The sequence below is a fragment of the Carya illinoinensis genome, chromosome 1, assembly GCF_018687715.1.
Source record: "Carya illinoinensis cultivar Pawnee chromosome 1, C.illinoinensisPawnee_v1, whole genome shotgun sequence".
Taxonomy (NCBI): Eukaryota; Viridiplantae; Streptophyta; class Magnoliopsida; order Fagales; family Juglandaceae; genus Carya; species Carya illinoinensis.
This window is the reverse complement of record NC_056752.1, coordinates 26071553-26143240: the sequence shown is the minus strand read 5'-3', so window position 1 is coordinate 26143240 and position 71688 is coordinate 26071553. Positions and strand designations below refer to the sequence as shown.

At 35.5% G+C, this 71688-nt stretch overlaps 1 protein-coding gene across 4 annotated transcripts; it reads right to left on the bottom strand.

Moving 5' to 3' along the window:
• Positions 1-22234: 22234 nt before the first annotated feature.
• Positions 22235-43318, bottom strand: LOC122314119. Of its 4 annotated transcripts, XM_043129551.1 has the most exons (7): positions 43155-43316; positions 37113-37256; positions 27605-29107; positions 26572-26609; positions 26280-26481; positions 22937-23023; positions 22416-22611 (listed from the first exon to the last, which is right to left on the bottom strand). In XM_043129551.1, exons 2-6 carry the CDS (start codon positions 37245-37247, stop codon positions 23021-23023), a joined length of 1881 nt encoding a protein of 626 aa, XP_042985485.1. In that variant the 5' UTR covers positions 37248-37256; positions 43155-43316; the 3' UTR covers positions 22416-22611; positions 22937-23020. The 4 variants fall into 4 exon arrangements, with proteins under 4 accessions (XP_042985464.1, XP_042985472.1, XP_042985478.1 ...); XM_043129530.1 differs by lacking the exon at positions 22937-23023 and having other exon boundaries at positions 22235-22611; positions 43155-43318; XM_043129538.1 differs by lacking the exon at positions 22937-23023 and having other exon boundaries at positions 22235-22611; positions 37113-37251; positions 43155-43318.
• Positions 43319-71688: the final 28370 nt, after the last annotated feature.

Genomic DNA, 71688 nt, shown 5'->3' with positions numbered 1-71688 from the left:
CATTGTGTAAGGCTGGTGGTTGCAGTTGAATAACATGGATGGTTTAGAGAAACTATGGGATCAATTGATCAAGATTATTAGAAGATGAGAATACGACGATAGAGATAGATGGCATGAGGGTTATGGATGAAGAGTAGAGAAAGGGAGAAAGAAGTCTATTGGGAAAGTTGTGTATGGATCGACCAATTGGCAAAGACATCATATCCACAAAAATGGTGAAAATGTGGAAAGTAAGCAAACCGGCCATTTTCTAGGAGGTTGGGCAATTAAATGTATTCATCATCATCTTTGCAACCCATGCGGATAAACAGAGAGTGAAGAATGGAAGGCCGTGACTTTTTTTATAACAACTTATTCATCATAAAATTGTTTGATGGATTTACACAAAAAAATAAGATGAGGTTTGATCATGAATCTTTTTGGGTACAAAAATTCACAATTTGCCTCTAACATGTATGTCTCGAGATTGTGGAGTGCAAATAAGAGGTACAATTGGTAAAGTGATAGAGATGGATGTCTAAGATGATGGGCTGGAATAGGGGAATCATCTTTGAGTAAAAATAAAACTGAATATCCAAAGCCATTGCAAGAGGTCGAATAGATGATGTGAATGGATGTAGAGTATGGGTTCCTCTGAAATACAAAAACGTCTTAGAATGTTCTTCAACTACAGACAGATTCTACATGGCCCCCGAGGATATAACAAAACGGATCATGAGAGGGACATGGCAGAGGTAGGTGCAAACTAGTTTGGGCAATGGCTTAGGGCAGATCCTTGTTTGAGAAGAAGGTCATCTGTTAATTATACTTATAAGGTTAACAAAGTCGTCAACAACATTGTAAAGGAGAAAGCAAGGTAGCCATGGGAAGAATCTTGATCCAAGTTCCGATACGACGGTGGCAGAGCAAAGTGAGTCAAAAAATGTTAATGGAAAGAGCAAATGAGTTGTATCAATTTATGTGGGAGTAGGGAAAATAAAGGAAATAGAGGTTATTGGGGAGGGAATGGAGCGTAGGTTTCAAAATGTAGATTCATAAGTGATAATGGTATATTTGTAGGAGAAAATTAGGAAGAAGATTTCGGAGGATTCTATGATGAATAAAGAGAAAAAGTTCAGTAGAAAGAAGGCCATTATAGTTCAATGGGCCAAACGTCTGTAGACCCATGAACACAATATTATTAGAAGATGGGTCGATTGTTAACAAAGAACAACTCCTTGCTTTAGAAGGCCAAGTTGTGGAAGAAAGATGTGATGCAAACGCCACACATGAGCTATTGAAGGAAAACAAGACTCCGACCAGGGGCAATTGGAAGAGCAAAGCAAGGAAAAAATGTGTGGGTCCCTGTTCTTCTAATTATTACTCTAGCAAAGAAAAGACAAATGCTCAATGAGGATAGTGGAGAATCGAAATTTTTTGTAGAAAAGAAAATCAGATTAGGAAAAATGGGATTTATGAAAAAAGTGCTAATATGTTGGTAGAGGCTGCTAGCCAACCTCGCTAATCCCGTTGGTGATCTTAAGTTGGAATTGTTGGAGGCTTCGGAACCTTCAAACAGTTCAAGACTTTGTTTGACAGTGAAGATAAGGAGACCTAATTTAAAATTCTTGATAGAGACCAAGGTTAAGCCTGGTAGGTTATAGTTTTTGAAGAGAACATTGGGTTTTGAATATTGTTTTGTAGTGGAGCTAATACAGAAAGAAGTGGAATATTGATTTTATTAAGGAGACATGAAATGTCTATTGAAATTATTAATTATTTACAAAGTCAAATATATGCTTGAGTGAATGATGAGAAAGTATATTCAAGATGATTTTTCACTAGATTTTATAGTCGCCCAGAAGTTAGCAAGATGAAAGAAGTGTGGGATCTACTGGTTTCTTTTAAACTTCCAGTACATAGGGGCTGGTGTGTGAAAGGTAATTTTAATGAGATGGGATCCCGAGAAGAAAAACATGGGGTAGACCAAGAATTAAATCCCAGATGAAAGATTTTCGGTTGGTATTGAAAAGCAATAGTTTATAGGACCTAGGATGGAGGAGGGACAAGTTCACCTGTACAATAAACATAGTGATGAAACATTTAGAAAATAAATGCTTGATAGGGCTGTTGCAAACCCAAGATGGTATGAGATATTTAGATAATTATGGGTGGAAGGTTTGGTAGCTAGAAGCTTGCTTTAGAAGGCCAAGTTGTGGAAGAAGGATGTGATGCAAACGGCACGCATGAGCAATTGAAGGAAAACAAGACTCCGACCAGGGGCAATTGGAAGATCAGAGCAAGGGAAAAATGTGTGGTTCTTCTAATTATTACTCTAGCAAAGAAAAGATAACTGCTCAATGAGGATAGTGGAGAATCAAAATTGTTTGTAGAAAAGAAAATCAGATTAAGAAAAAATGGGATTTATGAAAAAAGTGCTAATATGTTGGTAGAGGCTGCTAGCTAGCCCCGCTAATCCCATTGATGATCTTAAGTTGGAATTGCTGGGGGTTTTGGAACCCTTGGACAGTTCAAGACCTTTGTTTGACAGTAAAGATAAAGAGACTTGATTTAAAATTCTTGATGGAGACCAAGGTTAAGCTTCGCAGGTTAGAGTTTTTGAAGAGAACATTGGATTTTGAATATTGTTTTGTAGTGGAGCTAATAGGAAGAACTGGAAGGTTGATTTATTAAGGAGACATGAAATGTCTATTGAAATTATTAATTATTTACAAAGTCACATCTATGCTTGAGTGAATGATGAGAAAGTATATTCAAAATGATTTTTCACTGGACTTTATAGTCACCCAAAAGTTAGCAAGAGAAAAGAAGTGTGGGATCTACTGGTTTCTTTTTAAACTTCCAGTACATAGGGGCTGGTGTGTGATAGGTTATTTTAATGAGATTGGATCCCAAGAAGAAAAACATGGGGTAGACCAAGAATTGAATCACAGATGAAAGATTTTTGGTTGGCATTGGAAAGCATTAGTTTATTGGACCAGGGATGAAAGGGGGGACAAGTTCACCTGGTGCAATAAACACAGTGATGAAAAATTTTAAAAATAAAGGCTTGATAGGGCTGTTGCAAACCCAAGATGGTATGATAGAAGCTCTGACCACAAGCCTTTCATTCACCATTTCAGTAAAGGTACTTCAAAACCAAGATTAAAGGAGAAAAGTTTTAAGTATGAGGTTAGCTGGGCATTGGAATAAGAGTATGAAAGGTTTGATTGTAGAGAAGTGGGTGAAGGCTACACAAAACAAAGATCCTAAATTAAGAGTGTAGGATCACCTGAATTGTTGTAGTGGGGTTTTATTGAAAAATATGATTATTATGTGGTAAAAAGCCAACTAAGAGTGAAATAAAAGTGGAGTGTCATTATTCGAGTGTAAACACGTAAGGAAGTGTGTGGGGTTTTTTTTTGTGCGACGCATTACGATGTCTCACAAGAGTGACTCATCACCGAAGAGGATGACAGATAATTCATTCTTTATGCTAGAGTCCATGCAACAAAAGTTTGAATGGTTGAATTTGGTATTGGGGAAAGTGAAAGATAGGATGGATCAACGAGGTGCAATGATTAAAAATCTAATAGGTATGAGAGATAGGAGGAGACGTGAGCCTAGTATTGAGATTGGGTATGAGTTTGAAGAGTATGGTGAGTCTCTTATTGCCAGGCATGCACTCAATACACTAATTAAGATAAATGATACAGAGCAGCAGAGAGAGAACATTTTTCATACTAGATGTCATATCAACAACAAAGTATGTAGTATGATCGTTGATGGATGGAGTTGTACGAATGTCACTAGCACTACTTTAGTTGAGAAATTGAATCTACCTACCTTGAAACACCTTAGACCATACAAGTTGCAGTAGCTGAATGATTGTGTGGAGGTTAAGGTAAATAAGCAAGTGCTAGTTTCTTTTTCAATTGGCAAGTACAAGGATGAGATACTTTGTGATGTAGTGCCTATGCATGTTAACCATATTTTGTTAGGGAGGTCATGATAGTTTGATAAGAGAGTGATTCATGATAGGTTTAGGAATATGTACAGTTTTGAAACGAATGGAAAAACAATCAAACTTGCTCCTTTAACTTCAACACAGGTCCATAAAGACCAACTGAAGCTAAAAGGTGAAAGTGAGCCAAACAGAAAGAGTGAAGGTGATATTGAGTTAAAAAGTAAGAGTGAAAGCAAGATTGAGCAAAAAAGAAAGAGTGTGAGTGAGATTGAGGAAGAAAAAAAAAGTGAGACCGAAAAGTTGACAGAGAGAAAAATGCGAGAGAAAAAAGATGAGATTAAAGCTGAAACCTCAAGAAAAAAAAGAGAATGAATTGAAAAACAATTGTGAGACTGAGAGTTCAAGAAAAGATGTTGAAAAAGAGAGTGAAAAAAAAAAGAAAGTGAAAAGGAAAAAGAGAGTGAAAGAAAAAAAGAGAGTGAAAAGAAAAATGAGAGTGAAAAGAAAAGTAAGAGTAAAGAAAGTAAGAGAGAATTGAATTTTTATGCTAAGGCAAGCATTTATACTAACGAATTTAATGACTATTTGCCTAATGTTGTTGTTTTTTTGTTGCAGGGATATAAGGTCATGATTTCTACCAGAGTGTTTAGTGGATTGCCACCTATTAGAGAGATAGAGCATTACATTGACTTTATGATCGGTGCGACAATCCTTACCCGACATTTCTTTCAAGAACGTGAGTCCTTGACACACTTGAAGGGACAAGATAAGTTGAATAGAATGCATGTCAAGTGGGTGCAATTCATTAAGAAATTTTCTCATGTAATCAAGTATACACGAGGTAAGGAAAATTTTGTGGTTGATGTTTTAGCAAGAATGTATGTCATTATCTTCATTTTAGAAGCAAAATTATTGAGATTTGAATATGATAAGAAATTGCATGCTAATGATTATGATTTTGCTAGTGTGTATGGAGTACATGAGAAAGCATTGTTTGGTAAGTGCTATAGAGTAAATTGGTATCTATTTAGAGAAAATAGAATTTGTGAGTCTACTAATCTTATGCGTGAGATGCTTGTGCATGGGTGTGGTTTGTTGGGATATTTTGGTGTAAAGATGACTTTAGACATGTTGCATGACCATTAGTGGGAGTATTGTTTCTCATTCATCGAGTTTGCATATAATTGGAGTGGTCAGTTTAGTGTAAAGAATATTTTTGACGTGTGCATGAACATTTGTGAGAGTATCATTTGCTATTTATTGACTTATTGCACACACACTTGTGAGAGTATCATTTACCATTTATAAAGTTTGCATATAATAGGATTATACATACTACTACTTCATATTCTCATTTTGAAGTTGTTTACGGCTTTTATCCGCTGACACCTTTTGAATTAATACATTTAATTGTTAATGACAGGAGTAGTTTGGATGGACCATTTCAAATTATTGAGAAAATTAATAAAAATGCATTGAAAGTGAATCTTCTAGGTAAGTATCATGTTTATGTTATTTTCAATATTATTAAATTTTTTCCTTTTAATGCAGGTGGAGATTCGAGGTCGAATCTCTTTGAAGAGAGGGGGAATGATGGGCTCCATGAGCTCTAAGATAGATCAAGTCTTAAAGATCCCTTGCAAGTTCCAATGACAAGATCGAGAGCTGAGAAAAACAAGGAAGCAATGCAAGGATTAGTGCAATCCATTTTGGACATGTCTAGCAAGAGCCCAACATTCAATATGGGCTTGAAGGATGAAAATCTAGTTTTGATTAATTTGATATAAGCTATGGAAGAGGGCAGCGGCATGATTCAAAGGCTTTGTGCACTTTAAGGCATTCAACTTATTTAATTCATTTAAATGACTTATTTTATTAGTTTAAAATAATTAGGTTTATTATGAGAAAGACTTAAGGGCATGTTGGAAAAATTATTATTTTGTTGAACTAGGGTTTCAAGAAGTTACTGTAGCGCAGTACTGTAACTGTGGCACTATTCACTTAGGGGCATTTTTGGAAGATAAGACTTTATTTTACCTAGAATTTTGTGAGGTTTTAGTTTAAATACTCTTTATAACCTCATTTTAATATATCATGAAAGTTTATAGAATTGATGAATTTTATTCATTGTGAGATGAATTTAACTCTTCTTGTTCTTGATTGAATTTTGAACTTATCAAAAGTAAATCACAGTTTTTGTGGCGTTTCTCCTTGTAATCTGGGTTCTTGAGACGGGTTCTTTAACGGGTTTAGATTTTAATATAATCTAGATTCTTGAAAAGAGTTCTCAACAGGTCTAAATTCTCCACCCATTTACTTGTTTTGGCTTTCTTAGATGAGTTTTCAAATTGATTGCGGGGTCCAAGAAATTTCAATTATGTGGGTTCATATCAAGTTTTTTGATTCATCATTCAAAAAGAAAGGGGGACATAAAAGGTGTGGCAATGGCTAGAGATAAGCCAATAATAAACCACCTGCTATTTGCATATGACTGTGTGATATTTTGTAGAGCAAAGCAAATAGAGTAGACTATGTTGCAATCCATTATAAATATATATGAAGACTTTGGCTAGGTTCTTAATAGGTAGAAAACGTCAATATTTTTTTAGTGCTAATATTAGAATTAGTACAAGAGATCTGTTAATCAAGAAGCAGGAGCTACTGCTTGTGGTAGCTACAAAAGATACTTGGGACTGTCAGCTTTAGTTGGTAGATCCAAGTACAATACTTTTAAGTGTATCAAGGATAGAGTATGGAAAAGGATTATTAGTTGGAAGAGCAATTTTCTTTCAAAGGCTAGGAAGGATGTTCTTGTTAAGGCAGTTTTATAGGCTATTACCATGTATATAATGAATGTATTCAAATTACCAAGGAGATTGTGCAAAGACATTTTCTGCACTGCTGTCTTGGTTTTGGTGGGGAAATAATAAAAAAAAGAGAGGTATTTAGTGGAAGAGTTGGAGTAAATTGGGATAGTCTAAAGCTAGTGGAGGGTTGTGATTCTGAGGTATTGAAGGCTTCAATATGCATGGCTAAACAAAGCTGGAGGTTTCTACAAGAACCACATTCCTTGGCAACAAACTTTGGGGCTTCCCCATCACTGATTTGGATTAGTATATGGTTTGCTATTGAACTGAGGAGAAAAGGGCTAATATGGAGTTTTGGATATGGACGAAAGATCAAGATTTGTGGCAATAAATGGTTACCAAAGGCTTCATCATAATGTGTTCAATCTCCTATAAAAATTTTGGGCACTGAAGTAAGGGTCAGTGAGTTGATTGATGAGGAGACTAATGAATGGAATGAGTCTTTGATTAATGAGATCTTTGAAAGGGAAGAGGTTAGTTAGCTTTGTAGCATCCAAACTAGCAAAATGGAAACTGAGGATAAGCTCATATATATGGAGTCTTTGCAAAAATGGAAGATTTTTAGTTAGAAGTGCTTATTATGTGGCATAAACCAGAAGAAAAAGATTGATGGGAGAGACATCTGGATAAAGTGAGAAGGAAGAGCAGTGGAAAATGATGTAATAACTGAGTGTGTCAAGAGTAGTGAAACATTTTCTTTGAAAGGTAGGAAACAACAGCCTTCTAACTACATCAAACTTGTTCAGTAGAAACATTATTGAAACACCTCTTTGTCCTATATGTTAAAATGAAGACTCGAGTTGTTAAGAACCCGGCCTAAAAATGTTCAAAGCATGATGTTAACAGCTGGAGTAAACAAGGACAGGATTCTATACAAAGCCTTGTACCAAATGACAAACTGTGTAATGCTTGTTCTTAATGGAATGAAATATTTTTGTTGATTAAAAAAAAAAAAGTGCTTCTCGTTGGTCAGTTCGGGAAGATCAGGCCGTAAAATGCAAAATTCTGATTATGTATATAAGAGGCCAGCCTTTGTAATATTGGGCGGGATGGCTTGCATGTTTGGCAAATAGGGCTTTAGTGATTCCACTCCAAATCTCAAAATTTCCTACAACTTCATTTATAATTTTTTCCTCTTTATCCCAACACAGTTAAAATAGCAATAAAATTACATTAAAAATAAAAATAAAAATAAAACTGACCAAGTTGGTCCTGTCGCCAAACAATTCTTTAAGTTCGTATTTTTTTTTTTTTAAATTAACTTCATCTTGAAGCTTTTTTCAAAACATTTCTCACAAATTCTCAATATCTAAACATATCTCAATGGACCACTATTTTAACAAAAAATAAAAAATAAAAAATAAAAAAATTCATTAATTTAAAACATTTTTACTCCAATTAATCATCCCAAACATTTAGAAAAAAAGAATCCAAGAAGAGGCTTCATAAACATAAAAACAATATGACACTAATAAACTTAAATAGGAAATAGTGCCTAGCTTCAACTAAACTCAAGATAAAGTGGCAGCAAAATGGGTGAGGATGCACATATCTACAATGATCATCACCTTTCTCCAACAACCCATTTTGTATAATTATTATTGTTTTCTTGGGACTTTAGCCTAGCTATACATAAAGTCTATATATATATATATAGTAGGCCTGCTGGATACGGTGGCCAGTATTGGGTCAAGATATATAGGTCATGGGAAAATCCCACAAATTATTAAAGTCGACGTCGGAGGCGGCCGGCTTTTGTTTTAATAGGTTGTTTGTCCAAGCTGTTGCATGCATGCCTGCCAGATCTAACCTTGCGGTGGTCATTATGCAGAATATATAAGAGTATTAATAGTGCACTTAATAAAGTTTAGTTAAAATTTAGTTAAAAAATTTATTTTTATAAATTTTAATTAACTACTTTTTATAAATCTAAATAATTGATTCAATAAATCTTTTAATATTATATTAAAATATTAATTTTTAACTTTTTATTATATTAATTCTAATTATAATTTGAATATAATTGTATTAAATATTATGATTGCATTACAGTTTAATATTGTATTCACACCCAAAAGTGCAAAAAAAAACGGAGTTCAAAGTGGCGAGGATGGAAAAGAAGCAGAGCAGCATTTGTGTTTGTTTTTCATTATTTCTTTGTGTGGGAAAAAAGCAACGGTAGGAAGATAATATTTTAATTGAAAAATAATATTTAACTAGTCTCTTTGGCCCAACATATTTGTCCAGCCATATAGTTTTTAGTTAAAATTATTGTTCATTTATTGAGTCCATTGTTATATTTTATCTTATACTTTAACTATGCTTTAGCTAAAATTTAACTTTATTGAACCCACTACTAATGCTCTAAGTCTCCACTCCAATTAAAGATCGATCATTATTCACGTTTGCATCTTCAAAAGTTATGAGCCAAATTTTAGTTAGAAATGCTCATAATTCTTTAATTTCTCACTCTCCTTTTATTCTGTTTTATTATTATTTTTCAATAATCATATTTTTTGTAATTAAACAAAAAGATATTGAATGCGGGTTTTATGGCTTTTTTTTTTTTTTTTAATGCATAGCCGTTTTAGAAAAATGGATGATTTTTTTATTTTTTTGTCTGACATATGTAGGGGTGTAACCGGTCCGGTTCGGTCCGGTTTTGTACAAAATCTAGGACCGAACCGTTAGGCACCAGTTTTGCATTTTTCAAAATCGATTACGCACCGATTTTCTTCCTAAACCGGTATTCCGATTTTACCGGTTTCCGGTCCGGTTTGGTCCGGTTTTCCGGTTTTAATAAAATACGAATTTTTTATAAAAATTCTGTTTAAAAGAAAAAACTGATTTAAAAAATTCTGTTTACCATTTACAAAAATCTGCTATGTAAACAAATTCTGCTATCAAAAATCTGGTTTATAAAAAAAAAATCTGCTATGTAAAAAATTCTGATATAAAAAATCTGCTTTATAAAAAAAATCTGTTATATAAACAAAATTTGCTATATAAAAAACTGCTATAAAACAAAAACTAAAATAAGAAATTTAGTGTAAAAAAAAATCTGCTATAATCCTATATTAGACGATTAGTATTAGTATATATATATTAGTATTAGTTATAGCTATATAATATATTAGACAATATAATAGTATTAATATTAGACTATTAGTATAGCTATATGTTAGTGTTAGTTTTGATGATTTAGTATAACTATATTAGTATGAGTATAACTATAATCTATATTAGAATATTAGTATTAGTATATATGTGATTATTTTTTATGTGATTAAAAATTATATATAATATAAAATATATTATATATAATATTAATATATAAATAGTACCGGTTCGGTTCGGTCCAAAACTAACCGAAACCGAAACCGGACCGGTTCCGGCCAGTTTTTCATTTATGAAAACCGGTTCCGGACCGAACCGTTCCAAAACCGGCACAACCGGTCCGGTCCGGTTTGGTCCTGTCCGATTTTCCGGTTTGCTGGTTTTTTTTTACACCCCTAGACATATGTAAAATGATGTTAAATACTGGCTAGAGTTTTTATTTTTATTTTTATTTTTTAAACATCGATTATTCTTCTATTTTCCCAGCATTACGGTAATAAAAGGAATTCTTGTAATATTATCAATGAGTCGTTGTTTTATATTAAATGGAAAATAAAATATCAGAACCAATTAAAAATGCTTAAATGGAAGAAGCAAATAAGAAAATAAATAATAATAATAGTAATAATAATTTTTTTTAAAAAAAGCTTAAATTTGGATAACATTTGTGGCAAAGCAAGCTAAAGGTACTCTCCAATTTCCAGTGCACATGTTTTTGTTAGAAGGAAAATGCTAATTTGACTTCTGGATTTGACCATTAATGTATTTTTTCCTCTTTTTCTTAATGTTTTAAAAAATTATTACTAATAAATTTGTGCATTTTTTTAAATATTTAAAAATATTTTTTAAAAAATGAACTAGCGACGATACCCAATAATAAGAGTTGGGCTGTGACGCCCCTAAATTCCGTTTGGGATTGGACGGACATTTGAAACATCAAGACATGCAACACAAGGTTACCTGCCCCCGTTTATGACATATAAGATGCAATGTTCCTAACATGCATCTAACAATATGCAATATTCGCTGCGGATAAATTTTTTCTTTAGCAATACTATGCACCAAATTGAAAATATCCCAAATGCTTAAAATATACTTCATACATAAAAACCCATTGAACAACTAAGATCACAACACTAGCCCAAAATGGTTATGATCCAAAAAGTACTAGAAATGCAACTCAATCGTACAAATAGTAATTTATGTTAATTACTATATTAACATTGATGTCGCACCGTCGCTTAGTCAATTGTGTCTAGTTGATCAGCTCTTGATTCTCCTTCAGGTCCTGTAACAAGATCTACCATTCGAGGGGAATGGTAGTTGGGACTACCAAAGTGAGATTTGATTACAAATCTCAATAAGTTAACAAAAAACTTCCACACAAACTAATGATGCATGGATGACAGTAAAAACATAAATGCATAATCAAATTCATAAGTAATTAAAGCATAACTTGGCGTACAATATAACATAATTGACATAACTTAAATTGAAACATGAACTGAACTTGACTTGACATGAACTTGATCTGAAACTTGACTTAGCATGAACTTGCTTTGAAACTTTAATTAACATGAACATTATATGAAACTTAACTTATCATGAACTTGTTCTGAAACTTGACTTAATATGAAAAATACATACTCCACAGTTGTTGTGGCCCCATGTATTCTACGTGTAAATACATACTCCACAGTTGTTGTGGCCCTATGTATTCTACGTGTAAATACATACTCCACAGTTGTTGTGACCCCATGTATTCTACGTAAACTTATTCTTTAACTGCTTAAATACATACTCCACAGTTGTTGTGTCTCACGTAATATATGCGCCACAATTGCTGTGACCCCATACATAAGTAATTAAGATGAAACGTGACTGGAATACGAAATGACTGAAGCCCTGACGTAACATAACGTAACTTGAACATAACTTGAATACATGACCAACTTGAGATAGAAACATTTCGTAACATGGTATAACATATAATAGACAACATATTTAACATGACATATTTGCAACAATGAATATTACATGACTTGACATACATGTAATAGATGGCATACTTAGCATGACGTACTTGTAAGGTACAGTAATACATGACAGAATATATTATGTAACAGATAAAAATTGATGACAGAATAAATTCTGTATAATAGACAATTACGTGATAACTTGGCATGGCATGACATGACATATATGATAATACACATACATACACTGTAGTTCCTTTACTTAGCACACATATACAGTAGACTGCTAGTAAGTTAAAAGTTAACTTACCTCGATCTCCGCGTTTCTTATAAAACCTTAAGCGCGATCACGAGAAACTGTAATTAGTGATTCTAAAAGTTAGCATTAAATCACTAATAAATTAAAATATGAAAAATATTAACTTAAATAGTAAAATTTCCATTTTACTCACTATATGTAGGAAAATGACCGTTTTACCCATAATTTAAGGATTTTGCATACTAACTCCAGATGTCACCAAAATTTACATACCTCATGTAAATTTTATCCTCAATTCAAATATCAATTTAGAAAAATTTAAAACTAATCACAACTATTAAAACTCCATAGGGCCAAAATTCTCATATGCTATTTCCATTGATATTTTTGTTTTCTAACTTGTTTTGATCAACCTTTTGATCTATGACTTATAAATATGTGATTTTCAAACCAAACCATCACATAGTTTAAAAAGATGTCCTAAAACATATATAAGCATCTAATTCACGATTACATGGTTAGAAATTAAACAAAATATAAATTTAGCCAAGAACATCCACACTTTGGCTTATTTGAATATCTCTTTGTATAAAATTTCATATCTTTGAAATTAACATCAAATATCTTCAAAATAATAATATAACATGTATATAAGATGCTTAGGATCCTAAAATAAAATTATCAAAGTCATTAGAATAGGTTTAGACCACCAAAGAGTTAAACTTTCTCAAAACAGAAACTGTTTTTCTTCTTCCAGTTTCTAAGTTTCTAAATCTAAGAAAATCTTTCATCAAAACCTTTAATCATGCAAAAATCCTCAACCAATAGTCATATATACATGTTAAAAATACTCCAGAAAAATTTCGGACCAATATCTATCCATTAGCTTGGTCAAAAACTCCAAACTATAACATATTCTCCAGTTTATCTCCCAGAATGACCTTTCTATAGTTTATATAATATTTGACTAACCAAATGATCTTCAAATGGGACAAATAAGATATCCACGTAAACTAGACTAAAACAGGAACAACTTATATGAATGAGACTTTATGATAAAATACTTAAAAAAGCTTCGAAATGGGCGTGCAAAAGAACTCCTAAAAGCTGTCCGAGAGAGAGTGTTTGATATTCTTTTAATGGAAAATATAAATGAAGATAATTTCGTGGGGAGGGGTGGCTGGAGATACTTATGGATGAGATATGGAAGAGATGAGGTTGGAGTGAGAGTTAAGTGTAGGACTCTCTTACCCAAAGTAAGAGTTAAGTGTAGGACTCTCTTACCCGAAGTGAGAGTGGAGTGTAGGACTCTCTTACCTAATAATATCTACAAAAATCAATTCAAGATATTTTTACCCAATAATATCCACGAAATTAGATTAAAATATTTTTATCCAATAATATCCACAAAATTAGTTTAAGATATTTTTATCCAATAATATGCACAATTTTGAACAGATGTTTCGTCCGAAAATATGAAAAAATGTTATTGCGCCATAAGACCTTAAATAACCCTCCGAGTCTAATGGCACAAACCATAATACATTTAGACACTTCTAACTATCTCCAATAATAAAAAACACACTTCTGATACCATAATAAGTAATAACACTAAGTATGTAGTTAGACTAAAACCTATATGATTAATGGATTCGTGAAAGCTTATAGAGTCTTCACGAGATTCCTAAAGTTAATAGAAATTCCATAATTAAATATCTAGCGGGTTGTTACATGGGCTGACATGATCTTTGTTGAAAGAGCAATATTAAATACAGTCGTGAAATGCATAAATAATACTAAATACCAAAAAATGTAATCGTTTTGAAAAAGATTAGAGTCCATTATTAAAAAAATTAATTTTTTTTTATATAAATCTCATATTTATTATTTTTTAAATAAAATATATAGTACTTACATATTTTATCAATATAAATATTATTTCTCTTATTAAAAATATGGCCGAGCGAATTTAGCAAGTGGCATGAAGGAGAATGCTTTAAAGTAGCTGCAATGACTTCGGCTCAAATGTGCACCGAACCGGCTATATAAGGAATCAAGGATGTTAAAACTTCCGGATATCCAGGAGTATTGTGGACAAAGAGGTTTGTCGAAATTGTCGATGGCATGTTAAGGCCCTCAAGGGAGTTGAGGACGATAGTTGAGCCCAAGAAATAACAACCCATGGCTGGAATGTGCCACTTTAGAGGAAGATACATGATGGTCTCTAACCGTACGGGAGAAATGGCCTTAGACTAACACGAAATATTGGGGCGTTTATAACTTTATAGGACCAAGACAGTTGCGAGTAGGGGTGTCAATATGTATATTTTATTTTTATTACTATTGTAATTATGGACATATATTCATATTTGTTATTCTATAGTTTGTAATATTGGTTTTATTATATATTAAAATTTGAAAAATATTGGTAGTTTTTGTTAATAGGTTGTCTTATATTTTTTAAGATATTATGACTATTAATAAATATATATTTTAACTTTTATGCGAACTTATATTAATCGAGTCAAATGGGTTATGCATGTTAATTCAATTCATTTACATGAAATGAGTCATATTGTGTTGACTTATTTTTAATTAATTATTAAACGGGTCATCCGATCCGACCTGCCATCTAAATTAGTTAGGTTTAGGTTTGAAAGTTTGATATGTTTAACTTAATGGATTAGGTTTGGGTTGATCTATATAGTTAAATATTCATGACTTGACACAATCAAAAAACATAAATTGCCACCCGTATCTGCGAGGGCGTATTAGGGTTTGTGGCCTAAGGCTCGAGGATAACTCAAAGGGAGAAAGGAACACTGTCTGAAACCTAAAAACGCAAAGAAGTTCCAAAAAAATTTCAAGAAAATTTTTTCTGACCAGTCACCAGAGTCCTTCACCATTGTCAAAGTTTGAGAGTGTCAAGGATGCATCATATATTTTCTTGTTGTGGTCCAGTACACCAGAAGAGGAAGGAAATTGGAAGCATTTCAGAATCAACTTCTAGTGCATGCAAGGAAGGAAACAACATTGTTGGTCGAAATGACACAATGGCCAGAAGAATTCAAATATTTTCTGTACTAAACGACATTAGTTGGCTGAGGTGAAAGATGACAAAAAACAACACTTTCATTTTGTCTGCATCTACAAATTCTACTCTAGCAACAAACGATATCGTTTCAAGCAAAGCTGAACACAACATGGTTCCAAAAAGATAGCCAATCTGTTGAGCCACGAGTCGCATTCCGAGCTATTGATCAAGTTGTGCAATGAGCCATTGACCGAGTCGTTGACCACACAGTTGATAGAGCCAAAAACTGGCCCACTGCACCTAAACCCAGTCTGAACCCGTTGACTTGGTTTTCAGAATCAATTCAAACCAATTTTGATGTTTTGGTGAGTACTGAGTCATTTTAATATCGATTTTGTTCGTTCAAAAGTCATTACACTCTTGATTCTATGCCAAATATAGTATCTATTAATCAAGAAAATCATTAAGAATTCTTTGAAAGTGGAAAAACTTCAAGGAAAGTTCATGGGAGCACTCAATCGACTAGACATACATAATTTCTGTATTTTTTGTTGTTAATATTAAGGTTTGTTATTTATGGCAGTAAATAAAAGTATTGATCACTCTGGTATTGAAAAATTAAATGGAAGAAATTTTCAGACTTGGGAAAAGCATATAATTTTTCTTCTAACCCATAAAAGACCTTATATACAGTAATAATACAAAAGCCATATGAAAATGTAGAAAATGACCTAAATGGAAGTGAAAGTAGCTTAAGAGCTAGAGACAAATGAGAATAACACAATACATGGGCAAAAGCTTTGATTTTGCATTGCATGAAAGATGATATTATTTCTTTTTTCGAAGACTATGAAACTTCCAAAGAGGATTATGGATGAAGTTGAGGGTAAGTATGGATTAAGATCAGATACTTATATACTGTTATTGTTGGATAAGTATAACTGAACATGCATGAAAGAGAATGATGACATAGGCAATCATCTAATAGAGTTGATTGCAAAGAACTATATGATGTTGGCCATCCTCTTACTGATAAAATGCAGGTTACAACCATACTAGTCCTCCTTCATCTTGGAAACACATTATTTCTTCCTTAACGCATCATGGTAAGGATATAACAATGACTTCACTCCCAATATTTTTGGTACTTGAAGAAGAAAAATGATGAAAAGAAAGAACATAGAGAATGGATAATCCAATTTAATGATGACTCAAGACACACGTTCTTCGCACAACAAGATGAAGCAGAAATAGTTCAATAAAAAAAAATGTTTGAAAAGAGAGTCGAAATAAATCATTTAATGGATACTATTTTGAGTGTGGATACTATTTTGAGTGTAAAAAGAAGGGACATTACTAATCACAATATTTTAATAAAGAAAAAAAGAGAGTATAGAGATTATCACGACAATTTCAGAAGTAATTCTCGTGGAACCAATGTCAAATATGTGGTGGTTAGACTCTTTTACAGTAACAAAAAATATTTCTCAGAACAAAAAATTATTTGTCAAACTTGAAGAAAAACAAATAAGTGAGCATAAAGTGTATATAGGCAACAACACTGTTGAAGCCTGTTTTGTAAGAGCAGTCTGAAGAGGGAGAAGTCATCTTTGGCCCACGGTGATGGTTTGGGGCCCACATGTAACGGCTCAAAATTTTACTTGGAATCGGATGGACATTTGAAATGCGAGATATGTAACACAAGATTACCTATCTTTGTTCATTACAAATAAAGATGTAATATTCCTAACATGCATCTGGCAGTATATAATATTCGTAGCAATTTTTTTTTTAAGCAATACTATCCACCAAACTAAAAAAATTTGAAATACTTTAAACATGATCTATACATACTGACAAGATAAACATCCATAATGTCCTACTTCATGGATGTCTAATCACAATGTCTTAATAATGGAAAAGCAAAAGAGAGTAAGGAGATTGTCATGGCAGTGTAAAACCAATGCCAAATACGTGATGTGTAGACTCTGAAACAAAAAATTATTTATCAAATTTGAAGAAAAACAAACAAGTGAGCATAAAATATATATGGGCAACAACACTACTTAAGCCTGGTTTGTAAGAATAGTATGAAGAGGGAGGAGTCGTCTTTGGCCCATGGTGATGGTTGGGGACTCACACGTGACGCCCATAGATTCTACTTGGGATCAGATGGACATCTAAAGCGCGGGATATGCAACACAAGCTTACTTGCGTCTGTTCATGACATATAAATATACAATATTCCTAACATGCATTTAGCAGTATGCACTATTTGTAGCAAATTTTTTTTTTTTTTTTTAGCAATATTATCCACCAAACTAAAAAAATCCCAAAAACTTAAAACTTGATCCATATATACTGATAAAATAAACATCCACGATTATAGTACGAGTCCTAAATGTATGTAAACATAAGGGTACTAGAGACTGAGCTCCTTAAATACAAGTAGGAACTAAAGTAACTACTAGACTAATCCATTAAGTAGCTTGTACAACTTAGTCAAGAAGTTATAATACTAATGATAAATCAGAGCATTGAGGCTATAAGTTTCGTGTCGTATCATCACCGTCTAATTGATCATCTCCAGTCAGTTAACCTTTGGTGCGCCTCCTGATCCTGACATGTGGTCTACCATTCTAGGCGGAATGGTAGTTGGGACTACTACGATAAGATTTAATTACAAATCGCTGCAAGTTAACAAATAACTTAATATACAAGTCAAAGATGCATGCATACTAGACATTTAACATGTAATAAACTCACACGATTTGAACTTGAGCATAGACACAACTAAAACTAAACATGACCTGACATGAACTTAAACTAAAACATGGATAGAACATGAACTTGAAATATGACTGAACGTGAACTTGAAACGTGACTTAATATGAACTGGAACATAGTATGAATGTAAACTTGAACATAGCATGAACGTGAAACAAATTTTGACAATCAAAATAATTTTGCCAGTCGTTTCGTTAGGAATAGTGAACAATTAGAATGATTCTGTCAAACATATTCCGTTAGAGATACTCAAATAATCAGAATGATTATACCATGAGTATATTCTTATGTATTATGGCAGATTATACACCTTTACTGTAGTAGCTGGCAGCGCATATGCTTTGACTGCAGTACGAGACAAATTATATATTCCTTAACCATAGTATAAATAAACTGATAACATGAACTTGAACTAAAACATGAATTAAACGTGAACTTGAACATAGCATGAACGTGAACGTCAAATATATGAATTTAGAATCTTGTTCAATAAATATGATAAATAGATCATAAGCTGAAAACTATAAAAGAAATAATAATATAATAGTGGATTGGAATAAAAATGATTATCTCAAAAAAATCTGTCACATGTATAATTTCTATATAATTTCAAAAGACACCCTACCATTTTATTTTATTTTATTATTGTATTACTTTATTGACATATCCTAACTCTTTAAATGCTAAAATGACCATTCACTGTATTATCTTTATTACCCCAATAAACCGATTCGATTTTTTACTTTAAAATTAAAATAAAATAAAAAAATAAAAATAAAAGAAGAAGAAGAAGAAGAAGAAGAAGAAGAAGAAGAAGAAGAAGAAGAAGAAGAAGAAGTTGAATACGAAATTAGGCTACCATTTCCTAGTACCAACTCAATAGAGAGGACATAACATCTACTATTAATTTCTCAAGTGTGCCATAAGGGGTGTTAATGTGGCTAGTGGAGGATGTAGAATCAACCATCTACTGTTTGCAGACGATTGTGTGTTGTTTGGAAAGGCAACAGTAGAGGAGTGGAACAGAATTCAGACTATGCTGCAGATTTATGAAAAAGCATCAGGCCAGGTTCTTAATAAAGAAAAATCAGCAGTTTTCTTTAACTCCAATACAAAAATGAGTGATCAAACCCTTATAAGGAATGCAGGAGGAGCCGTGATGATAGGATCTTATGAGAAATATTTGGGATTGCCTGCAGTTGTAGGTAGATCCAAATACCTCACTTTTAGGAGCATAAAGGAGAGAGTTTGGAGGAAGGTGACAAACTGGAAAAACTCTTTTCTCTCTGTAGCAGGCAAAGAGATTCTCATCAAGGCAGTGTTACAAGCTGTCCCAACCTACACCATGAGTGTTTTCTTGTTTCCAAAAAGGCTTAGTTCTGAACTTAATAGCCTTCTAGCCAAGTTCTGGTGGGGCAATCAGAAAAATGGGAAAGGGATGCATTGGGGGAGCTGGGACAGATTGGGGCAACAGAAAATAAAAGGAGAGATTGGTTTTAGAAACATTGAATGCTTTAACTTGGCATTGCTAGCCAAGCAAGGGTGGAGAATCCTTTCAAATCCCTCAAGCTTGGTGGCTCAGATCTACAAGCAGAAATATTTTAAAGACTCCTCCTTTTTAGAAGCCAAGTTGGGAAGTTGCACTTCCTTCATATGGAAGAGTATATGGAAGGCATCCGAGATTGTCAAAGATGGAATGAGATGGAGAGTTGAGAATGGGGAGAGAATCAAGATATGGAAGGATAAGTGGCTCAATGTTCCAACCAGCTTTAAAGTTCAATCTCCAATAAATGGGTTGCAAAAGGAAGCAAGAGTGAAAGAGCTTATCGTGGAAGAAGAGAAGAGATGGAATGAAGAGCTGATTCATGAAATATTTGTAGAAAATGAGGTGGAACAGATACTTAGTCTACCATTGAGCAAAATGGGGAGTGAAGATAGGATGGTTTGGGGTCCTTCAGAAAAGGGTCAATTTTCAGTGAGAAGTGCATACTTTCTGGAGATGGATAGGAGAAGAAGGGGCAAAGGGGAGGGCTTTGCTGAGTTCAATGCTGATCAGGGCTGGGGCAAAATATGGAAACTAGACATTCCAGAGAAGGTGAAGATCTTCCTATGGAGAGCAGGAAACAACTTCCTAGCCACAAAAAGCAATCTCAAAACCAAAAAAATAGTGGAAAGTGAGTGGTGCCCAGTTTGCAAGGTTCAGAAGGAATCGGTTATGCAGGTGTTGTGGCAGTGTGATGCATCTAATGATGTGTGGTCAGAATCATGCTCAAAAGTGCAGAAGTGGAACATAGATGAATCAAGTCTAATAAAGCTGTTAGAAAAACTGTCACTGGTTCTAACTACGGTGGAAATGGAAGAGGTAGCAATGACCATGAGAAGTATCTGGTTCAGAAGAAACCAGTTGGTGTTTGAAAACAAGTTTATCTCTCCAAACCAGCTTAGAACAACAGCAAGTGAGCAGTTGAGACAATTTCAAATGGCTCGAACTGTGGTAGAACAGAATAGTCACTGTAGGGAGAGCAGAAGACAACAGAGATGGATGAAACCAATAAGAGGTTGGGTTAAGGCAAATTGGGATGCTGGCTTTGATCAGAAACAGAAAAAGTGTGGTTTTGGGATAGCTATAAGGGATGAGATGGGGGAAGCTCTAACTATGTGTTGTTGTCAGAAATCAAATGTACCTAGTCCAGCTACTGTAGAAAGTTTGGTGTTGTGGAGAGCTATGGAACTATGTAAAGACCTTGGCTTCGGCAGAGTCATTTTTGAAGGAGATGCACAGTTGATTGTAAAAGCAGTCAATGAGGAGAGCTCTGATTTCCCTTTATATGGCAGTGTGATTCAAGATGTTAAAAAAATGCTCCAGGTATACCAAGGATGGAAGATTCAGTTTGTTCCCAGGTAAGCAAATGAAATAGCACATAGGCTAGCCAAGGAAGCAATACAATTAGATACTGAATTAGTTTGGATGGAAGAAGTTCCAAGCTGTATATTTGATTGTATAGAAAAAGAAAAACTATGTAACATAGAAGTTATCAATGAATGATTACAAAGTTTCTTTGATTTAAAAAAAAAAAAAAACTCAATAGAGGGAAAAAAAAAACCTTTTCATATTATAATGGTTAGTTGTCTTTTTGACTTTCCTAACTTTTACTATTCTATGATTTTATTATTACTTTTCCAATAAAGAAAAAGTATTCATATTATTATAGGACTGATCATTATTTATCTATTTGCCTTCCTCACGTTTTTATTATTTTAATTTAATTATTCCCGCACATTTTACAAAAGAGCGGCACATGCGTAATATAGTTTGGGCTTGACAAGTTAAGAAAGAAAAACGATATATAATGCAAGTAAGATACGGACATTTTATATATAATATTAGATACAGTAATAGATTACACAAGTGCAAAACATTTTTTTTTCCTTCTAAAAAGAATAAGATCTATTATTAAATAAATTAATTTTTTTTTTTATTTTGATATCATATTTACTCACTTTTTTTAAAATAAAAATAAATGTACAATACTTGTGCACTCCATGACTGCAAAGACTATATATATATATATCTCTCTCTCTCTCCTGTTTTGGGGGTAACACTATAAATATAGGCTATCCAAGTAGAATATGATGACAAACTCAAGACAACCAAACAATAAATGATTTATTTTGTTTTCATTAGAATTTGCCACTGTCGATTTTGTCCCAGTTCAGGATACCCCCTCTCTAATTTATTTATTTATTATTATTTTCCACTCCAGGTAGGTGAATCATGAGGCCCATCTGTGTTGAATCAGATATTCATGTATAGGTAAGAGGGTTTCATGTAGATGGAGATGTAGAGGTATGACACATGCCATTTATTCCAAAACATATAAATGAACACTTAGGAAGCAGGTCTGGAACTGGTCTAACCTAATTCAGTTCGGCCTGCAACTTATCACAAGGGAATTGTTTGTGTAGAGGCTTCCCATGCAGCTGAACATTGTACTACTGAAACTTACTCATTGGACATGTAGAGATTGACTGAACTATAGAGCCTTGGGTAAGCAAGAAATAAACACATAAAGTAGGTTTCATAACATATATTGGACATTTAATGCTTCTTAGCAAGTTCACTAAAACCATAAATACTGTGAAATCCACTTCATGCGTCCCTTCTCACTTCAGAACCTGAAGTTTGGTCCAAATCCTCAGCGGAAACCCAAAAATTTAGCAATTAAGTGGACTGGCAAAGCAGTAAGGTACAATGAAACCCATATAGACCATTGAATTTAATAAAAGTTGCTTATTAGTAGGTCTATGTTACAGGTGCAACAGTGCAATATGGAAATCGTATACGACTCTGACTAAACAATATGGTGTAGACACTCAACCCAAGCTTTGTTTATCTCTACAATCAACTGGCACAGAGAGATATGTCATCTCCATAAGAAATAAAAGTGAAGAATAGATTGATACAAGGTCCAGTTTTTAAAAATTGAATACACAACATCAATGATGAAATCTTCTGTTGATAGAGAGTCACGATTGGCTTTGTAACTTCTGAAATATATGAGAATGAGTTTAATGACTACCCTGTGCTTTCTGTCAGTATAACGTTCCCCAAAGAATGCAGAGACCTGCAATACATTCCCAACATGAGGCCAAAAGTTTGTTTCTCGCAATATTCAAAACACAGCCAAAAATGAGCTCAATATAAGAGGTAAAGTTAAAGGCGAATTTGGTAAACATCATTTAATCACGCTTTTCTTACACTCATTCAATCATATCTAGTTATTAAAGTACCCAACAAAGTCAATATCAAAACCATGAAATTGGGATGAAAGCTGTGCTAAGATAAAGGGTGAATTCACTGAGAATGATGAAGATGTTTATATGCTATGAAGAATATGTAACCACAGCCTATTGCTTTCAAAACAGAGATCGAGGAAAAATTTGTCTTACCATAAACTCCTGTAGAAAACTGAAACAAATTTTCACTTAGGCCAGTGCTTTTTTATTTTGGGTTGTCACATGCACTTCACGAACTCACTGCAAACAGAAAAAATAAAAATAAAAAAAAGAAAAAAAAAGGGGAGAGAAACATCTTCAGAAAAACTGTGAAGAAAAATATTCACTTACAGATTATGAAAGAACTAGTAAATTCTTCAAGGAGGAAATCTTTGAATGGTGGTGTAGACAACAAAGCATGTCTTCTAAGTTATAGAAGTGCTAGCATAATTTTCTTTTATAAGTACCTTAGCACAATTTAAAGGCTCCGGAAGGGAAAAGAAAAGGGAAAACAGGCATGGATATTAGAAAGGTTTTCTAATTGGAAAATGTTTGGTCCATGAAAAGAATTACAAAAAGCTACCTTACAAAATGATGTGGCTTAACAAAATTTAAAGGTTCTGAAAGGGAAAAAGAAGAGGGAAAAGGGACATGGAAATTAGAAAGGTTTTCTAATTGGAAAATGTTTGATCCACAAAGAGAATTAAAAAAATGACCTTATAAATGATGTGGCTTAATGTGATGCGTTAAATTGTATATGTACTTTTATGATAAGGTAGATTAGACATATCACATTAAGCTATGTCAATTTGTAAGTTAGTTTTTTGTAATTCTTTTTGTGGACTTAACACTTCTCTTTCTAATTTATGAAGCAGAAAATGGGCCATCTAGATTAATTGATGTAAGGCTACAGAGCACACAATATTTATATTTCTTTCCATGTATGAGTTTTTGAGTGAAAACAAATTACGGTATCAATTGGGGAGATGTTTCTCACTCATGTCATATCTGATTTTGATTTTTGAAAGTATATACAACTACATAGTCCAAAAACCACTGTTAGGATGCCCCTTTCACAAGGTTTTACCACTGCAATCGAGGGTTGGAGTGCATGACAAGGTTCACTTAAGGTGATGAAAACTTTTGTGATTGGGATTAAGGGCCCTATAACCTTGACCACCTATAATTTTTTAAAAACTCTATTTATCATCATTTTTATCATTCTCTCAACATCTCTTGATGTGGCGTTAAATGATTGGCAAACAAGTGAAAAACAACATTTAATAACGTATCATGGCATGGTGGGAGGATGATGATAAAAGGGATGATGAGTAGCATTACTCATGATATTTTCCTCGTTTGATTTTTAAATGTAGCAGCAACAGTGCCTGGAATCACACACTGCTGCCACTGCTTCCGTAACCTTGACCACCTATAATTTCTACTCAGATAGAGAATCTTCATAATTAATGAATATTTTTTAAGAAAGAATAGAGTTCCTCTCCAAAACTGTCTAAATTGGATGATCCAATTAAACAGAGATAAATACAATATGTGGATGCAACCACATTTAATGTTGCCAGTGTGACGGTCTTGCGTAATGTAGACACCCCCCATATGTGCATTTATTTCTCTCCAAAATGGACCATCAAATTTGGGTAGGAAATTCGAGAGGATCTCAATTCTTTGGAAATTGTGTTTTTTTTTGGTTTTTTTGGGGGGGGGGGGGGGGGAGAGGGGGGGGAGGGTGGGGCCGTTATGCCAATCAGGGCACAGCTTTGGCAAGGAGAGAGAACAAGTTGAATAAAAGTACGAAGTTAAAAAATTGTTCAAATATAACATTTTAAAAATTATTTTTGTTTTAAAATTTGAAAAAATAGAATTGTTTTTTTGTGTTTTGTTTGGGAATTCAGAAAAGTTGTAATGAATTAAGTAATAATTTGATGAAAAAGTTGAAAATTTGAAATTGAAAGTGTTTTGTGTTTTAGAAGGAAATATTTGAGAATATCTTATAAACATATGAGAATACTTGAAAATAGTTGTGTTGCTAAACGGAGCCAAGGGTCCTTCATGGGCATTTTATATTGTGTCTATCTTTCTCCGAATTGGACAATCAAATCACATAGAAAATTGGAGAAAATCGAAATTGCTGAGATATATCCATCAAAGAATATGGATGATGGTAAAAAATGAAACCAGCAGAGAAGGCAAATAACTACAGGGTCTTCCATGAATTCTATATTTGCCTTTGTTAATTGATAAAAACAAATGTATTTGATGCCCCACCTAAGAAAGAGACTCCATACAACCTAGCACCGCTATTGCTCTACATTGTTACCTCTCTAAATCCTCAAGCACCCCCACAAAAAATGACAGCATCATAATATTTCAAAGGCGAAGGCAAAGCCTATCAAAGTGTGGGCATAAAATCAAATCCTGATAACATGAACACTCATATTCCAAAGCTAAATGACCCTAGTTTATCTTCATCTCCGAAATGAAGCGTGAAAAGAATCAAATCAAACCCCACTAGTGTTTCAGGACAAGGCTATAGTGGAGACCTCATCAAGCCAATGGATATTTCAATCATATGGAAACTCAGTTGCAAACGTTTGAAACAGCTAAGACATCCAACATATCAATCAATGGCCATGGAACTAGAAAGAATTGAAGAAAAGTCACATTCCATTACTAGGGCATCTTAAAAGAAGAGGAAGAAGCTCAAATTGTGAACATACCACAGAGGAAAAATGTAATTGAAGAGTTCCTTACTGCAGGGAGGGAGAACAGTACCAGGTTGGTGGTGTTGATTTGCATTTAGATAAAAATATGCATATAAGGATAATGGAACTAGGCCACTGGATGTGGTGGTCAGCCATGATGGCTGAAATCTTGGGCCATAGGAAAAAGAGATTACAATGTACTTTTAAAAATATTGACCAGTAGTTGTAATGCTTTAACAGAATGTTAATATAAGAGTTTACTTCTCACAAACTTTAAATCAATGGTTATATTGAGAATGTAGAGACTAAAGTAACACCTACGTACAAATTGGGAAAAGGAAGAATGCGCACCCTTTTTGTTTTCCATTTTTGTTTCTGCACATTCACGTTATTTTACTCTACAGGTTTTTTCATTAGTTTTCTAGCAGTTGTTCAGAAACAGACACTACCAATAAAAAACCAATTCATCATTTATTGAGGAAAAACCAACAATTTTGTCTGTGTAAAAACCAAAAAAAAAAAAAAAAGCACTACCAAATTTATTGGGGAAAAAATAGGGCATTGCCTAGAGGCTAAAAGAGCATTAGAAAAAAAATTCATCATCTCTTTGAACTCCAAAACGAAGAGGGAAAGGGAAAAAAGTAAAAAATTAATGGTACCAAAAATTTAGGCACTCCATATGAGAGAGAGAGAGAGCAAATTTAGGCACGTTTTAAACATTAGGTGCTACAAAATGCATGTTGTAACCAAAACCTACTTTTATATGAAAAGGTCAAAGGATAGTGTCATAAAACCTTAGATATTAACCGCATCGATCTTCTGGGAAGTACTTTACGGGCAATGTGTTTCGAGCTTCTTAAAATCTTTGCATCAGGTTTAGGATAGGAACTTTGATCTTCTCCATCTGTATGTTTCCTCTTTTTAGGAGGTTCTTTACATTCAGTGTCGTTAGAGCTTAAGCAGGTCCTTTCAACGGAGTTATCGATTTGGGAGCATCTGAAAGGAGCAAAAAGAGCTGTGTGCTCAGATTACCACATTAAATTTAGAAGTACAATAACAAGAACTTTGGTTGAGAAGAGAGATTACTCTGAGCATTCCCTTCCATTGATTATGTTGCTCCTATCCTGAAAACAACAGGGCCTCATTAAATATTGTCAATGTGATTGAATGTAACATGCAGGAAACATAGATCTATCTTCAGAACCAAGAGACTTGGTATGTGTTATACGTAGGCAAAAATATATTACTTTACTGTATTGAAGATCCCTTCCCGCATCTCTGTGGGCGGATTGGTTTCTGTGTCTGTGCTTGTATGCATATGTATAAGAGAGGAGAGAGAAGCAAGGCAAAAAGGAGAAGACAACAAATACCAGCATAAATCGCATGTTATACAATGAATCCCGACTTTTATGCCACATTTTCAGTTAAAATAAAAAATAAAAATAAGAAAGAGAAAGAATTTCAATCAATTAAAAAAAAAATCAGAAAAAGCATTTGTACTGTGAAAAACATATCACAGATATCCTTTTACCATCAAACATATACAAGTAGCTAAAGGCAATAATATTAAATCGAGCATCAAATAAAAGAATCCACCAAATGCTAACCAGTATATACTACGCAAGCAGGAAAGAAAGAGGCGAAGAGAAACTATTGACTATAAATATACTGACCAAACATTCACTCTCTACCATGTCTGTTATAAAAGAGATACTCAACACAAACAGTAGAAAATTAAGTGAATGGTAAAAAAAATTATTCAGGTTAAAGTGAGATCAATGTAATTCTATTCCTAAGTGAACTTAACTATCAATTTAACTAAACATCAAACTGTAGTATTTGCCTCATATGACATCGTATAATGCATCAACTCATGAGTAATTTGATCTCTGGAAAATATGACTTCCAATAAAATTACATAAAAACAAGACATTAGAACTTTAAAACAGACGCATTTAAAACATGGTATATACATAATTACAGCTGTTAAATCAAACATTCAATCAAAATTTAGCAGCAGACACATTATTCACCCCCCCCCCCCCCCCCCCCCCCCCCCCCTCTCTCGTTTTGGAGGAGGATATGGTGAGTATAACTATGTAGAGAAAACAAGCCATACCCATTCTTCAATGGTTGTTGGCGAAAGATTCCTGTAAGTTTCATCATTAAGCTCACTTGAGTTGGCCAATCCACCTAGTTCCTTTTCTGTTTTGTGCTCTAGATCAACTAAATCAAGAGAGCCACCATTTTCACAAGGTGAACATGATGCATCTTTACGGCAACTTGCAACTTCTGATGTTGGCATTTCCATAGAAGCACTTGTTGGCGAAAGATTCCTGTAACTGTCACCATTATGCTCACTTGAGTTGGCCAATCCACCTTCCTTTTCTGTTTTGTGTTTCAAATCAATTAAAACCAGAGAGCCACCATTTTCACAAGGTGAACATGATGCATCTTTATGGCAACTTGCAACTTCTGATGTTCGCATTTCCACAGAAACACGAGTCGAGAATCCAGGATAAACCACACTGGGATTCACAAGACAACTGTTCTGAAGACTAGAGTTTTCCAAATTTTCTTCACCGCACTTTGAATTTTGATCCTTTAATGTGAGAGGACTTAGTGGACCATCAAATATTGGTTTGATAACAGAATTACCATTTTCACAAGATGAACATGATGCATCTTTAAGGCAACTTGCAACTTCTGATGTTGGCATTTCCATAGAAGCACCAGCCGAGAATCCAGGATATACGACACAGGGATTCACAAGACTAGAACTGTTCTGCAGACTTGAGTTTTCAAAAATTTCATCACCACGCTTTGAAGTTTGATCCTTTAATGTGAGAGGACTTAACGGACCATCAGACATTGGGTTGATAACAGAATTACTTACTGACTTTAACTGTGGAGTGACACTGACATTTGAATCAAGGATTACAGTACAATGATCTTTATCGCAGGACTTAGTAGCAGAATCTATCTGGTTGTGCGCATTGAAATTGGGTTCAGATGAGACATGCATTTGATCTCTCTTCAAATTATTTAACTTATCTATGCATGGCATTATTGCAGAGGACGGTAAAGATGCATCACATTTATCTGGTTGTTCAAACCCCAGATGATCATTTTCTGTCATTCCCAAACTTGCAGAAGATCTTGTCAGTACATGAGCATTGTTAATTTGGCCAGGCTCTATATTCAATATAAACGAATTGTTCATTTCTATATCGGTCTCTCCAAATTTCCCAAGGTCGCAAAGAAGACTTCGTGACCTGTCCCTGTGAACACCCTCAGAAATGTAAACCTCATTTTTCAACCTCTTAGTCCAATCTGATGGGCTTGAATTCAGATCAACATGAAGATTAATCCCCTCTTCTGACATGACATAAAACTGAAAAGAAGGGGAAGGAACGCATGAACTTTTCATAGATGGCGCAATAACATTTTCTGCAGGACATGCATCAACATGCATCTTTCTACAATTTATCCCAGGCACATTCTCCACTGTGCCATCTCTTGCCAAGCCCAATTGTGTGTTATCAAAGCTTTCTCTCAGGGACTCTCTATGATTAATATCACTTCTATCACATTGGACAACAAGCTGAGAGGGCGACATCTCCTGCAGATTATAGATTGAACCAAGTAAGTCATCCTGCATACGGGGACATAAATGAATTCTAACAATGTAACAATAAAACATCTAATTTTATTTTATTTTTATAAGTAAATCAAAGTATATTAAATAAAGAATAGGCAAAACCATGCTCAGTACAAAGAATGCCCTAACTATGTAGGAGCAATAGATACAAGGAAATCATAGAAATCTTGGCCATTAAAATTAACGGCAAAAGCCCAAGTACAAAGAGTTCTCAAAAAGAAAGCTTTTAGTTCCACCAATGATCTCTCTGTCCTCGAACATCCATTCATTGTGCTCTTGCCAAACACACCACATGATGCGAATAGGGATCATCTTCCAAACAAGCTTGATCTATTGATTGCCTCTTGGATCCATCCAACTAGCTAGGACTGCCACTACTGTCACAGGCATAACCCAACCCAAATCTACTCTATTAAATACCTTGTTCCATAACCCTCGAGCTACCTCACAGTGTAGTAGAAGATGGTCCACAGTTTCACCCCCATTCCTACACATGCAACATCAATCTGCGATGATCACTCTTCTTTTCCTGAGATTATCCATTGCGAGGATCTTACCCAAGGAAGTGGACCACACAAAAAAAGCTGCTTTGAGGGGCACTTTATGTCTCCAAAGCCTTTTCCAGGAAAACAGAATAGAAGGCTCTTGTGAAAGAGACTTATAAAACGAGTGAACCGAGAATAAGCCTTTACCTGTAGGAGTCCACCACAATAAATTGTCATGCTGGTTACTCGGTTTGAGAGAGTACAAAAGGCTGAAAAAGGCTACAAAACGGTCCATTTCCCAATCATGTGCCGCTTGGCTAAAATTGATGTTCCACTGGATTTGTTCCTTTACTGTTACCATGACATCCGCCACCGAAACATCTTTAGCACTTGCAACCTTCAAAAGAGCAGGAAATTGATCCTTTAGAGCACAGTTACCACACCAAGTATCATTCCAAAATTTGATTCTAACCCCCTCTCCTAGACGAAATCTTGTGTGACGAGAGAAAACCTTCCATCCTCTTCTTATATGTTTCCACAACCCCACCCCATATGCCCCTCTCACCTCATTGGTGCACCATCCCCCCCCAAAAGGCCACCATATTTATTCGCAATCACCAACTTCCATAGGGCTTCTAGTTCTTTATGATACCTCCATAACCATTTTCCTAGTAATGCCTGGTTAAAGATTCTCAAATTTCTAATGCCCAAACCACCATTAGTGAGAGGACTACAAACCTTCTTCCACCAGACTAGGTGGAACTCCTCACCTATTCCACTCCATAAAAAATCCCGCTATAATCTCTCAATACGAAGCGACGAAACATCTAATAGATAGAAACTTTTTTACAAGTAGGGAAAAAGGAGCCCAACTGTATGCATTCTCATCTTGCGAGACCACTTAGAACACCCAAGAGGCACCTATTTAAAAAGCTGAATCAGTAAAATAGTATTATTGTCAGTTTTTTCTTTTTATTGGCACGTCAGACTTTTTTTTTTTTTGGATAATCAAGTAGTTTTATTCATAATAATAGGCAAATCCCAAGTACAATGAGAGTGTACTTGAGAAATACCTAACTAGAGTTTACAACTGAAAGAAGAAAGTCATGGATATTTAGTCCATTACAAACAATGGCCCCCACCTAAGAGAACAATGTTTTAAAGAAAAAAACTTTCAGCTCCCCCATTGTTCTCTCATGGTCTTCAAAACTTCTATCATTTCACTCTCACCAGATACACTAACACATACATATGGGAACCATTTTCATATTGTTGCAACTTGTGAATCTCATTGGAGGCCTCTCCAGCATGCTAGAAAATCCACCAATCTACGGGGCATGACCCATGATACTCCAAGACCTGTAAAAAACTCAGCCCACATGGTCCTAGCCACCTCACAGTGTAGAAACATATGGTCAATTGATTCCCCATCTTTCTTACACATACAACACCAATCCACTACCATTAACCAGTGTCTTCTTAAGCTATCTGTGGTAAGAATTTTTTCCAATGTTGTTGTCTACACAAAGAACGCTGCTTTTGAAGGAGCTTTCGTCTGCTAGATGCTCTTCCATGGGAAAGTGGGCATGCCTAGGCTCGATAAAACTTTGTGAAATGATCTAGCCGTGAATTTACCTTTCTTTGAGGGACTCCACAATATCCTATCCATAGTACCCTCAGTAATACATACGGAATACAATATTGCATAGAATTCTGTGATAACCGCCAACTCCTAGTCTTGGGCTGCCCTGGTGAATTCCACATTCCATTGAGGGAATCCACCAGAAAAAGCCAACAAGTCACTATCGCTGCATCCTTGACTTATGCTAGCTCAAATATGGCTGGAAAATTGTCTGAGACACCATTCACCTCACCATTTATCATGCCAAAATCTAACTCACGAGTCATCCCCCACTACGATATGTGTATGTTTCCTGAAGGTCTCCCAACCATTCCTAATGTTCTTCCACAAACCCACCCCATGTGAACCACGAACCTCATTCGAACACCAACACACCATGGCCCAATTAATAAAATGGAATTTGAACTCATCCCCCAAACTACTCCACAAGAAATCACGTTGTAGCTTCTTAAGACGATTGGCGATCTTCACTAGAAGCAGGAACAAAGACAAAATAGGTGGGGAGGTTAGCGAGAGTACTTTTTTAATCAATGTGAGTCTACCACTTTTTGATAAATACAACCTCTTCCATGATGCCAACCTGTGCTCCACCTTTTCAATCACAGCATTCCAAATCTGCTCTGATTTGAAAGAAGCTCCCAAGGGTAAGCCAAGATACTGCAAAGGTAAAGAGGAAACCAATTTAGACTAGGAGAGATTTACTTTCAAACCTGAAACCGCTTCAAAACAAAGAAGTAAAGCCCTCAAAGATTGGATGCGCTCGAGGTGTGCTCCACATAATATGAGTGTCGTTAGTAAACAAAAAATGAGTAATATTAAGAGAACCATTCCCCAATAAGAAACCATAGAGTAAACCTGCTTCCACAAGACCTTCGATCATCTTACTAAGAGCTTCCATGACAAAAATGAAGAGTAACGGAGAGAGCGGATCTCTCTATCTCAAACCACAAGAGGAGTCAAAGAAACCCATCGGTGAGCCATTCTTGGCAAACTGTTGAAATGCAAAACTTCACCCATTTAAGCCATTCTCTCCAAAGCCACATCTTGCAAGTAGGTAAAGCAAGAATTTCCAGTTAACATAGTCATAGGCTTTTTCCATATCTAATTTGCAGATCAGCCTAGGCTCGCGGGATTTGAGTCATCCATCTAGCACTTTGTTTGCAATTAGAACCGAATCTAGAATTTGTCTGCCTTTGAAAAATGCATTTTGTGGCTTCAAGATTAAACTCTCCATTACCGTACTCAATCGGTTTGCTAACACTTCGGAAATAATCTTGTAGGCCCCAGTTACTAGGCTAATGGGACGATAATCACTAACATCCATTGACCCCACCTTTTTTGGGATTAGTGCTATAAAGGTGACATTGAGACTGTTTTCAAAACTAGCATAATTATAGAATTCTTGAAACACCCGCAAAAGGTCACCCTTGATCACCTCCCAACAGGTTTGGAAAAAGCCCATGGTCAGGGCCTGGGGCCTTATTACTAGCCATATCTCGAATGACTGTGTGTACTTCTTCATCAAATGGCCTCTCAAGTCGCCCTATAGACTGTTGATCTATTGCTGAGAAAGACAACCCATCTAACTTAGGTCTCCATGGTTGTTGTTCGGCTAGTAAGTGTTCATAATATTGTGCAATGGGGTCCTTGATACTTACTTGATCTAAGGAGACTACTCCATCAACCATCGTATCGATAGCGTTGTTCCTCCGATGTGAGTTAGCCACCCTATGGAAGAACTCCATGCACTTGTCTCCCTCCTTAAGCCATAGTGTTCTGGATTTCTGTTTCCAAGATATCTCCTCCATCGATAAAGCTCGTTCAAGATCTGTGACTACCGGACTCTTGCAAGTTTTTTTGGATTCAGTTAGAGTTCGTGCCTCCTCCACACCCTCCAAACCCTATAATTCCTCCAGAAGGGATCGTTGCTATGAAAGCACATTGCCAAACACTTGTTCATTCCAAAGCTTCAAATCTTGTTTCAGCGCTTTCAATTTTCTTGCCAATATGAAACTTGAAGAGCCTTGGAACTCATAAGAGGACCACCATTGTTTGACCCTGTCTACAAAACTGTCAGATTTTAGCCACATATTTTCGAATTTAAAATACCTTCTGCCTCCTTGGATGCCTCCACAATCCAAGAGGATAGGGAAGTGATCAGAGCACACTCTAGGTAGTCATCTTTGGGTTACATCAAGAAAATACAACTCCCAGTCAGAAGTAAGCAAAATCTATCAATTCTCAACCAAGATGGGAGTTCTGGAGTGTTGGACAAGGTAAATGATCCTCCCGTTAGTGGGATATCCATAAGCACATGTTCCTGTAATGAAGTCAAAAAAATCACTCATAGTAGGTGTGATGTAGGATGTACATGACCTTTCACTTGGGAAGTATGATACATTGAAATCTCCCCCTAAACAACTTGGTAGTTCCCACCAACTAAGAATTCCCACCAATTCCTCCCACATTGTTCTTCTTTCCACATCAAAATTAGGACCATAAACCCCTACAAATGCCCATTGGAACCCATCTTTTGTATTCACAAAGGAGCATGCCACAAAGAAATCACCCACACAATCCTCTAATCTTTCCACCACCCTTTTGTCAAACATGATGAGAACGCCCCCCTGATGCTCCTTTGGAAGGTAGATAAGACCACCCAACATGATGCGCTCTCCACAAACTTCGAACTATTTGCTGTGTAATTAATTCTAGTTTGGTCTCTTGTAAGTAAATGATATCGCCTCGCCATTATTGAAGTAAGTTCTTGACTTGGAGTCGTTTGGCCTGCTCGTTCAGCCACCTTACGTTCCAAGAAATGATTTTTGGCTTCATATTGGAACCGTTGCTGCCCTTCCCTTAAAACGTCCTTGGCTAGAGCTCCGCTCCCCTCCCTCATCGTTATTGCCCACTTAAGCCTCTTGAGTTCTCTTTCTTTTTTTTTTTTGCCCAAACCAAATAAGGGATCATCTGTGGCTTGTGAATGACCAGCATCCATAACTGTGAGAAGTGCCAAAAATTCATCTTCAAAACCCATGCATTTAATTCCAACGACATGTTTGAGCTCCATAGCTATTTGAATAACCCAATCTGACCCCCTTGGATGGTACAAGTTCAATGGAGTAGGTTTTGTCCCCTCAACACAATAGCTGCCCTTCACTGCATCCGCCCCCATTTCATCCATCATCTCTACTCCACTTGAAAGCTCACATACTACCATAGCCCCTTCCTTTACAGCTTCCTCTGAGTTGCCCATGATGTCCGCACAGTGGAAAGTAGCCAATAGGGGTTTTTCAGCTACTAAAACAGATTCCAACAAGGTTACCGATTTCTGAGCATTAGAGGAGGGTTCCGACAGCCCAGATAGCGCCGCCAGCCTATTCTGTGGCTTCTCACAAATAACCAGTCCACCCAGCTGCACCCCCATCCTCTCCTCTATGAGATCTAGCAGAGGTTCTGAAAATGCCAGTGCCGGTGGCGTTGCTATCGCCACCATGATGGAACAAGGCAGCCCAGACACGTCCATCGCCCCCTTCTGTGCCACCTCGTTGGATAGAGATCCTCCAGAGGATGTCGGATCCAGCTACAAAGCCTCCTCAGATCGCAGATGCACTCCCAACACAAGGCTGCTGATGACACAGCCAATGGACACAACCTTTGACGTTGTTGACGACAAGCCATCGGCAATGGGCTGCTACCGCTGTTGATGGGCCGTCACCACCACTAGCGAGGAGGAACTCAAACCATCACTAACAATGGGCTATTTTTGGGCCAGCAACCCATGGGCCCCCCCAGCGGACAGGATCCCTTCTCAAAAGAAGGCCCACTTTTCTTACGCTTCCATTTCCACTTGGGTTGGGCTTGGCATGACCAGCCCAGGCCCACACCCATCTTAGTTTTGCCTTTGTCTAGCCAAGGTTTCAACTTTGCCCCAGCCCCTTTAATGCCCAGTCCTAAGCCTAGTCTAGGAATTAAATCCCAGTCCACCTTTCCTATGAGTGATTCAATTGCCTTCTTCACACAACTTAATTCCTCCTTCATGCCAGGCAATTCCCCCTTCATCCCAAAGAGTAACTTCTACCCCTCCCTTTCCCCTACACAGGTCTCGAATAGACCACCTTCAACTAAATCAGGTACTCCCTCTCGACCAAACCTCCCTGCCAAATGACACTCCTGCAACCCATTTGTTTTTGTCTTTCTCCATTATGTGAAGTCAAAACCTGCCCCTTGCCACCCTGCACCGCCACCTACCACCTACTACCTACTCTAACACCACCACCAGCCTCAGCATATGTCTTGGCTTGCCCTCCCACCTCTTTCCCCTTCCCACCACTAGAGCCTTGGAGAAGCCTGACAAAGCATGCTTCATCTCCATGGATAAAGTTTTTCACCCATGTCCTTCCCTCCCTGCTGGAAACACAAGCATGCCTAGACGGCCATTACCACCATGTTCCGTAACTTCCAACTAGTGTCCAAAAGCATTAGATCACCCATCTTAAACTAAAGACAGTAATGAACCCAAGCTAAAGGGATGATGATTCCAGTGTAAAACAAAAGTAAAATGGAAAGAAGATGCAATCCTTTTGTTAAGAGACCTATGATGGGTTAATTTTGTACTTTTAGATTTTAATAAATGATATGTATAAAGAGAAGCTAGATACCATCTGTGGCAGACTCTCTTATTATTTATATCGGTCTCCATCATCTAACAATTTTCTAAATACAACCCCAGCAAGACCCTTTCTTTCTTTAATCAAATCCAATTATGTAACTAGCATATGCTCATGAGCGAACCGAACACAAAGTCTAATTCCAATTTGTGTTTGACATGGATGTATGGAAGTATATTGTATATGTCGTGATCCACTGGGAGATGGTTTTACAGGGCATTAAGTAGGAATCAATTCAAATAACTTTAACAAGATAGGCATGAAGGACCATGATGAACACCTAGGTAGTAAATTGACAGCGAGTGCTGAGAGAGTTCTTTGTTAGTGGGCATAATTTGAACTTCTACATGTTGCAGTCTAAATAGAGAGGACAGAAAGTATCTTTGGTAGACGGTGATTCTCTTAATCTTTCCCTCTTGTTCAATGATTTTCCTACCTATTTGATGAATCTAATTTTTTTGGTAGGTAAGATAAAATTTCATTTGATCAAATAAATAGGCATAGCCCAATTACATGGGAAAGATACAAAAGAGAATACCTAGTTTTTTGATAAGTAAAAGAGAACACCTAGTTTACAAGTTAGGAGCCAGAAAATGATAAAGAAAGCCATGAAAGCTAGACCCATTGAATAAACTAATATTCAATGGATCTTCCAATGATAAATCTAGAATATCAGTTGAAACAATCACAAAGTAAGCAAAATCAACTCTAAAAAGCTTTAACTATTGGGCAGTGTATCAATAAAGTATCAAACACAGAAAAACTCAAACACCTCACATGCAAGCTCACCCAATAACCATGAACTAAATGTGGGCCTAGCATATGAAAAAAAAAAAAACAAAACATAAAAGAAACAATAGGTAACTGCAATTGAATTGAAGACCTTACATGCTGCCATCTTTTATTTTGAAAAGAAAAGCACATATTTTAGTAACTGCCATTCTCAAAACCTTAAGGGGAAGAAAAAAGTGCAATAACAATGTAAATAAGACAAGTCCATGCCAGCAGTTTAAAACTATCAGCTAAAATATGGAATATGGTACACATAACGAAAAACAAAATGATAATAAACATTACCACATAACAGCTGAAAAAGAGATAAAAAGGTTCTGGCTTCCCTTCATATGGGATTTATTTTCATCAAAGAAAAAATAGCTTGAAAAGAATACCTCTAGGTAAGAGATTAGTAATGTTGCCAATCCTGAATGTGATCTATTAGCAGGCAACCCATACTTTTTGCACAAACTTTGGAGCTCTTTCCTTGAGAGTTTGTGATAGGAATCCTCATTTGTCTTATTTGCCATCTATCTGGACTTAAAGATGCAAGAACAAGGATCCAAATCATGGACACATCACTCACTTTAGAATGTAAGATTTGCAGAAAGCACTTCTTGAAGAACTTTATTATATACGGGAAACAAAATAAAGTAAAATGCATGGTTTACACATTAAGTACCATTGACTTGAACTCCTTGTCACTTTTAAATATCACACCAACTTGGATATGTGTCTCCAAACAATGCCCTCTGCCCTTGCATTTTTACATCATGTATCCTTCTATAAAAATGAAAACTACTGGTCCAAATGTTATAATCATTTATTGTGACAGTTTTCGTTTAACATTCTTATCAAATAATGTGATCAAGCACTTAAATAGCCCCTGCTAGAATACAGAAGCAATGCTTAATGATCAAAGGTACATGACTGTCATATTTGGAAATGTGAATATATTCATGTCTTTGCCTATGAACATAACAGCAAACAAAAGGGGAGAGACAGACAGACAGACAGACAGAGAAAGGATCAAACTATACTTGTTATACAGTTCAGTATACATGTATACACACACGCACACTATATATTTCACACAATGGAACAGGTGTTAAAAGTTCATTTTGTTAATTCAAAATTGCTTATTAGTGCATGGTATACGACACATAAAGCACATAATTTGTAGATACGTCCCTACCAATAAAAACTATTTCATCTGACTCCCAAAACCTCCCCTTAATAAGAATCCCAAAGGTATCCTATATTTTATTTTAAAAAAAATAAGTAGATATAGATGGTATGCTAAGCTATGTTAGTGGTTTAGTAATGCCCTTGTATAGTCTTTGGCCTCCTATATATGAGCCACCTTATACAGCACAATCGATATATACAGAATTGATCAATACAATTCTCAGAGCCACTACTATGATCCTTTTAGTACAAGTAGTTTTCATCTTTCTCAGCATTCTTCCACTGCCTCAGTCTTCCATGGCTGAGCCATACAAGTGTTGCTCACTACCACCAGATAGTTGCAATTGTTGTGAGGACTACTACAAAATTTATGAATCATCATACCTGGATCTCTATTTTGCTCACAAGGCATGCCATTAGGTAGATCTCGTTGAGACCGACTCAATGCTAGCAAAATCAGTCAGATCGGAGCTTGCAAGTGCCCCCACATGCCGATGAAAGTTGTTGCGGTGCCTCCCACGCACCTTTCGCGCTTTGCAACTCCACTTCCATGCGCCTGACGTGCCCCACACGCTCCTCACATCACAAACGTCAATCATAGTCTTGTCATCAGCCAAGTCATCTTGCCACGTCAGCTGCCAGGTGCCACGTCAGTAGTCATCCACATCAACATTGTTGACCGTTGACCATTAATCCTTAACTTTGACCGCTGTGTTCACTTTTCCTATCCAGGTGTTTTTAGCATATTTTCATGTGCTGACCTCATTTTTGCAGTCTATTTTTGCATATCTGGTCTCATAATGGCTCAAAACAATGAGATTCTTCATCTTATATTAGATGGTAGAAACTATTTGGTGTGATCTTAGTCTTTTCACAGCTTTCTTAAAGGCCGCGAACTTTGATTCTATTCCACGGGTGATTGAATAGAGACATCTTCGACCCACTCTAGAATGATCCCTTTGATGCTGACATGCATGCCATTTGTTGTGATCAACATTGTCTCTATCAGTTTCTCACGACCCTATAGGATGGATTTGAGCCGATCCATGGTCAACTGCTTAATTGCACTCCGAGTCCTTCCCTAGACATTGTTGTTGTCCATGAGCTGATACGTGAGGGAACTCGTCTACAGACATTACAGACTCATAACAAACTTAGTGTCTTGGCTACCACTCCGTCAATTTCCTCCTCCAACCAACCTCAGCAATCTGGTTCTAGAAAGCATGGTCCTAGCAACCGACACTTCAATAAGTTGTTTTGTCACTATTGTAAATGTCTTGGTCATGTCATCGAGACCTATTACCGTCATAACAAGAAAGGAACTCCTACTGCTGTTGTCGCTAGTTCAGACACTCCTCATGCCTCTAAATCCATTAGATATGCGCCTCAGTCTTCTAGATCCACCGTCACTCTCTCTATAGCTAACTTGGAAAACCTCCTCAATCAATTCCTGATCCGGTCTGGTAATGCATCATCCTCCTCTACACTTTATGTTCTGCATGGTAAGTCTCTCTCTTGGCTTATGGATCCTACCTGTCACAATCATCTGACACCCTCTTCGTCCTTATTCTCCAAAATGTATTCTGCACATCCTCCACTTGCTATACACACTACCAATGGATCCACTATGCTTGCTCTTAGTATAGGCTCTATCTCCGCATCCAACATTTCCATTTTTGAAGTGCTTCATGTTTCTAAAATCTCCTATAACTTGATGCCTGTGGGCCAATTGGCTCAACTTGGCTACCGTGTTATTTTTTACTACTCTGATTGTACTGTACAAGATCCACGAACGAGACAATACTTGGGAGAGGCTCTAGAGCGGAGCGTATGTTTCCAATTTGCACTTTGCATCTTCCCTTAGTTCTTCCTGGTCCACCAGCTGGTGTTTTTGTTGTCACATATATTTCTCCTTCCTTCGTCCTTTACCACTCTCAACTTGGTCATGCATCCTCTTCCCAAATACAATAGTTAGTTTCTTCAGGTCTTTTAGGTTCTGTGTCCCAAGATGCCTTTGATTGTATTTCTTGTCAGTTAGGAAAACAACCTGCTTTGCCTTTTCACAATAGTGAGTTAGCGTCTACTAGTATTTTTGATTTGATACACTGATGTTTTGGGACTTGCCCCGTAACTAGTATCAGTGGATCTCGTTACTATATTATATTTATTGATGATGTCACTCATTACAGTTGGGTCTATCTCATGCACTCTTGTTCTGAACTATTGCATATTTATTGTAATTTTGCAAAAATGATTGAAACCCAATTTTCTAAACGTATCAAAAAATTTTATCTGACAAAGCACTTCAATACAAACAATCTGCTTTTTAGAGTATCTTGCAAACATATGGCACTATCCATCAAATCTCCTGTCCAAGCACCTCTCAGTAGAATGGACGAGTTGAAAAAAAATTTCGTCATATCTTTGACATAGTTCGGACTCTTCTCCAATCTGCTAAAGTCCCTGCCCCATTCTGGGGTGAAGCTACCCTTACTACAGTTCATACCATTAACCACTATCCAAGAACAGTCATCTCAAATTAGTCTGCTTGCTTTGCCCTTCTTCAATCTCATGAACATACGAAGTTGGAGCCATGTTCTCGCCTTTGTTGCTTTCTTGGCTATGGCGAGACTCAGAAGGGCTATTGGTGTTATAATCCTATTGCTCATCACCTTTGCATTTCCCATCATGTTATGTTCTAGGAACATTGCCTATTTATTGAGGTATCTACTTTTAGTCCCTCTATTTCCCAATCCTTTGCGTTAGAGCCTTTTTCCATATGAGCAATCCAATCATTCTCTGCCTACATCCAATGTTCAATGCATTCCACGTACTCACTCTTCGGACACTCCTGGACCAAGATCTATGTCTCTTGAGCTGTCTCCCTCTTTGGCTGCAATCCCTAAACCTGCCCTACTTGTGGATCACATAGCCAACATTTCCCTTCACCGTTCTTCTCGGGTAAGATCTATTCCTACTCATCTGCATGATTTTCATTATCACATTGTCCTTGCTACTTTGCACAAGCCTCACTCCTATTGTGAGGCATCCACTAATCCATTATGGCAAGATGGGGAACTTGATGCATTATCCAAGAACCATATATGGGATTTGGTTGATTTGCCTCCTGGAAAGTTTGTGATTGGTTGTAAGTGAATCTATAAGATCAAGACTCGCTCAGATGGTTCTATTGAGAGGTATAAAGCTCAACTTGTTGCCAAAGGTTTCACATAGGAATATGGCATTGACTATAAGGAGACTTTTGCCCCAGTTGCCTGTCTCTCCTCTAATTGCACTCTCTTCGTTGTTGCGGCCTCTCGTCAATGCTTTTAGGTGGATGTCAAAAATACCTTATTGAATGGCAATTTGTGTGAAGAGGTCTATATGCAACCTCTGCCTAGTCTCTCTCATCCACCAGACAAGGTCTGCAGCCTCCGTCGTGTTCTATATGACCTTAAGCAAGCCCTTAGTGCCTGGTTTTGAAAGTTTACCTCTACGGTTTCTCACTTGGGCTACTCCCTTTAGTTCCTATGACTCAGCCCTCTTCATTCATCGTTCCAACAAAGGTCTCATTTTGCTACTACTATATGTGGATGACATGATTATTACTAGTGATGATCTCAATGACATCTAGGAACTTAAGGACCTCCTCAATCAGTAATTTGAGATAAAAGATCTCGGTCACCTTAGTTATTTTCTCGGCTTGGAGATCACTTCATTAGCAAATGGATTCTACCTCACCCAAGCCAAGTATGTCTCTGATCTTTTGTCCCTAGCTGGCCTTACTGACAGCAAGGTTACTGATACACCTATTGAGCTTCATGCACATCTGACCCCCTCATGTGGGGAATTATTTTTTTACTTCAAACTTTATCAACAGTTGGTTGGCAAACTGGTTTAGCTTACAGTCACTCGTCCAAACATTTCTTATGTTGTGCATCACGTGACCCAATTCATGTTTGCCCCTCGAACAACCCACTATATTATTGTCCTACGCATTCTTCGGTATCTTAAGGGCACTCTCTTTCATGGTCTACACTTCTCTGCTCAATCTCCACTAGTTCTTCAAGCATACTAATGTTGACTAGGCAAGTGATCTCACTAATCACCATTCCACCACATGTTACTGCTTCCTTTACGGTTCCTTATTGATCTATTGGCATAGCAAGAAATAGACTGTTATCACTTGATCTAGCATTAAGGCGAAGTATCGTGCCCTGGCAAACACCACCATTGAACTCCTTTGGCTCCAATGGTTACTACAGGATTTAGGTGTACCTCTCACCTCTACCACTCCTCTTTACTGTGACAATTGCAATGCCATCTAGATTGCTCATAATGATGTTTTTCATGAGCAGACCAAGCACATCGAGATTGATTGTCATCTCGTTCATCATCATTTGCTACAGGGTTCTCTTCAGTTACGCCCTGTCTCCTCTCAAGATTAGCTTGCCGACATCTCTACAAAGTCTCATCACATGGCTCGGTTTCATTATTTGGTTGAAAACCTCAATGTGGTTTCTCATCCACCTTGAGTTTGAGAGGGGCTGTTAGTGTGTACCTTTACAAAGTCCCACATTGGTTTAATAATGCTCTTGTATAGTCTTTGACCTCCTATGTATAGGTCACCTTGTATAGCACAATTGATATATACAGAATTGATCAATAGAATTCTAACAAGCTAAACTAATCTAATCAAGTTTTACCGTGATTTTATCAAATGGGATACACACACCAACAAAAGCGTCCACTCAAAAAACGAACACCTCGGTTTGACTGCTGAGAAAATGGAAAAATATAAGAATTCATAATTTGAAACCAATATATGAATTTTTTTTTTCCAAAAATTTTCATACTTCCTTGGAGAACACGAAACCAGGAATATGAGAAATCCATTTACCTATTTTCTTATCGTTTCCCAATCATAACCCTCCTTTTGGCAGCTGAGAAGACGTAGGATGATAAATAAAATACAAAAAATCCCGAAACCTAGTCTCTAAATTGATTTCCTTAACATGAAGTTCAAAATAGAAGTTCGTGTAAACAAAATTGAAGTCTAAAATACATTTGCGAACAGTTATCGATTCTTCCGAACCAAGAAGAATCGAGTAATAGAAGCAGTATTTCCTTTCGGGCATCTACATTTTCCTAGTGACCAAACAGGGGGTCAAACGATTCATTTAAACTTTTTATCTTCTCGGTACTGGTAAAAGAGAACAAGTGGGAAGAAAGATCAGGATGAGGTGTACCTGGTCGGAGATTCGCTAGGAAAGCAGTTGAGAATGTGCCGGAAACTGCAAGAAAATTTGATTATAGAGATAGAGACAGAGAAGAGTCGAGACTTGAGAGTCGTAAGCTGTGCAACGGGTCTCAAAATCTGGTTTCGTTTTTCTTTGGTGTGAATCAGACGGAAAACGATGCGATAAATGGCTGTTTTGTGAAAACAAGGGATATTAGGGGTTATTCTCAACGTACACATTCTTAGGTGATTATGTTCTACGGTAAAGTACACGGTAGTAATGTACAAACGTGTTGATTATTTAAAAATCAAAGGTTTGAAATAATTGTCCAACAAATGGCAAATGGCTATTAGCTGTAGCTGAAAAAGATTAGTTCTATCGGTGAAGGCGAACCTATGGAATCGGAACTAATCTCTTAAGGCTTAAGAATTGAATACAAACCAGGAGCGCATGGATAATGTCAACTTTTACCAGTAATTTGTTTTTCTTCCTGGAAACATGTTAGGTGTTATTTAGATAACGAGTTATGAAAATTAAAAATTAAATAAAATATTATTTTTAGATATTATTATTATTTTAAATTTAAAAAAATTTAAATTATTTATTATATTTTATGTAAAAATTTAAAAAAATTATAATAATAAAATAAAACAAGATAAAACATTTTTACTATTCAAACGAGAGTTTATTTAAATTCAAAAGTAATTTTTCATGTTATATTAGTAAACTTATAATTAAATATAAACGCTATATTCACAAGTGTTAGATTTATAAAAAGAGATTGTATAAAATTAAACTTAATAAATTAACATGACTAGACATGATTCGTTAGATTTTCTTTATAGTAAAAACAGATTTATAATTTGCTATGCTACAAGAAGTTAAATCAATTTAGGATAATACTAGGATGCACACTAAATGTGCATCTCAAATATGCACACTAGTGTAAATGATTTTTTTAAAATTATTTTTAAGAAAAAAGTTTAAAAAAATACAAACTTATTAATAGGCACTTCGTAACTATTAAGAAAAAAAATTAAAATACACAGAGCGGACACATTTAAGAATCATACTATAATTTTTCACTAGTTTATGAACTTTTTTATGAACTTTATTTTGCAAGATCTAGGTATGAACCACACTTCTCTTTTCGTAAACACAAAAATATTATATATCCATATAATATGGATTCTAAAACATTTATTTAATTTTTTATTGAAGACGCGAGTTTTAGGTATTTGGATAATGAAAGTGTTTTATCTCATCTTATCCCATCTCATTACTATAACTTTTTCAAATTTTAATATAAAATATAATAAATAATTTAACGTTTTTAAATTCTAAAATAATAATAATATTAAAAAAATAATATTTTAACAATATTTTATTCAACATTTAACTTTCATATAAAAGCATATCATATCATTTAACTATCCAAACCACAACTTAATTTTTATTTATTTATATATGAAATCAAGACTTTAAAACTTGGATAAAAAAAAACTTATGAAAGATTGTGACTTGAAAGCTGTATTCAAACAATAATTTTTAGAAATTTCTAAATTTAAATGTCCAGCTTGTAAAATATTCCTTTCAATTGAATTCTATTTAAATCACAATAAACTTGCATTAATCATAAACTTTCATCAACACAACATGATGCGTCTTTCGCTAAATTATGAACCAACACATTAGCTTTCCGATTCACACAAACCACCTTCCATGGCCTGCCTCCCTTAATATACCTTCGTGCTTCTTCAATTAAAGGTCCAGATGAACTCATATTTTCCTCTTGTCCGTTTGCCATCTGGTATTAGTTTCCTTGTAGCCAAATTTGCCTCGGTCGGAATCCCATATTACATGCTTTCAATAGAAACAAGTTGACTGCCCCAAATCTTCTTCAAAATCTTTTGTCTAGAATTCAACATAGAAGATTTTCTTATACTTCTTGCTTCTAACTGCTTTTTTAAGTGTAAGCACTCTTGACAGTAAACTATCCATTTGTGATATAATGTCATATACACAAGGGCACTTGTACTATTGCCTTTGCATCCTCTGCATCTAATATATCCTTATAAGATTAATGTTCTATTAGCTTCATCAACCAAGTCTTTGATAATGGCAGAAAGTGGAAATCCTCGAGGTGGAGTTTGAACTTCAAGAGAAATAGGCTTTGGAATCTATTTATCCTTCCAAATTGACACGTCTTTCCAACTTCCGAGCCTCCATACCTTTTCTTCCCTATTCAAACCTCTTGCTGCAATGATACTTCTCTAAATATAAGATGGATGATGACCTAAGTTGGCATCCAAGAAATCACCATTTGGATAATATTTACCTTCTATAACCTTTGCTACTAGCTAGAGATATGGGATTCTTGAGTAATTTCCAACCTTACTTGGCGATTAGAGCTCCGTTGAACCCTTCTAAATCTCTAAATACAATATCACCCACCTGTTTTGACCCACTCATTTTTCTCCATCCTATCCAATGCACTTTGTTGTCTTGTTCTTGTTGCCTCCACCAGAATAATTGCATCATTCTATTTATCTCTCACCAGAGTCTTAGAGAGTTGGAATTACTTGTACCACTACTTTTAAGAGTGTTTCGTTACTAGCTTGTGAAATTCAACCTTCCAAATTTCTAAGAAAAATGCTAAACCCACTAAGAGATGGGTCTTGAAGGTGTGTTCCGATTCTCTTTTTTTTTTTCTTTTTTTTTTTTACTTAGTGATTAAGAAAGTATTTTTTTAATGATGTTGTATTTTTTAAAAAAATAAAATAAAAATGATAAAAAAGTGCATGAAAAAAAAAGTAAAAAAATATAATAGATGAATAGATTTTTTTTAGATGAAATATACTTATCAGGACCCAAATTTGGGTTCTGATTCAGTAGCTGTAGAAGGAATCAGTTTCCATTTACTGATCATACCCCAAATTCTCTCACATATGCCTTTGAACACCTTAACCCTTGACTTTCCAATCATAGTTGGTAATCCTAAATACTTCTCATAACTTTGAATACACTCCATTTGTTATTGTTCTCTTTGCTTCAAGATTAGTATTCTTATTGAAAAAATAGATATCTTATCTTTGTTCATCTGTTGTCTTGAAGCAAGTTCATATTGTCAAAGAGTTTGCGATAATCTCCATCATTGTTGCATATTAGCCTTAGAAAACAAAAGACTATCATCTGCAAAAAGTAGATGACTAATTTGAACACCACTTCTTGCAATTGGAAGCCATAATATATAACCCCGAGTTTCTACTCTATTTAGAATACATGTCAAAGTTTCAGCACATATGATGAAGATGTAAGGGGAAATAGAGTTTTCTTATCTAAGCCTCCTTGAAGGAAATATTCTCTCACATTGTACCCCATTAATTAAGAGACTGAGTTAAGATACTTCATATTCAAAACAACATTTCTCACACCCACCTTTCTCGTGACTGCTCCAACAAAAGTCCATTCTTATCATATGCCTTACTCATATCCAGTTTTAGAGTCATATATCATTCTCTTCCTTTCATCTAGGTATTCATTGAGTGTAATGTCTCATAAGTAACCAAAATATTATCAATTATAAGCCATCTCAAGAAAAACTTATAATATGAGAAAAGATTAGTTTCAATAGATTTACACAAGCTAATTGGCCTATATTTAGTCACTTTGGGGTTTTTCAATTTAGGAATGAGACATATGAAGTCTCATTTATGGACTCCCAAGATTCTTCCATATTTCATATGTTTAAAACTACCTTACTAACCTAGTCACTCATAATATGTCAATACTTTTGGTTAAAGCATGTTGAAAACCCATTAGGTCCTGGTGATTTAAATGGAGCAATTTAGAACAAAGTTGTTCTGACCTCCTCCTCTGTGAATGGTTCGTCTAAAGCTTGAAGTGGAAGTGTGCGTCAAGTCTCCTGCTAGCCTTGTCACGCATGCAATTTATGTGAGAGGTCGAACACTAGAGGCCAACAAGAGAGTTGTAGCCATTACCCATTCTAGAATGGAAGTGGGAAGATATATCTATGAATTTTGTGGTAGGTTTGCCAAGGACATCAGTAGGAAAGAAATCCATATGGGTTGCAATTGATAGATTGACAGAGTACACACTTTTTGCCCAAAGCCAAAGCTGACTCTATGGATAAACTCTCTAGGATATATGTTAAATAGATCATTCGATTGCATGGTGTACCCAAGTCCATAGTGTTAGACAAGGATACGTGGTTCACTTTGTATTTCTAACAGAGTTTAGTAGGTTATTAGGCACCATTTTGAGTTTTAGCAGTGCGTATCATCCGCAGACCAATGGACATACTAAACATACAAACTAGACATTGGAAGATATGCTTTGGATATGTGTATTGGAATTAAGTGGTGATTGGGAAGAACGCCTGCCTTTGATAGAATTTTCTTATAATAATAGTTTTCAAGCCACGATTCAAATGGCGCCTTATGAGGCACTATACAAAAGAAAATGTAAGTCCCCATTGTATTGGGATGAAGTTGGAGAAAAGAAGATACTTTTGGTCTTGAATACCTACAAGAAGTTCAGAAACAAGTAGCCTTGATTAGAGAAAGGATGCAAATAGCCTAGAAACAGAAAAGTTACACCGATAACCGAAAAAGAAACTTTGAGTTTGCTATAGGAGATTGGGTATATGTTAAAAGTGTCATCAATGAAGGAAGTGGTCTGTTTTGATAAAAGAGGGAAGTTGAGTCCCCAGTATGTAGGATCCTATGAAATTGTAGAAGTAATTGGACCTATATCCTATCAATTGGATTTGCCAATAGAAATGCAAGGTATAAATGATGTATTTCACATATCTTCTCTAAAAAAGAGTCTCGGAGAAAAACGACCAGTTGTGGTGGAGCCTAGCAGTATTCCACTGCAGCACAACCTATCATATGAAGAATGACATGTGCAAATTATAGATAGTAAGAAACAAGATCTGAGGAATCGAAGGATACCTCTAGTTAAAGTACTTTGGAACCATCCGGATTTCCAAGAAGCAACCTAGGAAATGGAGGACTCAATGAGGACTAAATATCCTCATTTGTTTGTATCTTATACCTAATTGTTTGTTAGGAACTCTATGTCTGACTGATTGTACTCTTGAATGTTTGAAAAAAGACTTTGTCTGGAAATTCTTTTATCATTGTTTGTGGCATCATATATATGCATACCATACCCATGATAACAAGGAATGGCATGAATTACAAAAACTGCACATATGTCCACATTGTCAATAGCTAGAATTAGAGATGCTAAAGCATAGTTGCAAAAATCAATGTGAAATAAGAGATCGAATGATGGTAACCCATTGGCAGCAAATGGAGAAATTTGAACATCATCGCACTCATGTGCTAGACGTGGATTATAGAGTTAATATCTTTCTATGACAAGCATTACCTCATGACAAGTGGCAATCCCCACATGACCCAATAGTATGGAAGGATGCTACAAGGAAACGACTGCTCAGGCTTAATCAAAAGGCAAAAACCAACCACACTATAGAAGCTCGCTCTAACAGATATACGCCTTTCGAGACTTTGGATACCTCTACTGATTGTATTCACTTATGTGAGGAAGATTAGTCCATAGAAGATACTAAACTTACAACAGAACATAAGTTGAATGAGATAAGGGTAAATATTTATTATGACTATGATTTGGATGCAATATTCTACATGTCACAGGACTCGATAACAGGATAGAAGGATGAAGCACCATCCCCCTCATCATTTGAGGATTCCACAACCACTAGTAAGATAGGTAATTCTAGTAAGATTGGCACCCCTATTCTTTTATTGGATTTACTTTAATTATGGTTATGGTGCCAATTTCGAGGACAAAATCTTTTCTTAAGGGAGGAGGATGTGATGACTTAAACTTATCCAATTCCTTGCCTGTCATTAAGTCACCATTAAGTTTGATGTTTGGGCCAAGCAAAGAGGAGGAGAACACTTAGTAAAAGACATGGGCCTTATTTTGTTCTTAAAGCATGGCGTGTCCAAGCTCACATGAAGGGCCCAAAGGCCCATAAGGCTTTCGGACACTAGAAATGATTAGGGTTTGAAACCCTAGTTAGGGTTTTGGTTTGAAAAGAGAGGTGCCGCATGATGGGAAAGATATTTTATTTTCCCTAGAATCTCATAATTTAAAACTTAGAGAAGTAGCATTCTAGTTTAGCACATTATTGACACTTGGCCAACATACACATAAGCTTCTAGAAGGAGCCAAAGGATGGGAAGAAAAGAAAGAAGGCTCAGCCACTTAGGGCACACGCCATTTCACCCACCTACATGCCACATGGCTTACATGCAATCCTACCATTGGTATCCATTGCACTTGGACATGAATATGGAAGAAATATAAGAGAGAAAAGAGAATTTTGGAAACCCTAAAGGGGCTACATGCCACACACCATCTAATGATAAGTGTGCAAACTCCTAGAACACAATGCAAAGATGAAGAGGCACATAGGGAAGTTACCAAATAAGGAGCATGAGATTCAAAGTGGCTCTAGGGTCTCAGCCAAAGGAGTGCACGCCCAACTAAGGGACTTTCAAACCACATAGACACCATGTGTCTTGCATGCATGGGATATCGGAGTCTCTAAAACAAAACAAACTTTAGTCTCTAGAGTCTTGGCCAATGCCCCACCACAAGCAACCACCTTCTCCTGTGCCACTTGTCATAGATTGAATGTATATGAGAGTTTCAAGAATGGTGCAATCATTAGGAAGAACAAGAGAGGCCTAGGGAGTTTGGTTAAGACCCACTCACACGCCACTTACCACATGGCAAGCATGCACACGTCTAAGAGGTTCAAGACTAGGTTTAGCGTTTAAAAAAAAAAAAACATATACGCCCCAAAGGTTCAATGAACCCAAACCACAAGGTGAAGCATGCCCAGAGGGCATTTAGGGTTTTAGATTTTTAGCAAGACAACAAAGCTACATGTCACTCATGCGTGAGGGTCATTTGAACTTCCCAAGGAGAGGCAATCATGAAGAAGAAGAGGAAGGAGTTTCAGCCAAAGCTAGATGAATGGTGACACTTGGCACTCATGCATCCTAACCATTGAGATTCTCAATGACATAGGGAAATGGGGCTAGCATGGGGAAATTGAGGAACTATATAAAGGGAAACTTAAGGGGCCAATGCCCAAAGGGCACACACCGAGAGTCATTCTGCCATTTTCATTTTTCAAATCACTTCTCTCTCTCTCTCTCTCTCTATCTCTCTCTCTCTCTCTCACACACACACACACACTCAACCACCATAGGGAGGAAGCCAACCTTCTCATTTTCTCCCATTTTCTCACCAACCAAACACCACATACATCTCACCCATCTCCAATCAACCAACCCCATGAGAGAAATGAGGAAGCCAGGAGTCTATCTAAGAAGGAGGAGCTCACACAGTGAGAACCACTCAAACCTCTACTTCAACTATTTCACCTTAACACACACACATGGCCACAGGGAATGGAGGGTGAATAGGGGCTCAGATTTTGAGTGTCTACCATGAATTTGAAATGAGAGCATGGTTTAATCCATGTGTTAGATTGCACAAGAGATGTTCAGGAAATTAGGGCTTTTCACAATAAGGAGAGCCGAACTTTCACTAGCCAAACACAAGCAAATAGGGACCTTAAGGAGGATTAGAGAACCGACCATTATTAGTGTTGAGTTAAGATTTTCTTTTGAAAGAGCTTCAGCTAAGAGAAGAAATACCATGCATGACACCATGCACACACATAAACAAACATGCCATGCACAATTAGTGAAACACCATGACCAAACCTAGTTAGAAAGGTATGAACATCATTCTGCCTAGGGCAACTTCTTCAAGGCCAAGTGAACCCTAAACACGCTACACACACACACAAATGAAAGTTTTGTGTTGTCACTAAGTCAAATAGTTTAAATTTCATTTTTAGCTTGCTTAATCGTAATACTTATATTTTGCTTTGGATATTTGTAAGTTGACTCTTAACCTACTCTCGGATAATATTTGTATATGACATGTGAACTTTGCATTGCTTGTTAAATTAGATAAATGAAGAGAAATTTAGTATATCATGCTTTGTATTCTATTTCACGCGATTCTTGCCATGTCTACATGCTTGTAATGTTCCGGTCATGTATAGTTACCATGATTAGGAAATTGTCTCTTGCCATTATAAGCATTGATATTATTGCCCATGTTTTGTGATAAGTAAAGTGCATGTTCTAATATTTTTAAACTAAAACGAGAGATGCTTTGACATGTTCTTTGATAGCATGACATGATTACATAGTACATGACATCTACTTGTTTAAGATACAAATGAAAAAAAAAAAAAGGAGTCTCAAGTACATGTCACATGCATTTTGGGTTATGCATAGATTTCAAAAGAAGTGTCACGACCCCAAATGATAGGATCGGAGAATGTTTTAGTGGAACTCCTCTATTCATTATGGAGTGCATAAATTGGAAGTGGTAACTCTTGGGCAGACCTCACATGGGTTTTTTTTAAAGGACTCCAGAGTGAGGTAGCTCCTAACGCTAGTAGGTGCCATAAGATGGATGCAGTGAAGGCAAAATGCAAATTGCTGCATAATGGTAAGAACTCTGACATAGTCACCACCGGTCAAGTGAGCCAAGTAATACGATAACTAGCAAGGAGCCCATGGTGTGTAGGGGAGCAGTGAGGTGTCCACATATATGTTACAAGGATTATATGACTATGAGTAATATGTATTATGAAAACAAGATAAATATTTTTCTGAAAAGGGAAAAAGGTCAAATGTGATTTTCTATAACCAATTTCTGTAACATATATGTATAAGTCAAGTTTTGCGTCAAGTACATGTCCATGCATACACTCTCATGATTTGTCTTTATATGCTGATATTATCTACTTGTATGTTATGTATTAACTTACTGATATTTTCTAAAATCTCACCATGGTAGTTTCCACTACTATTCCCTACTCAGAATGGTAGAAGTTATGATAGGACAAAAAACCAATCATGTAGAAACACAAGAGACAAGCCCCAGGTGGTTAAAGAGGACCCAAAGAGCCATGAGTGCTCAACAAGGCTAGAGGCAGCTGACCATTTTATAAGTGAAGTATTGAAACTTTTTGATGATTTGTAGAAGATTACCAACAAGGACAAGACGAAGTAGGAAAAGACTTGGTAGGTTTTTGAAAGAAAGAATGAAATTGTAAGAGACGCTTGAAAAAGGGATATGGTTTGTTAGGTTTTGGACCCTCTTGTATTTTGAAGTGCTTTGAATAATGGTGTTATTTTGGGATCTTTTGTTTAAATGGTACCATGACTTTTGAAATTGCTCATGATTGTACTTAGATCTACATACATTTCTGCTATGATTATTAGAAATATGGTAGGTGAATTGCATATTAACTGTTAGGTACCAGAGTATGTAGCCTTGAGTTACATGTTCTGACGATTCAGTCACTATCCAATCCCAATGTGGGGGCTAGGGGCGCCACATTTTGGATTGCACACACATGAAAGCATTTGCTATTTTAGTCCCTAGCTTGAATCCAATGCGGTTTTGCCCATTGTTTCCACGCTACTTCTTTATTCTAGATAACATCTAAGAAGAAGTGGCATGGAAACAAAGGGAATCTGGAGATTAGAAGTTTCCATGCCCTTTATAGTCTTCTCCTTTCCAGTTGTATATATTTTTCATGGATGAGGGAAATTAAGTTGTATACTACTCATTCGACTGAGATGAATTTTACAGATTGGAAATACTAAGGTCTCGTTTGGTTCTACAGATGAGATGGGATGAGAAATCTGTTAATAGTAATAAAATAATTTGTAAATAATAGTGAAATATTTTAAGTTAAGATTTTATAGGGTTTTGAGAAATGAGAGGGAAATTGAATAAAAAAATTATAAAGTTAAAAAATGGTTAGAATATAATTTTTAATTTGGGATATGAAAAAATTGAATTGTTTTATTTAGAAGTTTGAGAAAGTTGCAATGATTAGGTAATAATTATATGAGAAAGTTGAAAATTTGAAATTGAAAAATATTTGTATTTAAGTAGTGTTTGGATATTGAGATTAGATAAGATTGTTTCAAAAGTTTGTAAAACCAAACTAGGTATAAGAAATTTACCAATAACTTGTCGTCTAAGGGTAAATCTAATAGGGCCAAAGATAGCACTTCATCTTATGTGAAATGCATCATATTACAAAGTTATATGGGTTCTATATTTTTAGATTTATGTACTAATGTTGAGTTCTATAGTGTTAGTTAGGCAAATAGAACAATTGAAACTTCTAATTTTAGTATTTAAATGTTTGAGTTTTGATAAAATAATTCACCTCCTTAAAAGGCAACATGCATGATGTGTCAGGAGGCGCCCTTTTTTCCTGAAGTTACTATGTTATTTTGTAGAATTCTTTAAAGAAAGTTATCTTGATATCTTATCCTTATATATATTTCAAAGTTTTGACTCTTTGCTACCTAGCACTACAATTAATATATATGTGAGTGTATATATAAATCTTAGATTGCAAGACTTCCACTCATGGCTTTGTGATTTACATTTTTTTAATGTTTTCCAAAATAGAACAAAATCTTAAAATTTTAAATGAAAAAAGATGGAGATATTTAAACCAAAACCTTTGTTAAGAGAAGGTGGGTTAACTAATGTTAATGTTAGGGATAACAAATATTGTGAATAAGTGAATTCCGGTATTGGTTCTTCTAGTAATGTCCCTATTTATTGGCCATACGATTTTTTTTTTTAATTGGCAAAATGTGATTGTCAATCTTGTTTCTTCAAGCCAACTTGTTTTGAACATAATTGATGTAAAAGCAAGAACTTGACAATCAAAATCACACAAGAAGCACTACCAACAACTAAATCACACGAGTCTCACCCTGACCCTCATCTCTTAACATTACTTGAGAATTCATCTAACTTTCATTCAAACTAGTTAGAAAATGAGAGAATTACACAAGTATTTATAGGCTAAAGGGCATTCATCTAGCACATTTACAGTAAATTCATACATGCATACACTCCTAATACCAATACATTAACCATAGATAAATTTGCTCAAACACCCTTGTGCTTTTGCTCACTTAGGTTTAAGTCCTTTTGCATTTTTTTTTTCCTTTAGAAATAACACCATATGCGTAGACCTTTTGTGAATAATTAAAAATCTTGTCCAATCAATAATGGAAAAATAAAAGGTCCAATTACCATTTACCAGATGTGTACCATGTGGTAATTACACGTGAGATGCCTTTTGAAATTATAAAAAGTTTTGTCTCCCTATTGAATCTCTAATTCCTGAAATCCCCAATTCATTTCCCCTCCACCCTCTCATTCTCAATATAATTGTATGATTGCCATGTTTGTATGCTCATCATTTCAGTCTTGCTTTCATTATAGTTAACAAGCCTATCGAACATGGTGGACTCCAAGTGCAATAGGTAATAACATGTGGTTCCTGTGCATATATTTTGTTGGAGCTAGTTTAGATTGTCGAAATTGGGTTTAGGTTTTCAATGCTTCATGTTAGCAGTTATTTGGTTTATGTCGCACTCATTTTTACACGTTTGATCTCAAAAGTTGGTTATGTTAAAATTAGTGATTACTTCAAATATAACTGATAAGTTGGTAGTGTTTAGTTCAAGATTATTCTAAATGCTCATCAATTGTTTGATAAGATGTCTCAGCCATAAGTTCAAGTATCTAAAAACTTTACTTGACTTTAGTGCTAGTGTTAATCTCTTATCTTACTTGGTATATGAGAAATTGGATCTTAGTGAACTTAAACCCATCAAGGTAACACTCTAACTTGCTGACCATTCAATAAAAATTCCGAGAGGAATGGTTGAGGATGTGTTAGTGCAAGTAGGTAAATTTTAGTTTCCAATGGATTTTATTGTTTTGGACATTGAACCTATTTTTTATGTTTGTACTCAAATTCCTATAATTTTAAGTAAGTCATTCCTTCCAACCTCAAATACTTTAATAAATTATAGGAGTGGTGTGATGATACTTTCTTTTGATAACATGACTTTAAAGTTGAATATTTTCAATGTTTGTAAACAATTTGGTGATGATGATGATGATGTGCATGAAGTAAATTTAATTCAAACTTTTGTTCAAGATAAATTTGATCTGTCAATTTTTATGACCATCTAGAGGCTTGTTTGGTTTATGGTGAAAATTTTGATGATGATTCTATGTTTGTGTCTATGAATTTTTTGTTAGAATATACTCCTATAATGGACATTGATAAGTGGAGGATATGTTTTGAGGAATTGTCACCTTGTGATATTGTACCCCTCCCCTCAAGTGTACAAACACCAAATCTCGACTTGAAACATCTACATGTTGATTTTAAATATGCATTTTTAGGCCAAGCAGAGACATTACCAATGATTATCTCCTCAAAACTAGATAAAATTCAAGAGAATAAATTAATTGATGTTCTTCTTGAACACAAAGAAGCAATAGGACAGGCCATAACTGATATCAAAGGTATTAGTACTTTAATTTGTATGCACAAGATATATCTAGAGGACAATGCTAAGCCCTCTAGAGCATTGCCCTCTAGAGCATTGTCATCTAGAGAGATGCAGTGTGTACTGAACCTCAAAATGAAAGAGGTTGTTAGAGTAGAGGTATTAAAACTTCTAGATGTAGGAATCATTTACCATATTTCTAATAGCAAATGGGTTAGTCCTATGTAGGTGGTACTTAAAAAACTGGTGTGACTGTAGTTAAAAATGCAGACAATAAGTTGATCCCAACTAGAGTTACTATTGGTTGGTGTATGTGTATTGAATACAGAAAACTAAATTTTGTTAATAGAAATGATCACTTTCCTTTATCATTCATGGATCAAATCATTGAATGTGTGGCTGGCCATACATATTATTACTTCCTATATGGTTATTCTGGATATAACCAAATTGAGTTTGCTCTTGAAGATAAAGAAAATACTACTTTTACATATCCATTTGCTACCTTTGAATATTTAAGTATGTCATTCGGACTTTGTAATAATCATACTACATTTTAAAGATGCATGATGAACATATTCAGTGACATGGTAAAGCGTTTTGTTGAAATATTTATGGATAATTTTTCTATTTTAGTGATTTATTTGATGAATGTTTGATTTATTTAGAGAAAGTAGTGGTTAGATGCAAAAAAAAAAAAAGAATGTGATTTTGAACCGAGGAAAGTGTCATTTTATAGTCACTCAAGGAATTATCCATGCTCATATATTGTCTCTTCTTAAGATATTGAAGTTAATAAGGTCAAGATTGAATTAATTACTAATTTGCCCATTCCAAAAAACATCAAGAATGTCAGATCTTTTCTAGATCATGTAAGATTTTACAGGAGGTTCATCAAATATTTCAGTATAATTTTCAAAGCTAAAAGATATGTTGATTTCAGCTCCAATTATGCAATCACCTGATTGAAAATTACCATATGGAATTATGTGTGATGCAAGTGATTATGCAGTTAGAGTTGTGTTGGGCCAACGTAAGAAGAAAAAGTCTTGTGTTATTTATTATGCACGTGGAACTTTTAATAGTGTTCAAACGAATTATTCAACAGTTGAGCTACTTATAGTAATTTTTGCACTTGACAAATTTTGTTCTTATTTGATTGGGTCTCAAATTATCATTTTTGCTAATGATGATGCTTTAAAATACTTTTTAACCAAAAAAGATGCAAATACCAGGTTGCTTAGATGAATCCTTTTACTGCAAGAATTTGACTTAATAATTAAAGATAAAAAAGGAGTTGAGAATGTTGTTGCTGACTATTTGTCTAGACTTGCTCTTTCAAATTCCATGGAGACAATTCCTATTAAAGACTTATTCACAAATGAGCAATTTTTTAGTATATCTTAATTGCTTTGGTATGCTGACATTGTTAATTTTCTTGTTACATGTGAAAATGCTCACATTTGGACTCAACAAGACAAGAAGAAATTTTTTTTAGAGGTAAAACAGATTCTTTTAGGATGATCCATATCTATTTAAATATTGCCCTAATCAGATAATTAAACGATGTGTGCCTGATAGTGAATTTTAAGTGTAATGTCTTTTTGTCACTTTAGAGCATGTGGTGACCATTTTTCTGATTAGAAAACAGCTTTTAAAATTTTGTAATGTGGTTTTTATTTAGCCCACCCTCTTCAAAGACATCCATGAATTTTGTAAAGTATGTGAACGTTGTCAAAAAATTAAGAGTGATTACTTGCCGAAATATGATGCCATTAAATCTAATTTTGGTTGTGAAATATTTGATTGTTGGACTATCAATTTCATGGGATCCTTCCTAGTCTCTTATGGCAATCTCTGTCTACATTTTGGTAGCTATTAATTATGTGTCTAAATAGATCGATGCCATTTCATGTAAAAAAAATGATCATAAAATTGTGCTGAAATTTTTGAAAAAAAATATTTTAGATAGGTTTGGAACAACTCAAGCCATTATTAGTGATAGGGGTAAACATTTTTGTAATAAGCCTTTCGAAACCTTAATGCAAGAATATGGTATTATTCATAAGGTTACTACCCCTTATCACCCACAAACAAGTGGCCAAGTTGAGGTATTCAATTTGGAGTTCAAAAAGATTTTAGGAAAGATGGTTAACCCAAGTTGCAAAGATTAATCTTTACGACTAACTGATTCACTTTGGACATACCACATTGTCTTTAAAGCTCTGATTGGTATGTTTCCATATAGACTCATTTTTGGAAAGGCTTATCACTTGCCTGTGGAATTGAAACACAAAACTTATTGGGCAATCAAGCAATTTAATTTTGATATAGACAAAACTTGCTCTCTTCATAAGTTTCAGTTTAATGAGTTAGAGGAAATCAGGAATGAAACTTATGAAAACTCTCATGTTTACAAGGAGAAAATGAAAATTTCTCATGATAAAAATATTTTTTGAAAGTCTTATAAGTCTTCTCAAAAAGTTTTGCTGTATAATTCAAGACTCCATTTGTTTTCTAGTAACCTTCAATCTTGATGAACTGGTCCATTTGTTGTAAAAACAATTTATCCTTTTGGAGCAATTGAGAAAGAAAATTTAGAGAATGTTAATATTTTTAAAGTCAATGGACAGAGGTTGAAACTATTTTTGAGTGGTTTTACTCCAAAGGTTGAGTCAACTACTCTAGAGTCATGCTTATTAAAATTAATTTCTAATTTTTCATTGTATATACTGTATTTGTTTGTTTTGTTTTTCTTTCCTTTAATTTTGTTTCTTCTAACTTCGATAGAAATCTACTCCTTGTGTGCACTCGAGTATCTCAGGTGACATCTTTCCTCTCTGTTTAATCATTTTTGTTGTTTCACTATATGTTCTACAATGTTCATCTTGCTTTAATTCATGTCTCTATAGCATACCTCATTGAACATTCATTTGCGAAATATTGAGGACAATGTCACATGTAGTTTGAGGGTTTTTTTTTGTTGAAAATGTGTTAGTTAAAAAAACAATTTGTGTGATGTACTTTGAAACACAAATGATTAACACACACTCATTTTAGCATTTTTGTGAAATTTGAGCATCTTGGTGGAGTAATTGAGTGGAATTATTTTGTGAAGATTTTTTTTTCAACCCTAAGCATAGAGCGTGTCATATGATGCATCATATTTTATTGACATGTGACTTGAAACACCGGGATGCTATATTTATTGAGATGATAATTAGTATGATTTATATAGAAGGAATGACAAGTTTTGAAAGAACATTTTGCATATATTTACACTTGTAATGTTCATTGATTTAAAGTAGGAGAAGTAAATTGCAGGACTACTGAGCCTTATAAAAAAAATGAAAATGAGAAAATAATACAAAAAATAAAAAATAAGAAAAAAAATAAGAAGAAGATGAAAGCGGGTTAGCTTTCCTGAATAAAGGGCTAGAAATAGTTATCCAAAACTTTGGAAGTTGCGTATTCAACCTTTAAATAGAGTTGGCGTGAAAACTGCTAGTCTCTTGAGCCTTGAGGTAGTTAAAATCAACAATGATTAATATTAAGGTTGAAAAATCTTATGATAAATCATGGTTATTAATGATGAACACACAATAGTTTAGTCAAGCACACATCTAAGTTCAGATATATTTGCCCTAATTTTATGTGAACAATTGTTGAGACTATCCTTGTGGATACAACTTCTAGTGCTAAGTAGTCACGAATCAACTTTTATGAGAATTCAAAATTATGTTTGATTGCTTTTGTTTGGATTTCGAGCTTTATGCAATATTAATCTCAATTAATTTTCACTATTTTGCGTAAAGACTAGCAAAACGCTAGTTGGAGGTATGATTGAGTGAATTATTGCATATATTTTTTTTATATTTAAAACCAATATATTTTAATTAGTTCATGACATTATTGGTTTTAGATGAAAAAATGGTTAATAAGCATAAATCTAAGCTGTGATTTAAATTGGTTAATATCATGGTTTATACTTAATTTTATAACTTGTGATTTAGTTGGACAATATTTCCTCACATGCACAATATATTTTTGATATTCTATTCTCTCTTTTTATTTTTTTATTTATTTTTAGTTTCTATTTTTTTTTAAGCACTCATGCAAAACATGTTAAAATGAGTTTTTATTTCTTTGGTCTTGGATGAGAGGCGCAACAGAGCTGCCTTTTTTTATGAAAGGTGAAATGGGACCACACGCAATACCGCTCATTGCTCTTACGCGAGAATCTTATTTCCTTTTGGTCTTTGTGGGTTTTGTGAAAATAAAAGGGAAAAATCAATTTGCTCTTTTCGGTTGAGAGAGACGTCACTCAACTCAAATAAGGACACTGCACTAAAGCTTTTGAAACAAGGCAGCAGGTTTCAATTGAAGATGAAAGACATTGCAGGTTTTTCGGTTGGGGGAATTGAAATGCTAGAAAGGGAGAGATGAGACACTAAAGGGGGAAGACTGTTTTATTTTCTTTGGAAATGAGACAGTAAGCAGACTTGAGTTGAAAATGAGAAGTGCAAGTGAGGTAGCCTTCTGTAGAGCTTTCAAAAGATTGAGAATAGAAAAGGCAGAGGACGCTGGTTCTTTTTCAAGGGGACCCAGATGAAACAAAAGGGAGGACTTTTTGGGCAGAAAGAAAAAGCTTCTGGAGAGACAAGAGCTGGGGATGGATGAACAAAAGGCTTAGAGAGAGTGAGAGATTAAATGAGGCTGCACTTCAACATAGGGGAGCCACGCTGCATGGGAGGAAGGACTTCAGCACTGGAATGTAACATGCAGCAAGGAGACATGAAAGGAGGGAGCTTTCGTCTGGAGCTTTGATTTACGGGGAGCTTTCTGGGCATGCGAGATGTAGACTCTTCATAAGAGCAGCAACAATACGCAGGGAAAAAGAAAAAGAGAGTTTAGTTTTCTAGTTGGGCATTGAAGGCATGAACTAGCAGGGAAGAAAGAGACACTTTGGATGCTAGCAGTTGTTTTTAATACTCATACACACAGCTTCATGAGGGCGGTTGTAGCTTGAGGGAGTTTTTGGCTCTATCTTCTCTCTATTTTTGCTCTCTTGTGGCTGTTTTCTTGTGTTGAGTTTTGTGTTCTATTTTAGTTTTATTATAGAGAATGTTTATTTAATTTCCATGGCTCTTGTGATGAACATGGTTGTCTAAATTTTTGTACTAAGGTTAGATGTGAAGTCTAATGATTCAATCATTGTTTTCGGATCAACATTAGAGTTTATAATATGAGTTTGATCGATTGAATGGTTTTATTTTTAGATACTTTGATTATCTATATATTTATTGTGATTCATTTTCGAATACATTGGATGCTTAAAAAATCCTTGTGATATTCAAATAAGTTTATGAATGTTTTAATCATAAATTGTTCATGCTTAATCATCAGTGATTAGTTTTCTTGACCTTAAATGCTAAATCTTCCAATTAAACGGAATTATTGTTCTAGTTTAATTGAAGTAAATTGATCGGAGACAATATTCTAAATTATTAGACAGATACTCGAAACCTTAGTCGTTCTCCATATCGATTTATTTTATTATTTTTGTTTTATTCTGTTATTTTTTTAAAATATTCATCTTAGTAATTTTCTCTTCTATTTGATTGCATGTTCCTTTTAGTAATTTTTTTTCTTTGTTTAAGTTTATTTTCCTCATCATATAAGTCAATTTCTATGGATTTGACCATGTTAGATACTACAACGGCTGTATATTTGCAAGTAAAACTACTCTAAATCTTTTGTTTACTAGTTTGAGTCAAAGGTGCAACATGTGGTAGGGTTTGAGTATAGTGTGACCGAGAGTTCTGCAAGGCAAACTGCCATCGAGAGAGAGAGAGAGAGAGAGAGAGAGAGAGAGAGAGAGAGAGAGAGAGAGAGAGAGGTAGTGAGGGTGCTTAATAGTATCTTGAATGTATAGGAGTAGCAACAAGCTCTATATGCATCACATGTCAACTCAGCAAGTCAATTCTCCCAAGGATAAGCAGTGACCATGCACATACGAATGATTTTTTGCCTACTGTTACCCAAGATCCTTTAGTAAAGAAGGTGTTATATGTGAGCTATTTTCTCAAATGAGAGGTGGAACTATGGTAGAGTACCAAGAGACAACTTCTTACCATGGAGCTAGTAGCCATGGAGAGGATCTCATGGAAAAGGTTTAAGAAAGAGTTCAACGATCAATACTTTCCCACCATTGTGAGATAGCAGAAGTCAAAAGATTTTGCTAACTTGGTTTAGGGCAACATGACGGTCGAGAAGTTTGCCGCTAGGTTTGTGGAGTTAGGAAGATATGCTCCTCACCTCATTTCTAGGAGAGCATGAGAACTGAATGGTTCCAGGATGGCTTACAAATGCATATTAGGATACAAGTAGCGTGCCTAAAGATTGAGGATTTTTAGAAGTTGGTGCATGTGGCCTTTATAGTTGAACATGAACAATGTAATTTGTTGATTGCTTGTAACGGCCTAAAGAGAATGATGTTAACAAGCGAGAGAAGTAGTTTTGGTTCCCTTCATAAATTTGTGTATAGGACGGGAGTACTCTTGCCAACTATTCCCTTGGGGCACATAGGAGGAAGGATGCCAGTGTGTAGTCTTTCTCATAGGGTTCATGAGGGATAGTGTCATCAAGCCCCACTCTCATGTTATCGATGTAGGTAGATGGAACATTACGCTAAGGATTGCCCTCGGGCAATGTCAATACAACAAACCAACCCTGGCAGAAGATGGGGAGAACAAAGGTATGCGGTACAAGTGAGTGTGTATGCCCTTACTCAAGAGAAGTTGATGAGGACACCTTAGAAACTCTAGAAGCAAGTGTCACAAAGGGTACCAAACCCCAACTTTAGTAATTAGTTAATAATTTAGGAACGTAGTGTAAGTGGTGAGTTGCATGATCATTTTAGCACAAGTTAGAGTGTTGCAATATTATGCTAGTACCTTATTTGACTTAGGTGCATCATAGTCATTTGTATCCATTGCATTTGCTAGGATGAGTAGTCTTTAGGCAAAATTAATGCAGTAGATGGTTTCTGTAGCATTGACTAATGGAGAGACAATGTTCTACACTAAGATGCAAAGTGGCCCTTAGAGATAGGTGGCAATGTCTTGGAGGCCAATCTATTAGTTTTTGAGTTGTTAGGTTTTAACTTTATCCTAAGTATGGACGAGTTATTTAGACATTTTACGAGTATATACTGTTGGCAAAGAATGGTGACATTTTGTGTGCTTGGCATGGAAGTTAGAATATTTCAGGATGGTAAAATTAGGGGTGATAATATGTGACACAACCAGTGAACCTAACAAGACACAAAATTTGTGAATTTGGGTTTGATATAAATGGGTTTGGGTCAAAACGGGTTGACCTAATAAGACACGATAAATAAACAGGTCAATAATAGGTCAACCTACTTAGCTTGAGATTAACCCGCAATAACCCATTTAAATTTGATTTTCAAATTACAATTTTATTATTGTTGGGTTGTAATATTGATATTTCTCAATATGTTTATGTTTTTATTGTTGGGACTTGGGATTGCAATTATGGAGCTATACACATATATGTTATTGTTGAGTTTGTAATATTAGTTTTATAAGAGGTTACAATCTGAAAAATATTGATATTTTTAGTTAGTAGGTAGTCTTATCAATATTTTGAGATATTGTGGTTACTAATAAATATAGATTTTAACTTTTATATAAAATTATATTAGTGAGGTCAAATGAGTTATGCGGATTAGTTCAACTCATTTACATAAAACGAGTTGAAATAATTCATGTCGTGTTGACCCATTTCAAATGAATTATTAAATAGGTTAAAATAAGTGACACGATATGACCTATTATTTAAATGGGTCATGCTAGGTTTAGAAGTCTGATCCATTTAATTTAACGGATAGAGTTTGGGTTAACCCATATAATTGAATGCCCATGACTCGACACGATACGGACAAGACTTGCAAACACGATGTGGCACCCTCGATCCCCACTTATGTTTTGGTGGAAGCCATGACGCTGAGATGTCGGCCTCAAGGGTCAAACGCCCTTAGTCCATAGTGATGTCAAGTGTGTGCATACAATTTCAATAGTGTGCAGTTAATTCGCAATGGAAAAATAAAGGACAGTCATTAAATTTAACAGTACTAGAAATTTGAAGCTACATCACCAGACAAATATCCATAAGCCATGGGTTTTCCAAACTCCTGCACTTAAATAATATAGTCATCCAATTTAAAATTAAATAAACTAATCAACACTTGATAAAGGGAAAAATCTCCTTAGGCAGAGCTAAACCTCCAAGCTCATAACCATTCTTTATATCAAAGTCTATGGTTTAGTGAAACCAAAACTAACACCCAAGATACAAGCATGTGGGAAAAATACAAAGTCATGCAAGAATGGGATATTCAAACCTTTATAACGTTTACAAATTTAGAAAGTCACAAGTACATTCCTAAATTTCACACAAAACACTACGCACCCAAAAACCACTTTTTTATTATTGAAAAATAACCATTTGATTAAGAGGTATGCACCATTGTCTCCCCTTATGGATCATATGCACATTCTAGCTCCCTTTGTCACACCATTAGTAACGATTGTGTATGTAACTTCGTAATGAAAGATGCCAAGCTCCGCGCTCGATGCGTATGTGACCAAACATCCTTTAGCTTCCACCAACAGAGAGGCAACGAAGTCAACTTAAGAGCGTTGCCTTCTCGCCCAAGCCCGCTGTCGCCCATCGACAACCCAGGGATGTCACTCAATTTTAGACGCTCCCTAGTGGCCAGATGAGTTTTGCTGACATAATGTCCCATCTCAACTTGGGGTGTGATATACACACACCCAAAAAATAATCTTTTTGACACCAAAACCACCAATTTTCTGTACTTCAAAACACAAAAAATCAAAACTCAATTACTGAAATTTTAAAGATATGTAATATATACAATACAGATTTACAACAAGTAATTAGTGGATGACATAGCATAACAATAATTATTAATTAAAACAAAATAATACACAATTTCACAAATTTGCAAATTCGCAATTTCTCAACTACAAATTATTTTCAATGCTTCATGGCCCTTAGTCATAGGTTCACAAATTTTTCCAACTACAATTTGTTTCCAATGCTTCACAACCATGATCTTAGCTCTACATTTCCCAATAAGACTACAAAACATAGATTCACAAGTCTTCCACCAACAAGCATTTTAAAGTTTAGTTCAAGGACCATTTACTGTCGCGGCGGTAAAATTTTGGGATGATCACAGCGTGTTGAGTCCTATGCTGCTGGTCGTGGTTGCTCCTAAAAATCAGTGCACATGTGCGTGAACATGCACTACATAGAATAACAGATTTCAAACTTGGATTTGATCAAGAGCAAAAAAATAAATGGCAAGGCGAGAGGTAGAGGAGTTTACTATAGTGGCATTCGAAATGGAAGAGCACAGTAGAGGGGGGTAGCGGCGAGCACCATGAATAGTGATCTAAGCTGTGACAGTGGCGTTACAATGAAGAAAGAGATAGGGAAAAATCTGGTGAGACTAGAGGGTTGGAAAGAGAGAAGTCCGCAATGGTTGGTGGTAGTAAAAACCCTAGGAAAGAGAAAAGTCGAAATAAAAAGAGAGGATTTGACAAGGGTGAGGCTAAGAGGGAGAATGACAGATCTAGAGAGGCAAAACCCAGAGAGAGAGAGAGAGAGAGAGAAGGGATAGGGATGGGTTTGAGAGGAAACTCAGCCTAATTATAGGCCAAGAGGCCCTTCCACGACAAAAGCAGCCCTTGGTTGTGATTAGGGATGTTGGACGGTGGGTGAGGCAATGGAGAAGGGACCAAGTCTTACAATGCGTGACATAAAATGGGCTAGAGCACAATGGTGGTGCACAAGCACACGGATTGGGGAAGCAAACAATGACCAGAAGGTGTAGAGAGAGCTGAGCATTGCTTGACGTGTCGAGGCGAGCTTGAGGTAGGCATAGGTTGTACTACGTAAAGCAAGAGGGCATGGCGCACGGAGAGATGGGAGGGGGAGAGAAGAAAAGATGGAAAGAAGTGAATTAGAATTTTTAGCCCTCAGACATCAAATGGTGATGTTTGTCAAGGGGTGAGGAACTAGACTACTTCAAATTTACAACATGGGCTCCCACACATGCTAAGCCTACTGCACACACAAATACAACTAAAAAAGAAATACCCACATAAACTTCAAAATATGGGCTTCACACACAAATTGCAACCCCTAAGTAAATTATGAACAATTCCAAGAATGATTATCTCACTACAAGCCAAAAAGGTGTTAGTAAACAAGGCTGAAGCATATTTAGGGCATTTGGTGTTTAAGGAGAAAGAGCCTAAAGAGGTAAACAGTATGCCATTGGTAGGAAGGGAGTTCCTAGAAGTGTTCAAAGAATTACTTGGATTAAAACCTCCTTGAAAAGTTGAGTTCTTTTTTTTTTTTTATTAAGTTGGAACCTAGGACAATTCCAGCACATAAGACACCATATAGGATGACTCCAATTGAGTTAAAAGAGTTGAAGAGCCAATAGGAGGAATTGTTAACAAATGGGTTCATTAGGCCAAGTACATCACCTTGGAGAGTTAGTGTTGTTTGTTAGAAAAAAGGATAAGACCCTTAGCATGTGCATAGATTATCTGGAGTTGAATAAGATGACTGTAAAGAGTAGATACCCCCTACCAAGGATAGATGACTTGTTTAACCAATTGCAAGGACATGCAGAACTTTCTAAGATTGATCTTAGATCCGATTATTATTAGTTGAGGATGAAGGAGCGCGACTTACCAAAAACAACGTTTTGAACGAGGTATGGCCATTTTGAGTTTAGAGTGATGCCATTTGGGCTAACCAACAACCTTGCGACATTCATGGATATTATGAAGAGAGGGTTCAGGCCATTCTTGGATATGGTTGAGGTGCTGCTCATAAATGATATTCTAGTATATTCCAAGATTGTCAAGGATCACGAGAGCCACCTAAGGATGGTGTTAGGAAAGCTCAAGGAAGTTAAATTTCTTGGTTAGGTGATATCCAAAGAAGGAGTCATAGTGAACTCGAGCAAGATTGTAATAGTGGTAGATTGGCAACTTCCTACCATGGTACATGTGGTTAGAAATTTCATGGGACTAGCCGATTACTATAGAAGGTTTGTGGAAGGGTTCTCTAAATTATTAAGTTATCTCACGACATTGAATAGGAAGAACATTAAGTTCATTTGGAACAATAAGTATTAGCAAAGTTTTGAGAAATTAAAGAGAATGTTAACCACCTGTGTTAGCATTACTGGAACTTCACAAGCCATTTTTGATTTATAATGACGTATATAAGTATGGGCTGCGATGTGTCCTAATGCAAGAATAAAGGGTAGTGGCCTATGCATCTAGGAATTTGAAGAACCACGAGAAAAACTACCTCACGATATAGAGTTGGTAGCGGTTGTGTTTGCCTTATAGATTTGGCGGCATGATCGATATAGTGGATTACATAACAGATAATTGAACTTTCATAGCAAACTTGTAGCTATAAATTGCATAGTAAACATAAGAGTTTCTTGTCTATTCGTGGTCATGGTCTCCACACCATATAAGTTGTCTGTAAAAAAACACAAACAATCTCAAACTTTACCACTACCTAGATGTTAGTTGTATCCATACCATCTCTAATGATCAGCAGTACATGTCAAAGTCACTAACTACTATGGCCAAACACAGAGTGTTCACTACCCCTAATATATTCAACATTTATTTCTCCAATGATCAATAGTACATGTCAACATTTATACCAACTCTAAAGAAATTTTATTATATACAAAACAGCACAAGACAACCACCGTCTCCTCACTTTCGTGCTCTAAACTCTTTATTTGTATCTGTTAACATGGGCCTAGTTTGGACCTTTCTTAGTGATGATCTACTTTGTGTCCTCATTGCAATGGAGTCATTAGGTATTGTTGTCTTTCTCTTAACATGTAAGATGCAAACAATGTTAAATCATTCAAAGTCTTAACTACATTAAAGCAAAATTATATTTGCAAGATTACTGGTAGTTTTCGTCTTTGTCAGGGTTTGGCTTGGCCTCTAGATGTCTCCCCAGCATGCTTACCTACAGATGCAATATGTCCACCCACCAATGATGATTGGGATAATGTGTGGGTTTTTGTAGAATGTTTGAAGCTTTTCTATGAGGTGACATGCACCATTTTTAGATCTTTATATGTTATTTGCAATGAATACTATCAACAAGTTTGTCAGGTGAAAGAGCAATTAGATGAAATATGCGAGGGTGTTGATTCTACTTTACGGATGATGGCATTGAGCATGAAGATGAAGTAGGAGAACTATTAGAGAGATTTGAGTAGGATCAACATTTTCCTATATGTGGTTATTGCTCTTAACCCCTTGTACAAAATTGATGAAATGACATTTGGCTTGGAAAGCACTAATTGGAAGGCATAGTCAGATCATATTATGGAAAGGGTTAAGGACACCCTCAATAGATTGTATGATGAGTTCGTTGCATTTTGGGATATTAGTAGTTTATCATCTACACCTACCGCATTGCCTCATCCCAAAGTTGGGATGCCAAAAAAGCGTAGGTGGGTTGAAAGGTTTGGTGACGCTTCCAAGCTTTGGAAGACTTTAGATGGCCAATTAGACTTGGATAGATACTTTTCAATAGAGATACACCCATATATCGTGCAATTTGATATCTTAGATTGGTGGAAGATCAATGTCGTCAAGTACCAAATCTTTGGAGAGATGGCCTATATTATTTTGGTTGTCCCCATTTCTATGGTAACATTAGAGTTGCCTTTAGCACTAGGGGAATATATTGGATCTGTTCTAGAGTTCATTGTCTCCTAGCACTGTGGAGGTTTTGATTTGTATTTAGAATTGGATCAAATAGAAGTCAATTCATATTCTGGATATGGTAGAGTTTGTGGAAGCCTATGAGGAGGATGGTGGTGATCACCCTTAATTCTTGTTTTTGCTTATAATAAATTGTGTTATATTTTTTTGATAAATTTTATTTTAAATTCAATTGTTATAAGGACAGCTTCGAGAAAGGAGACTACATCTCAATCTACATCGGCCATAAGTTGACTTTTATGGTCAAGTTGACTTTGATCCACCATTGCCATTGGTTTGTTAACTTTGTCTCTTAATTATTTGTAGTTTTTTACATACATATATATATATATATATATATATATAATGTTATTAATTCATAATTTCATATTCTTTTTTTTTTGTTTTTGGTTCAGATTTATGCCATGCCACTTACCACTTTACTTTGAGTAACCATATAATATTGCGATGAGGCTTGAAGCCTATGTTCATGTAACATTTTGTTTATTTTTAAAGATATCTTTGAATTCTTGAACCATTGTTATTGTAATTCTCATTTTTCCCTATTTTTCAAGATTTATAATCTAATTTGACAATCACAAAGCAACCATCTCAATGATCTCATCTTGCTACAAGCCTACAACTACAATCTTATGATCTCATTTTGTTTACTTTTTTTAAAAGATGTATTTCAATTCTAGAAACTTAGAATTATTCTTGAAACATTGTTATTCAGTCAATTTATTTGAAATTTTGCACTCTTTTTAGACTATTTGTTATAGTTTTAGATTAATATGTAATAGTCTATAGAGGATATAGACTATTAAAATTACCACATTTTGGTGTGTATCCCACGCAACTAATCTTGTATCGATTTGAAGGTTCATCGGCTTCACGTCTTCTTGCCTTCTTTAGCCTCCTTGGTTCTTTTTTTATTGTTTTTTTTTAAGGAGTAAACACTCAACTAAGTTGTTTGGAGGCCATCCCTTGGGGGGTAGGGGGCATAGCTCGTAATTTGTGGTTGTATGCCTTTATATATGTGTCATGCAAGTACCATTTATGCACATATTCTTCTTGGGGTGAATTTGTGAATGAAAATTGCATAACATGCATGGTAAACAAAGAATTGAATTCTAGTCAACTGTAACTTTCCACAGCTGCATGGGCACTAGTTCAAATCCACCACCCTTGTCTCCTTGTACATCTAATCTATCTCAAATTTTAAATTGCATCCTCAATAAAATCTACACTTTTCTTGATCCTTCTTTAGCTTCCTTTGGACTCTTGGACAAATTCTATATTCATTCTACGCCGCTCCTTCTCTTTTGTCCTTAACTATTTGCAATATCTGCCTCCTAATCATCCCCGTCATGGTTAATATGGGTTTATCCCTAGCATCCTTGGTTCTTCCATTGAAAATCTCAATTATATTGTTGACCGATGTGTTGCATTAACACCTTGTGGAAATAGTATATATTGACCATAATTCCAGCTTCATTTTTCTAAAATATTCTTTTGCCTTTGGGTCCATGTCTTTTATCACATCCATGCGTATGTTGAATTGTATGAGGCTCATCATCTAGACAATAACCCACAATACTTCTTTAAAAGCCAGTCCCTTCCACTAGGGATGTGCAAAATTCTGAAACCTCCAATTTCGGCCGATTTTCACTCTGAATAGGAGGGTTCGAAAGTCGGAGTCGAAATCGGAGCAGTTCTAACTCCGTAACGGAAGTCGGAGTCGGAATCAGTAAATCACTTATTCCGAATTCCGACTCCGAATTCTGACTTAAAAAAAAAAAACCCAGATGCAAAACGACGCTGTTTTGCATTTGGATTTTGCCAACCTATTAACTGGAACAGCGTTGTTCCATTTAAATGGGAATGACACCGTTTGAATCATGGCTAAATTGCCTCCGCGAGGGCCATTCTTCATCACTTGATCATCTCTCCCCTCACGGCTCACTGTCCTCAACACTCAACCTCTCAGACTCATCTCGCCGCACGACGCCACAACCCCCCACCGACCATAGTCCGCTGTAGATTAGCAGAGGTTGCTATCGTCGTAGTGCCAAATTGCAACCAAAATTTGGTAAATTTAAATTTTTGCATTGCGTATTTACTCCAAATTTTTTATATTATTTATTTGATAATTGAAAATTGGATTGTCTATTATTAGTCATTTTTTATTGTTCTATTTTCTACGTTGGCCGTGAATGTATTGAGGATTCCTTTGTGATTTTCAACCGTTGTTTGTTTGTGACTTTGGACTTTGAAGGCTACGTGTTTGTGGAAATGTTACAAAGAAAAAAAAGTTTGTGTTGCCTCGATTATTGCTATTGGCTCGCCAGCTTGTGGTCTCGATAGTTAAATCCCCCATTCTGGTGGTTGGAATGTGTTAAGACTTAAGAGGATTATTGCTCCTTCCAAGCTTCATTTGGTTAATTCATAGATATATTTAGTGGAAGGTTGAAAAAAACTGTTTTCAACATATTCAAAACTGTTTCTATTTTTTTATATGTTTAACAATTGTGAGTTTTTTTTTTTTTTTAAGTGGGCGTTTAAAATAGCTTTTGATTTATATATTAATTGCTTGCTCTGAGTAAGACATTACGAAATAATGGGCATGGGTGGCATGGGCATGGGCACTGGTATACATTGGATGGTTCATGGTTGTGATGTTTTAAAGGTCTCAAATTTTTGGGAATTGTCATTGCTCTTGGGGTGAGGCATTTTATTTCTTCTTTTTTCCCTTTTGAATTGTTTTTTATAAGTATTTTTTCCCTTCATTAGGAATTAGAAGCTTTACAATATCTACTTCTTCCTATGCATTATTCATAGTGGCATGAATAAGCTGCTGCTTTGATATAAACTAGAACTAGGGAGATGAACTCAAACATAAAAGCATGAATCGAGTACATAGAACTTGGTCCTACATACAAATTAATAGTAGCATGAGGCTACATTCATTTGTTAAAAAATAAACGTTATCTACAAATAAGAGGGTGTCAGCACTAAGGTTGATATGAATCCAAGGATGTTTATAAGCTTAAAGTTGACAGTCCAACGATTCCCCAAAATTAAATTAAAGTAATTGTAAGGCCGTAATATAAGGAAATCTATCCAAAATAAATGCAC

Coding starts and splice junctions, on each gene's coding strand:
- LOC122314119 (XM_043129530.1), bottom strand. CDS start 37,247: ATGGCAAATAAGACAAATGAGGATTCCTATCACAAACTCTCAAGGAAA. Junction 29,108..37,112: donor TACTAATCTCTTACCTAGAG/GTATTCTTTTCA, acceptor TATAATCTGCAG/GAGATGTCGCCCTCTCAGCT. Junction 26,610..27,604: donor CAACAACCATTGAAGAATGG/GTATGGCTTGTT, acceptor TGTTGTTTTCAG/GATAGGAGCAACATAATCAA.